We start from the raw sequence: 72,089 nt of genomic DNA on the forward strand, positions 1-72,089 counted from the left end.
TTGTTGGAGTTCTGCCTCCTCCTCACTGTCCTCCTCTGTTCTCTCAGGCACCCAAGTATGGTCAGTGACCTCATCATCCCCATCCTCCTCATCAATGGAGCCAACTTGGCAGTGTGCTGCGGCTGGGGGAACAGGACTGACAATTTCTTTTCCCTCACTGGCGCCCCCTCTCTATAGGCTCACGTCACTCCTTTCCTCATCCTGGGAACCAACATCACAGCATTCAGATTGCTGCACATCCTCCAGCAGCATGGAACTGACACTATGATCCAATCATTCTGGTGACTCCTCCATGCATGATGGTGGGGCTACGGAAGGAGCAGCTGTGGTGGACAAGGAGCCGGAGGAACAGGACACTTTGGCAGCTGTGGTGGAAGGCAAAATAGTATGAGCCTGGGTGACAGAGGATGAGGATGACTGACTTATCCACTCCACCACCTTTTCTGCATGTAGTGGTTCAATAATACGGCCAGCACTTGGGCCAATCATGGCTCTTCCTGAGAACTCAGCTGTTATTGGCCGAAGCATTGCACCTGACCTGTGGCCAGGTGCAATGCTTTGGCCAATCACAAAGCATGTTTTACATTGTTTGGGCACGCGGGCAAACTTCCAGCATAATGGTGAACACTCAAATGGCTAATGTTCAAGTTGGTCTTATGTTTGACTCAAACCGTCATCCCATCCCTACTCAAAATATTATTCTCTGTGGATCTACTGCTTCCACTTTACACCTACTTCATTGATCTTGTGGTGTTTGACAGTAAATTAAGAATACTGAACCATGTGCAAATCCATATACAACAAAGTGTTTGTGCTCGGGATGCAGTTCCCTGCAGATCTACTGCTTCCACTTTACACCGCCTTCATGTAGCACTACCTCAGAAGGAGCTGAATGTTGCCCCCGGTTCCCCTTTGCTTTGCCCCACAGCAAGGCAAACACACACACTTCTGCTCGTTGTCTCCAATGACCAGTCTAGGGGATGTTTTGTGTTTGGAGTTTATTGTAGAACTGGGGATAGGGATGGGGAATGTAGTCGGATCCTCCAGAATCAGAACTCTTCACACTGAGGACATCTAGCTGATCTCTTAGTAGAACACTTGTGAAGTCTCGGCTGACAGTAGATAGCAGACTTCTCAGTAACAAATAGCAGCAAGTAGTTGTAGGAGAGCGAAGTCCCATTAGCAGTAGCAATACTTGGACAAGCTCTGCAGAACACTAGGCAGGGCTCCCTTTCTCAGACCCAGGCTGACTATCAAGCACCAGAGGGGTAACAAGCACACAGAGTCCCCCAGATCTCTCAGAGTTTGCACTCACAGGTCCAAGGACAGAATGGTTGCCTCCTTCCAATCTTCCAAGCCACTCTCTCCAGTGACACCAGACAGAGCTTTGGCAGACAGCTCCCCTCAGTCAGCTTACTGTAGAATCAGGGTCACTCTCTCTAACTTCAGGCCCTCAGGTCACCCACAAGGGGCCACATAACAGCAAGTGCCAGGCGAGGCAGCCTGCCTCCAGCCTGGCTGGTGCAATCCTCTCCGAGGAAAGACACTGAACCCATGTGATCTCAGAGTATAAATACCACTCCCAGCATGCAATGGGGCCACCCTCCCCTGCAATTGGCCAGGACTGTATCCATATTCATGCTGGTCATTTGTCTAGCCAATTCCCATGTTCTGGAAGACTCTCATAGCTTCCTGAAGACAGGAAGAACTCAGACCAACTCCAACAGAACCAGAGCAGCATGAGCAGACCTGACTAATCAATCACAGCTCTCTGTAAATCAGAATACCCGACTGAATTTACCTGACAGCCTCTCTGGTGAGCAGAGAAACACAGCTATGCTTTACCTGACTACACATCCTAGACCTGACCAGGAGGGGGCGCTACATTCATTCATCTCATCAGATTTGCTGCTATAGGAAATCATCTCAAATCCTGTGCAAATCCATGGAGACCGACAATATTGTGTGCTCAGTATAGTGTTCTCTGCAAGTCCACCGCTTCCACTTTGCATCTACTTCAATCCACTTATTTTACTCCAAAAATCCACCAATCAGTGAAAAGTTGATAAGGTATGAAAGTGCTCCGCCCTCCAAACTGTGTCAGCTGTAGTGTAGCCCCGCCTTCTTCCACCTCTTGTACACGGGATGGTGAGGGCGCCCCCTAGTAGTGCTTCCCCCTCACCACACCAATAGGACTCCCAGCTTTTCAGCTCCCAGAGTCACAAACATCCTTCACACTCTCCTCATCTCCGATGGTAAAGGAACCGGATCCTCCTCGCTCACTCCTGCAAGTCTGCTGCGGGTTCTGTCAGTCTCCCTCCTAGACTCCGCCTCCAACCGCGATTCCAGCAGGAGCTCCACCTCTAAATACACACTCAGGGAGGAGAGAAAGGGGAACCCGACATCGTGTGACACCTTTTATTACATGGAAATACGATAATCAACGGGACTAATGCAATCACATTTACTGCAAAATCAAAGGGGCCAAAATCCCTCCCCCGAGCAGTCATATATTTCTGTCCCCCTTGGTGGGAGTGGAGGTGACCCCTCTATAAGGATCTACAGTCCATACACACCCAGCACAAGGCCGGGGTCACACTACCAGACGCTTCTTGGGACTGCAGTTCCTCTGAGCTCCACAAGGTGGGGATCTCACTTCTACCCACACAGGAAGTCTCTATGGAAGACAGGAAGTGATGTCAGGTACAGACAGGAAGTGATGTCAGGTACAGACAGGAAGTGATGTCAGGGACAGACAGGAAGTGATGTCAGGTACAGACAGGATGCTCTGGGTGAGAGATGAATCGGGAGGAAGCGGAGAGGTGAATCTGAATCTGGTGTCAGAGGAGGTAATACATAGATGAACCCCTTCAGGGGGAGGAGTTGATGATAATATATTTGCCCCCAAAGCTGGCCTACATGGTTCAGTTTCATCGTTCAGCCAGCGGGATGACCATAAAAACTGAAGTGATTCCCCCATCCACACATTGGAGGTGGATGGGGGAATCCTCCCCACTGCACTCTTGTATTCTGACAATGGGGGTCTCCTCCGCTCTCAGAATACACAGATCAGCACTGAAGCTATTGGCTGCAGCCACTGGGGGAGTGGCTTTTATCCGGCAGTGGCCACACATGGATGGAAATGTGAGCGATCCCTGCTGAACCAGCTGAATTTCCATGGATCTATGGTCACCTTCAGTGACTTCCTCCCCTCCCCCTCATCTCCTTCATGATGGAAGTCATGCTGAGATCATCTCCCATTGGCTGAGCAATATTCTCATTTGTCTCTCAGCTCCTTCTTGCTATTCCTCGTCCTGCCTGTTGTTTCCTTGGATTGATTTTCTGTGTAGTGACCCCGGCTTGGTCTCTTGGATGCGCTCGTCTGTTGCTTGCCCTGACCTTTCTCCTGATTCCTGGATCTCCTCCTCATCTCTCCTCCATATCCTCTTACACAGCTTTTCTCCACACCTGCAGTGACCCTGGGGGGAGGAAACTTGGCACCAGCACACCGCCAAATCCATCCCCACCATTAGGGGCTCTGGAGACAATTGTCTGCTATTTACACTCCGTTCCTCCGCACGTCACCTGATCACATGACAGCTTACTTCTACAGATTCCGGACAGATTTCTGGATGGTAAAGGTCAAAGTTCACTCTTCAGTTTAGGAGAGGTAGGACGCACCCAGGAACAAGGATTTGGTTTGCATGAGAGCCTCATATAGAGGACCCCTCAAATCTCCCCATCCAAATGTCCCTCCATCCAGAGTCTATATGTCCTATGACATCACACTGACCTCACAGCTCCTCCTCCCAATGTCCCTCCATCCAGAGTCAGAGAATCCTATGACATCACACTGACCTCACAGCTCCTCCTCCCAATGTTCCTCCATCTGATATTTTCTGATGCTCTTAGGATGTGGGGTCCCTTGGTATCCTCACATGTAAAGTGGGACTGTTGGTCCTGCGTTGTATGTAATGAAATCAGAATGCTGCAACAAGCCTATACCCTGCGTAGTGTGGGGGTCCTGTGGGGGGGAATTATACCTCAGCCTGAAGTGGGGCTTTAATAAAATGGAGACCTGAATGGAGAGGTGAGGAGGATTCTGGGAATATCATTTGATGTGACTATTTGTGTTCAGATGTAGAGTTTTCCTCCTGTGAAGTCTGGAGATCATATGACATCACATTGCCTCCACCTCCCTCCCTGATAGAAGAGAGAAAGAAGAAGAAGATTCTAGAAGTCACCAGAGAGATCACTGAGCTGCTGACAGGAGAGGTGAGCGGTGCCGGGAATTCTGGGACATTCTCCAGTAACAGACAAGGGATGTGTCTGGATGGTGACTGTATCATTGTGTGTGTCAGGTTCCTATAAGGTGTCAGGGTGTCACTGTCTATTTCTCCATGGAGGAGTGGGAGTATTTAGAAGGACACAAGGATCTCTACAAGGACGTCATGATGGACAATCAGCCCCCCCTCACATCACCGGGTAAGAGGAGACTTTATTGTAAAGGAGAGAGCAGTACGGAGGATCCACCTAGATCCCCCATCATCTGATAAACACATAGAAACAATGGATTCAGTCAGTGTGTGTGTTTCCTACAGATGGATCCAGTCATGGGAACCCACCAGAGACATGTCCCCGTCCTCTGTATTCCCGGGATTCCACACAGGAAGGTCACACCATCCCTCACCATCATCAGGTAGATGAGGAACAATCACTGATAGTATCATTAGGATCTGTACATTATCTGCATTGTTACCATTGATGGCATTTTTATTATATATTCAGAGTGGAAACCTGAGAGATCCTAAAGTTGAGGATAAAGAAGAGATAAAAGAGGAGGAGGATGAGGATGGGGGGATTGAGGAGTCAGAGCTTCTAAGAGAACACAAAGATCTGTACCAGGACACCATGGTGGAGTCATCCAGCTACAGGAACCCACCAGAGAGATGTCCCCGTCCTCTGTATTCCCGGGATTCCACACAGGAAGGTCACACCATCCCTCACCATCATCAGGTAGATGATGACAATTATTGGTAGTTGTGATTTATACACAGCATGTTTGTTACAATGAATGTTTTATTATATCTTTCAGAGTGGAATCCTCGGGGATGATAATATTGATGTTAAAGAAGAGTATAAAGAGGAGGATGAGGAGTATGGAGTGATGGAGGAGTTTTCAGAAGGACACAAGGATATGATGGAGCCACCTAATACCAGGAACCCACCAGAGAGATGTCCCCGTCCTCTGTATTCCCGGGATTCCACACAGGAAGGTCACACCATCCCTCTCTATTACAAGGTTGGTGGGATGGAGCATCTAGAACATGGATTCATGGAGACAATGTGTGGAGTTCTTTTATGTGACCTTATATTTACAGATGATATTTTCTCTAATTTTCTTGGTTCAGAGTGAAGATCTGATAGACATCAAAGTTGAGGTTAAAGAAGAAGAAGAGGCGTATGTGAGGGATGATCAGCAGTCTATGGAGGAGGATGGAATAACGGGGACATTTATAGAGGAGGACACTCCTACAGAGATCAGCACAGGTGGGTCATGAACGCTAAATCCATTCCTCCACCCATACTTGTCATGCTTTCCTTCACATTGATCCAGCATCGGGTTTTGCCTCCTGTCTGTTCCTACCTATCCCCCCTGAACCTAGGTGTTATTAAGCCTTTACATTTGTGTATTAGTGTTTGAGAAACGTGTCTTCATGTGGACCCTTTGGACCCTTAAACAGAAAGTGATAATGAGGGAGGAGTCAATACCCCAATGATGGTGGTCTTCAGAATCAGTCCAGTCTTCATCTTGGTTGTTCTCCCCCCATCCTCACTCTCTGACCTCTGGTGGGGCTCAGCCCCGCTGTTCTTCATGTCTAAATCATGGACTAAATAAGGAAGTGCAGTACTTCTTGTGTTGGGAAGATGGTGATGAGTGATAGAGGGGGTGGGGACCCTCGTCCTATAATCCCCTCATCACTGTCCCTCCTATAAAAGACAGTTCTGGTTGTTTCTTCACTCTCTGACTAAGGTCCATGAATAAAGAAATGACCTGGTAGGAGATCAGAGGAGCCATTTCCTAGTTCCCTTGAGGGTGGAATTGTAAGCTCCTCAGAGACCAAGCTGCCTGATGTGGGCGGAGTCCTGGTTTGGGGAAACCAATCAGCTCCTGTCTAGTAATCCTCTTTATCTTTGTATTTTAGTCCATGGCCGGGAGATGAGGAAAACCTCCGAGGATTGTCTCACTTTGTCTCCAGACTGGAAAGTAGAAGATGAGGACATCACACAGTATAGTCCAGGAGAAAACCCGGCTCCCTCCAATGTCCATCCGGCACCACCCAGTGTAGATGGACCATCGGATTCCTCGTATCCTGAGGAACCTCAGACTGTGCGGGACCGGGCCGGCCTTCCAACAGGGAAGAGCTTTCCCTGTACTGAGTGTGGGAAATGTTTTTCAGATAAGTCTAATCTTTACAGACATAAGAAATTGCACACTGGGGACAAGCCACATTCCTGCCCTCAGTGTGGGAAATGTTTTTCACAGAAGCCCCATCTTTACATACATCAGAGATCTCACACGGGGGAGAAGCCTTATTCCTGTTCTGAGTGCGGGAAATGTTTTTCTCAGATGTCCCATCTTTACACACATCAGAGATTGCACACTGGACAGAAGCCGTATTCCTGTCCTGAGTGCGGGAAATGTTTTTCAGGGAGATCCGGCCTTAACACACATCAGAGATTTCATACAGGAGAAAAGCCATATTCTTGTTCTGAGTGCGGGAAATGTTTTTTGCAGAAGTCCGATCTTTACAGACATCAGAGAACTCACACGGGGGAGAAGCTACTTTCCTGTCCTGAGTGAAGGTAATGTTTTTCACAGAAGCCCCATCTATATAAACATCAGAGATGTCAAACAGGGCTGAAGTCACTTTCCTTTCCTGATTGAGGGAAATGTTCCTCACTGAAGTCCTGTCTTCCTGTACATCAGGGGTCACACACAACCCTGGAGGTGTATTAGTGCCTTGAGTGCGGGAAATGTCTTCTAGATGAATGTTGCTGGACATCCCAGCTCTCATGTGGGGAAGAAGCACACCCTGATATACACCTCAGATATACTCCATGGCTGATCTTCATCATGGAAGAAACAGTTGATAAGGAGATGAGAGGTCCCCAAAGACATGGATGAAGTGTGGGACCGGGTTGATAGGAGAAGAATAAAAATGGAGTCCTGACCTTTCATTGGCTGAGTACATTTTTTTTCAAACATTCTATATTGAGTTTTCTAAAGAGATATACAAAGAAACAATATGTCTGGGGTGAAAGAGGAGACAAGCACCTCATACTTCTTGCCATGACTTCTGAATAAAAGATAAATCACAGTAACCAATGAAATAATTATAATCTCTCCAATAAAGAAAGAGGAAGGAATCTTCTGGCAGGAACTGACCTGGAGGTGTGACCGGGTGTGATACCTGATCAGAAAACATGGATGGACTCTCTCCTGAGACTTTGTTCCCAACTCCAATAAGTGAGAGGAGCAGAATGTCATAATGTTCCTAGATGTCATGATAAAGCCAAGGAAGTAAGGTTGGGCCATGAGTGCGCACAGACACATCAGGAGAGCAAAAGAATGACAACGTCATGAACCAGAAAACCAAGATATACACGGCCAGATGGGGAGCAAGTAACACCTGTTATGTATGCGTGTCCTCAATGCGTGTTCCATACACGGCTGTCTGATCTCTACAATGTAACCACCTTCACCAACCCATCCATAGAAGTAAAAGAAGACAACATAGAGGATTGCTCCAAGGATGTAAGTGTTGCTGCAATAAAAGTGTCCCATCTATTATGGAAATGTTTGACTGAGGCTTGGTTGTTGAGCTCCATGTCTAACTTCTCTCTGTAAATCAGAAGACGTAGATCTTTTTAGTGTCTGTGATGGTGGGGACAAGGTGATAGTCCATTTCTTAGGAATAGCCCTGTGGGCCACCAGGAAACATAATAATATCCACTGCAAGCTCCTGCGGGATTTGTGGATGTGGGTTTTCTGAGCTGAATGGAGAGTTGTAGAAGAACTGGGTCCATGGGGAGTGAGCAGCCACAAACTCCTGAGATGTAGGCTAACACTTGTTCCCAAAAGGTTGAGATGCGGGGCCATTCCTGAAATCGGTGGAAGAGAGAGGGCGGTGCTCACTACATAGTGGATTTGTGGAGAGTTCTTAGTGGATAGAAATGGGATGATGGCCCCAAGGAAGAGTTTACATTGAGACTCTCCAGGATTCATTCACCACAAGCCTTTGCACTTTGTTCTATCCTTCCAGTATGTTGCCCCCCCGTTCTCTCCCGGTATGACCTTGCTCCAAGATTTCACAGATGTGGGATGTAGTGGTTTAGTAAAGAGAGAGTGTAAAGGTCGATATATGTCAGATATGGAGTATTTCCATTCCTGTAGGAAGCGATCCAATATGGAAGTTTGAAAACGTTGCTTGGCTGGGCAGCACCAGTTTATACAACCTGAGAGGTGTAGGTAGTAGAGAGAGGGGTGGCTTGGCAGGTCATAAGTTGATGCAAGGGTTGGGAAAGATTTCAAAGTTCCTGATAGTTCAAATATGTGTCATACAGGGAGGCAACGCAGGAGAGCCCCTTAGAACTCCAAATGTTGAAAGCCGCATATTGAACAGCTTGTGGAAACATTGTAATGCCTCTTATGGGCAAATATTGGGAGACATGGGGTGACAGGCCCAGTTTGCTCTGTATGTCCCTCCATGTAAGAATCAGATCCCGTATCAGAAGGTTGTGTTGAATACATGTGGGGAACAATTATATTTTGCAATGCAGGAGAGCAGCTAAGTCATATGGTTGCCCCACTGCCAACTCCAAATCATAATTACTGTATGAGGAAGCCTGAAGTATCCAATCTGTCCCTATACACAATAAACAGACAAGGTCATACAATGGAATATTGGGAAAGTTTGTTCCACCCTCTTTTTTTGCTCCCCCTGTTTAAGCAGTAACAGAATTGTTTGAAGAGGGTACAATAGGGGAGCAAAGCTCACCATTTTGAACAGGTGGCATCCCCCAAAAAGCGATAGGAGAAGGTACATCCATGTTTCCATCTCATTTCCTATTTTAGATATCAGTGGAGGGTAGTAATGATAGACCGAGGATGGCTCCTTCCCTATCGTAATGCCTGAATATGTGATCTGAACATTTGCTACGTGAAGAGAGACTGCTGGGCCCAGGGAAGGGTGTTGGTTCGAGAAAAGGAAAGTATTCCACTCTTAGCAGAATTGATTGGAAGGCCAGAGCACTGTAGGAGGCTTGTGAAGACCTGATGGAGAATGTGAATATCTGCCACAGGATCTGCCATAAAAAATAATATCATCAGCAAATAGGACTGCACAGAGTTCTTCTTGACCTGTCTGAATCCCATGTATTGGGGCTCTGGAGGAAAGGTAACGGGAGAAAGGTTCCAGGGCAAGGTTGAAAAGAAGAGGTGAAGGGGGGGCAACCCTGGTGAGTACCCTTCGTGCAGCAATATTTCACCTGATATGAGACCTGCAGCTACCACCCTGGGTGAAGGTGCAGAATCCATACTGCTGAAAAGCCCATCAGAAGAACCAGAGCAAGCCAATGATAGCTGACATTATCCAAGACTTTTCCAGCATCCAATGTAATAATAGCTCGATCCTCAGACGGGTGTACCTTGCCTTGTTCCAGCACTGCAATAACTTTCTGAATGTTGGAAGCCACTGGTCTACCATTAATAAAGCCAGCCTGGGCAGTATGCATAAGGGAGGGTAATACTGCAGCCAAGAGGGATGCTACTATTTCAGAGAGTATTTTAGTGTCCACATTTAGGAGGGATAGGAGTCGGTATGCCTCCGGTTCAGTTGGGTCCTTGCCCTTATTAGAAATCAGTTTTATATAGTCTTGGTGACCCATTGGAAGGTATGGCCCCCCTCCCAAACCTCGTTATATACTGTCAGTAGCTGAGGGATGAAGAGAGTCCATCATCTTATACAATGCTGGTGTGTAGCCATCAGGACCAGGTGATTTCCCACTAGGTAAGCCTTTAATCACCTCAGACTCTTCCTTTAATGAAATAGGGACATTTACAGATTGCAGGTGGGAGGGGCCAATAGTGAGTAAATGAAGTGAGTCTAGGAATGTTGTGGTCACCTCAAGGTCTTGGATCTAGATATAGAGCGGCACAAATATCTTCCAGTATTTTATTGGTTTCTTCTGAGGAGGAGACAAGGGCAGCAGAAGTATCCTTTAGGGAGGCTACATGAGTTGGTTGGAGAGACCCTTTGCTTACCCACCTTATCACCATATTTACACAATTGTGAATCAGCATAGGAACAATTTACTGTATATGATTACCCAGCCGAGTCCTTCCTGTGTTAGCGCCTCCACTCTGCTACCCAGCCGAGTCCTTCCTGTGTTAGCGCCTCCACCCTGCTACCCAGCCGAGTCCTTCCTGTGTTAGCGCCTCCACTCTGCTACCCAGCCAAGTCCTTCCTGTGTCAGCGCCTCCACTCTGCTACCCAGCCAAGTCCTTCCTGTGTTAGCACCTCCACTCTGCTACCCAGCCGAGTCCTTCCTGTGTTAGCGCCTCCACTCTGCTACCCAGCCGAGTCCTTCCTGTGTTAGCGCCTCCACTCTGCTACCCAGCCAAGTCCTTCCTGTGTTAGCGCCTCCACTCTGCTACCCAGCCGAGTCCTTCCTGTGTTAGCGCCTCCACTCTGCTACCCAGCCGAGTCCTTCCTGTGTTAGCGCCTCCACTCTGCTACCCAGCCACGTCCTTCCTGTGTTAGCGCCTCCACTCTGCTACCCAGCCGAGTCCTTCCTGTGTTAGCGCCTCCACTCTGCTACCCAGCCGAGTCCTTCCTGTGTTAGCGCCTCCACTCTGCTACCCAGCCACGTCCTTCCTGTGTTAGCGCCTCCACTCTGCTACCCAGCCAAGTCCTTCCTGTGTTAGCGCCTCCACTCTGCAAACCCGGGAGATGTTCACCTGTCCTTCACTCCAGGCCAGAACCCCCAAAAATCCCCCCTGTACCCATCTCAGGCTCTCTCCTTCCATTCACAGGGCTTTTCAGAGGACATCTGACAGGGAATGAGGACATGTTATTACCACCCCCCACCACCTGATATCACCCTACAATGACACTACCACATTGTAATTGTGCACATTGTACGTAGTGGTGGTGTGGCCCAATTGAGCCCAGTGGGGGAGCTTAAAAAGAGGTGCTGCTTGTCAGACTCTGCACCCCGAGTTAATAATGCTGCAGACACGGCCTGTTAATAGCCCCATCTGGCTGTTATTTTACAGTTCGAGGGCAGAAACACTGTGGCTCAGCTGTCCATTTTTACCACCCCCAAAAGCCAACTGAAAGAGACCAATCTCATGAGCAGTGGTATCTAAAATAAATTGAATAATTAGCGCTAACTATGGTGAAATGGAAACAAAAAATTAGAATTAAATAATGTAGCCGCTAGTGCACACAACCCATGTCTCAGTGCGGCAAATTATACATTCATAATGTGAAGTGAAAAAATGCTGCGCTACATGAAACAATGGCACAATCCTTATATAACCAAAAAACAAAGTGAAAAAATAAAAAAATATATATTAGAAGATAAAATAGTTGAAAAAATATTAATATTGAAAATGTTATTTATATATATATATACAAAAAATAAAGAATATTTTTAAGTATGAATCAAACAAAAGTCATTCAAAAAATCAAGTACAATCAATAAAGTGTTCATTCAGTGAACCTTCCTTTGGATAATGAAAAATATGTGCATCTGTCATCAATTTCTGTGCAGAGAAATCCTCCACCATGTATCTGCTCACCGTCCTCCGCCATGTATCTGCTCACCATCCTCCACCATGTATCTGCTCACCATCCTCCACCATGTATCTGATCACCCTCCTCCACCATATATCTGCTCACCATCCTCCATCATGTATCTGCTCACCATCCTCCACCATGTATCTGCTCACCATCCTCCACCATGTATCCGCTCACCATCCTCCACCATGTATCCGCTCACCATCCTCCACCATGTATCCGCTCACCATCCTCCACAATGTATCTGCTCACCATCCTCCACCATGTATCTGCTCACCATCCTCCACAATGTATCTGCTCACCATCCTCCACCATGTATCTGCTCACCATCCTCCACCATGAATCTGCTCACCATCCTCCACCATGAATCTGCTCACCATCCTCCACCATGTATCCGCTCACCATCCTCCACCATGTATCCGCTCACCATCCTCCACCATGTATCCGCTCACCATCCTCCACCATGAATCTGCTCACCATCCTCCACCATGAATCTGCTCACCATCCTCCACCATGTATCTGCTCACCATCCTCCACCATGTATCTGCTCACCATCCTCCACCATATATCTGCTCACCTCACGCAGTGTGACCGCACATTATACGATGTTACGGTCAAACTGCAATTTTGGTCCCATATGGACTCAGAAGATCAGCTTGCTGAATGAAGACTCCAAAGTAATCTCCCTCCTGATAAGCGTCTTTGTATCAGCCGTATTCCTCATTAATAAGAACTCCACATGGTGCTTTATCCTTTTATACTTTTATTCATCAATTACACATAAGAAATGCCCTCACGTTCCGGAGGTGTATATTGCACCATGTATGATGAACATCCAGTGATGTACTGATCAGACACAAGGTGGCAGTATCATCTCAGCAGCAGAGTCCTGCACATGCTCAGAACAGACACCATCCATCGGGGAGGAGTGTGCAGATGACGCCATGATGTTGCCATTCATCGGGACAGCGGTTGTAGTACTCTCTAACCGGCTCTTGGAAGGACATTACAGCAGGCAATAGCATTCACTAAGGGGCCCCGTGCTTTGCCTTACATCACATGATGGATGGTGTCTGTTCTGAGCATGTGCAGGACTCTGCTACTGAGATGATACTGCCACCTTGTGTCTGATCAGTACATCACTGGATGTTCATCATACATGGTGCAATATACACCTCCGGAACGTGAGAGTATTTCTTATGTGTAATTGATGAATAAAAGTATAAAAGGATAAAGCACCATGTGGAGTTCTTATTAATGAGGAATACGGCTGATACAAAGACGCTTATCAGGAGGGAGCTTACTTTGGAGTCTTCATTCAGCAAGCTGATCCTCTGAGTCCATATGGGACCAAAAGTGCAGTTAGACGGTAACATTGTACAATGTGCGGTCACACTGCGTGAGGTGAGCAGATACATGGTGGAGGGTGGTGAGCAGATACATGGTGGAGGATGGTGAGCAGATACATGGTGGAGGATGGTGAGCAGATACATGGCGGAGGATGGTGAGCAGATACACGGTGGAGGATGGTGAGCAGATATATGGTGGAGGATGGTGAGCAGATATATGGTGGAGGATGGTGAGCAGATATATGGTGGAGGATGGTGAGCAGATACCTGGCGGAGGATGGTGAGCAGATACATGGTGGAGGATGGTGAGCAGATACATGGTGGAGGATGGTGAGCAGATATATGGTGGAGGATGGTGAGCAGATATATGGTGGAGGATGGTGAGCAGATACATGGTGGAGGATGGTGAGCAGATATATGGTGGAGGATGGTGAGCAGATACACGGTGGAGGATGGTGAGCAGATACATCGCGGAGGATGGTGAGCAGATACATGGCGGAGGATGGTGAGCAGATACATGGTGGAGGATGGTGAGCAGATACATGGCGGAGGATGGTGAGCAGATACATGGCGGAGGATGATGAGCAGATACATGGTGGAGGATGGTGAGCAGATACATGGCAGAGGATGGTGAGCAGATACATGGCGGAGGATGATGAGCAGATATATGGTGGAGAATGGTGAGCAGATACATGGTGGAGGATGTCTCTGCACGGGAATTGATGACAGATGCACATATATTTTTTGTTATCCAAAGGAGGGTTCACTGAATGAACACTTTATTGATTGAACTTGATTTTTTGAATGACTTGTTTGATTCATGCTTAAAAATATTTTTTATTTTTTGTGTGATTTTTGTTTATATAAATTATTTTATTTTTTTTATTTCAATATTAATAGTTTTTCTACTATTTTTTATTCTAATATATATATTTATATTTTTTTTTCACTTTGTTTTTTGGTTATATAATGGATTGTGCCATTGTTTCATGTAGCGCAGCATTTTTTCACTTCACATGATGATCATCAATGGACAGCCAGAGACTATGTCAGCATTGTAGGATATGAGCAGCTTGCTGCAGTGTGGGTGCCAACAAGTGGCCATATGAGTGTACAAATGAATATAAAACATATATAACTCGTGACTTCTGTGGTGCATCCACGGTTGGAGAACCGGAAAAAAGTTCGTGACTCTTGTGTTGGACAAGCTGAAAGAAGTTTGCACTAACCAGATATCTCAGCACATGGAGCATGGAGTAATTAAGACCTACTCCTGGTACTCTGAAAGGAAGCCACTGGAAGGGATGATGTCATCTGATATCTCGCCACTAGATGTCATGTTCCCAGGACAGCAGGAGGATGATTCCAGAGATGCACATCAGCCAATAAGGAAATGAATCCAGCAAGCCAGCCAGCAACACACAGGAGACCAAGAGGAACCAGGCACCTTCAAAAAGCCCAGGCTCCCTCCAAAAAAGAGAGCCACAGGCCAGAAGCTTTGATAGTGTAGTATTGCATTTATTATGTAGTAATTCACAATGATAAGAAAAACCACACTTACAAATAAAGGTCACAGGAACAAGGGGCAGCTAACAGGTGTGTCCAGACAGTGGGGGGGCACCTCCCTGACGCGTTTCGTGTCACACACACGTTTTCAAAGGGGGTGCATTGCAGGAAAATCGATCATTTTTATAATCCGCGGTGCGCATGCGCAGTACGCACCGGTGACGTCATTGCGGTAAAGCCGCGCATGCGCAGTACGCTCATACGGCGGCCATTTTCTTGAAGAACAGTGCAGATGGACAGAAGAAGGTGAAACCCATGTTAAGGGACACAGATGGGGACAATCAAATATATGAAGCCATTAGCTTGCAATGGGGCAAAAAAAGAACACTAATCCTGTGTGCAGAGAATATATAGTTATTAAGGCATGGGGAAATAACTATAAAAATTGTCTCTGCGGACATGGCTCACAAAATTGCCTATAATAACATACATAAATATGCATATACGTTATTGTGATGGGAACTATTCAGACAGGTATTACACCCGGTGAATAAACAAATAAGCATAACGCAGGAACATAGGGTAAGTGATTAATAACGGAACCCGTCATATATGCAGCATGACCATGCATATCAAACATTCCCCAAACTGCGCCATATGTACCTGGGTCTTACTAGCAAAGACAAACTGTGGAGTCATTTGCTAGTTTTAATTTTATGTATATATTGTGGTCACATGCGTTTTTGTATCGTTAGACGTTTGTCTATTATATCTCAGTATGACTCCACAGTTTGTCTTTGCTAGTAAGACCCAGGTACATATGGCGCAGTTTGGGGAATGTTTGATATGCATGGTCATGCTGCATATATGACGGGTTCCGTTATTAATCACTTACCCTATGTTCCTGCGTTATGCTTATTTGTTTATTCACCGGGTGTAATACCTGTCTGAATAGTTCCCATCACAATAACGTATATGCATATTTATGTATGTTATTATAGGCAATTTTGTGAGCCATGTCCGCAGAGACAATTTTTATAGTTATTTCCCCATGCCTTAATAACTATATATTCTCTGCACACAGGATTAGTGTTCTTTTTTTGCCCCATTGCAAGCTAATGGCTTCATATATTTGATTGTCCCCATCTGTGTCCCTTAACATGGGTTTCACCTTCTTCTGTCCATCTGCACTGTTCTTCAAGAAAATGGCCGCCGTATGAGCGTACTGCGCATGCGCGGCTTTACCGCAATGACGTCACCGGTGCGTACTGCGCATGCGCACCGCGGATTATAAAAATGATCGATTTTCCTGCAATGCACCCCCTTTGAAAACGTGTGTGTGACACGAAACGCGTCAGGGAGGTGCCCCCCCACTGTCTGGACACACCTGTTAGCTGCCCCTTGTTCCTGTGACCTTTATTTGTAAGTGTGGTTTTTCTTATCATTGTGAATTACTACATAATAAATGCAATACTACACTATCAAAGCTTCTGGCCTGTGGCTCTCTTTTTTGGAGGGAGCCTGGGCTTTTTGAAGGTGCCTGGTTCCTCTTGGTCTCCTGTGTGTTGCTGGCTGGCTTGCTGGATTCATTTCCTTATTGGCTGATGTGCATCTCTGGAATCATCGTCCTGCTGTCCTGGGAACATGACATCTAGTGGCGAGATATCAGATGACATCATCCCTTCCAGTGGCTTCCTTTCAGAGTACCAGGAGTAGGTCTTAATTACTCCATGCTCCATGTGCTGAGATATCTGGTTAGTGCAAACTTCTTTCAGCTTGTCCAACACAAGAGTCACGAACTTTTTTCCGGTTCTCCAACCGTGGATGCACCACAGAAGTCACGAGTTATATATGTTTTATATTCATTTGTACACTCAATTTAGAACAATTGTATGTTATCAGGTTTCTGTGGATCTTGAGACCTGTTTATAAGCGCTGCATATTTTATGACATATTATCCGAAGTGTTCTGAGGTTTACTTTCTATGCTAGCAGCTTTACTAACAATATCTTTATAATCCATACACTTATTTGATTAATTACTAGACACCTAGCGCTGTTATACTCCAATTTTTAAGTGGCCATATGAAATTGGCCTTAAGCCCTTCTGGTTCTGGTCATCTAGTTTAGTAACCCAAACTGAAAGAGGACTTTGCTATGTTGGTTAGGGCTAGGACTTACTACCAGGGCCTGTACTATGTGACTGTTTAACATCCATGTGTTTCTTGAATGTCAGGGCTCGCATCTTTACTGTGTCTTTTTTTTACTCTTCACGTATTTGTACCTCAGAATGCCCGGGGTGCTATGGGGGAGCTCCAGCCCCCTCTGGATGCAGAGGCCAGCGTCCCTGAAGGTCAGTTTCTAAACTGCTTACACATATGCACATGTAATGTATGTAGAAGACTTCCCCTCCCCTTACTTGTCTCCATTGGTTGGCCTCATCCTGAGTTTCGGATGCCCCCCAAAGAAATAAAACATTCACACTAAACAACACATCAGGCAGATAGGGGCTTAATCTTCACACTTAGACCTGACAGCTGAGTTGGTCTACATAGGAATACATTAAAGTGTTTTTCTAATTAAGAAAGGACAATAAACCAAGAATATGACACAATAGTCAAGCACTAACCTGACACTCCAGTGAGCAAAAACCTGCTTCTCAAGTAACAAGTGTTTGTTCCACTCTGGTCTCTCCACCATCTTAAATAATCACTCTAATAGATGCAGCTGACACATCCAGCTTCCTGGGAGATGGACCGCCTCCCTTCAAGGACACACCTGGTTAATCACACTGCCAGATCTATAGGAATCTCTGGACCTGTGTGGAGGGAGTTGGGCCACTACCCTCCAATAGGCTCACAGAATTTGCTCAGCTCTGTGCTCTGGCTGTGTATAATGTGTGTAGGGATCCCCCCCCTGCAGCTAATAGAAAGCTAGGATAGATGTCTTTGGGAACTCTGTGGAGGAGATAGGTGTGACAAAGTCATCTGTTGTCTTTACTGATGAGATTGCCCTTTTCACTGTTGCCTACAGATATATTTGCAGTCAGTGAGCAAACACTTTAATCTAGGCCTAAGGATTCCAAGCTCACTCCCTGGGCCATGAAATCCTCCCAGGCAAGAAATGTAAGTTCTGTGTTCCAGTTATGAGGTGACAACAGCATAGAGTGCTTTCAGGATAATAGACAAAGGTAGACAAGTATTGCATGCTGTTGTTGGTTTTTATTACAGCTAATACATTTTGTTTGGCTTTTTCTACAGTGTTCCCCAATCCAGACATTCATGGCCTCCTGTGCTGGGTGTGCCGACACATCCAGACCCTGGAGCAAGCCTTGGAGGTGGACCCAGCCGAGGACCAGCCTGGACTTGTGGTCTATATTAAGCAATATTTTTAGTTTTTTGGTTTTTAGATTTTTATAAATTTGTAAATAAATGTTCTATTTCTCTTGGACAGTGCCCTGTGTTGTGGCCTTCTTCAGCCTTTGCAGGTCGGCAATCTTCTTCATTGCAGTTGGAGCTGATCTGCATGTCCCTAAAGCATTGCAGGACTCTGCTAGCTCCAGCTGCACTGGACAATCTTGCTTACCTGGAATTTCTGGTAATGTCCAAACGAAGTGTTTTCTGGCAAGTCCAGCTTTAGGACTGTAGCAGATAGGATTGCATGTTTCCGAGAGGTAAACCAGCTCCTTCCATCCTAAGCTGGGATACATAAAGATTGAAGTTGTCTGCTTGCTGTCTGCAGCTACTCCCAATCTTGGTTTGCTTCCTCTTGTGAAATGCTGCAACACTTTACACAGAACACTCCATTCACGTTACATTGTTCACGTTTGGAGTAGCTCTTCATTCCATCCAGGGACTTCTACATAGCTTGGTGGAGTGGAGTTGTGCAGACTGCCAAAAGGGGGGTGCAGCCAAGTAGACAATGTGTGGTGGGATCCTGTGGCCCAACTCTGTCAAGATGTCTCCCATCACCTCATCTCTAGTTGGGATTGGCATTACACAGAAGTCACATGACTTGAAAGCTGCTCTTGGATGGACTATCAGTTATGGATGAGACCAGTTACATGCAATGTCCCCCAGAAAAGAAGGGGCCCTAATGGGCAAATTGTCTATCTGCTCACCACACACCACTTGGATCCAACTTTTGCTCATTCACATGTCAGTGTTTTGACAACAAGAGGTGGGGAGGTAATGAAGTGAGGAACAAGTGTCCACTGGGCACATAAATTCCATAGGCACACACGTCTAGAATCAGGCAGCTAAAGATCCTATGCTCCCCAACCAATCTCGGGGCAAGATGTCACACGGGGTGTAAAGCAAACTTAGTCTGGGTCCAGTTAGTCCAGCATAATGATAGTCCAAACAACAGAAGGCCTTCTTCTTATTTTCTTATTAAAGTGTGTAACACACAGCACAAGGGTACAGTAGGACAGGGGGCTCGTCTGACACCAAACACTAGGTCATGTTCTTGTTCCACCCCTAGGACCAGGTATTGGTGAATGCCTTTCCCTGACACATTACACTGGATCAGCATTTGACCGAAATGAATGGTTTGGCATCTTTCCCCAGACTGATACCTTCCTGCTGATTTGTCACATGCACATCACTTCCTCCAGCTCCTGACTAAGCAAGGATCCAAAAAAAGTAAGTTACACATCACGTTGCCAAGTCCTGCCCAGCCAGGAACGGAGTTATACTCTAAATGGGTGACTCATTAGGGAGAACATCTTTAGCATCTCTTACCGGATGTTCAGGCAACTCAGGTGGAGGTGACGGCATTTCACACAAGTTTGGAGTGCCTGAACTTCCCTGCACCACAAAACAAAAAAAATGCATGACATTTCCCAAATACACATGTAACATGCATTTGTACATCCCCCACCCCATTACAGCAGTTCCTGTACCCCAACATCAGATGCAGATTCTTCTCCCACTCCAACAGCTGGGGCCTCCAGGGGCAAAAGATGATCTGCAAATAGAGTTCAAGATGCTGATTAGTAACAGATACTAGTTAGGCTGTATGTATGATGTGACATTTGTGACCAAGGTTTGAGGGATTGCTCATTGGTATGTTCTTCACCCAAGTTTATCCAGACAAATAGGACACTGGCAGCCACAGCCCAGGAGACTGTTTGGGAGTAGAAAGAGGCATGGTAAGGCTCAGGAGCAGGGGCCACAAGAATGAGGGGCCACCTTTCCTGCCAAACAAGGAGGCAGATGTGTTAGGATGGCTCCATTATGCCCATAAGCTACTGCAGCCATTTTGACCATGGGCTTCAAACATTAAAGCAAAATATATAACATTTGTCGTTAAGGCAACATTCCAAAAAGGAGTCAATAGGTTATAGAAGGGTCACCCAGGGCAAAAAATGGGTCGACACAAATATAAATGTTCCCCAAAATATTTCCAAAGCCAAACGCATGTAAATGCATCCAAAAGAATTGTTGATATAACTGTGGATCTGAGGAGACCAAGAGCAATGCATCCAAAACTCCTTTAATCACTTTTAAACCGCAGGTCTCCTGCAAACTCAATGTGAAAAAGAAAATAATGAACTCATGTGGCAGTCTCAGAATATCCAAAAACATTAAACAGCCTTGCCAGACGATTGGAAGCTGAGCTACAAAGGGCGGGACTACTCAATATTGAACCCTACGGACTAAGACTGGGATGCCATTCAAGTTCATGTGTGTGGAAAGGAAGTCATCCCAGCAGTGTTGGCAATATAGTGTATTTGTCAATGAACAATAGATTAGTCTTTATGATGCCTTTTGGGCTTTAGGTAACTTAAATCCTGAGATACTCGGTGGATAAGTCTGGCAAAGGGATAGATCTTCCTGCTAGTCATGTGATGTGCCAAAACGAAGCAGTCTAATTTTTTTACATGAGAGGTCAAAAGCATTATTTAGATTCATTTGTTTTTGGGGGGGAGGGCCCTGTAAAATGATTTGCCCCTGAGAATTCCTTTTTTGGGACTTAGAAAATTGACATTTTTGTGTGATTTTATTTGGGATCTGGCTGGGTTTTTGGACTCCGGGAAAATGGCCCCAAGAATACTCAGTCATGGTATGTATTTGATTTGGCCTCTACATTTGGAGCAATGGGAAAATGGTTGCCGTCAATTGGAACTTGACAATTGGGTGAGTAGCTACATTTCTTGATGTTGACCTCAAGTTTTACTATGCTGAAGTCCCAGATCACATGCTTCTGGTAGATCCCTACCTTCCATATCTGCTACTGGTTCCTGGCTTGCTCACTTCCTGGTGACATGATCCTGAGAACTGCGACCTGGTACTAACACCAGCAAAATCCATCTCCACCATTAGGAGCTCTGGTGATACCAGTTAGTACTTAGACCCCGCACCTCAGGTGAGCCCGCGTCATTCCCAGGGGGACCTGCCTGTGTACCTATCCTGCTGGTTTCAGGTAAGCCTTACACTGCTGGTCTTTGATCCTGACCCCTGATCGTGACAACGGAAATAGATCGTATCCATAGAGCTCTGGTCTTTGATCCTGACCCCTGATCGTGACAACGGAAATAGATCGTATCCATAGAGCTCTGGTCCCTGTAAAACTGGATGGGCCTCCTCAAGACATAATCATTAAACCCCATTTTTTTTAAATTAAGGAGGCGGTGATGCGATACGTCAGGGAACATCCAGATTTGGAAATCCATGGGCACAAGATTCAAGTCTTTGCAGATATTTCTCAAGCTACTATCCTGAAACGGAGGAAGTTCAAGCCGTTGCTTTCATCTTTAATTCAAAGGGACATTCGTTATCAATGGAAATATCCATTTTGCTTACAATTTACTTACAATGGCAAATCCTACGCCTTTTCTACATTTTCTGAAGGAGAGAAACTTGCTGAATCTGGGCTTTATTTCCCTTAGCCCCTCCCCACAAAACCAGCCCAGGGTTGACAGCCCTCCTCCCCCGCTTTCACCTCTGTGGTCCCCCTCTTCAAGGAAGAAGAAACCTGCTACTCCATGTTAGGTCCCTTGAGGACCCTGCTGGCTACTAGCTGTTTTCTATCCGGCGGGGACCTCTACATGGTCTTGTTATGAGACATTGGCCTCCACTCTTGTTCTTCTTTGAATTGTTATTCCAAATATTATGTTTTTAATTTTATTGCTTTTTACCTGGCTAGATTGGATATATGTCAGGTATTCTATTTCTCTGGGGTTAGGAACCTTTCTTATACATGTCTGTTACAGACCCCATGGTGCCGGGAAGCGTCTATGTGCTCCTCCTAATTGGAAGACTCTCCCCACTGCTATGCTTTGGTGGAGACTCTTCCAGTCCTTGACCTTGTGTCTGGGTTATTTGGTGTTTTACTGTTTTATGCTGCATATTGTTGTTTTACCACTTGAACTGACGATAGCCATTTTCTGGGCTCGTTGTCTTTTGTCTCTCCCCTATTTCTTCCTTATTTTCCTCACTTTTTTAAATTGTTTTTCTTTGAGGGTCATCTCGGGAATTTTTATTTGGTCCTGGATTCTCGATCTCCCCTACGAGGGGATGTGTGGGTCTCCCCATCGCTGTCTTGCATTTTTCTATGTCCACCTTAAGACCTAATAGTGTTATTGTTCCCTTACTCTCCCATAATGTGCAGGTTTGGGATTCCCCTCTAAGCGTCTCAAGGTTTTTTCCCTTGGAGTCCCTGGAAGCTGATATAGTTGCTCTGCAGGAAACCCATTTTGTCTCCTCTTTCACACCACGTTATATTCATAGAGATTTCCCTGTGTGCTTTTTGCTATTGCATCTGAGAAAGAATGAGGGGTAGCGCTCTGTTTGGCCCAGCAGTTATCCTTTACTGAATCTAAAGTGATACGAGACAAGGAAGGGCGATATCTATTGGTTAAAGGCCACTTGGGGGGAAACTTAGTGACTTTCCTGATTTACTACGCCCCTAATGTGAATCAATTTGCCTTTTTTCGATCCCTGTTTAAATCTTTAGCTCCGGAACTGGAAGGTGATGTCATTTTAGTGGGGGATTCGAATTTGGCTTTAGATCAAACGCTTGATAAATCGCATGCAACCAAACTTGTGTCCCCCGAAACAAAGTCGCAAATTTGCTCAACCTTTATATGGCTATAATTTGGTGGATGCATGGAGAGAGGCCAATCCTACCTCTAGAGACTACTCTCATTTCTCTAGAGCTCACAACCATAAAGCTTCTATCAGAGGTTTTTGTATCCAACGAGCCTCTAGACTAAAGTGATCTCGTGAAGAGTTGATCTCTGCCCAAACTAAGGAATACGAGGCTTTACTGGCCCAACGTAAAATGACTCCAACCCCCGACTTGTTACTTAAGGTACAACAGGCTCGTTTGGAGCTTAATCTTTGTCTCCCCACAAAAACAGAAAAACAGCTACGATGGAGGAATCATAAATTCTTCACGTGGCAAGACAAACAGGAGTGTTGAGAGAGACTTGGAGTGCTGCCCAGGGGCGGACTGACCATTTGGAAACGTGGGCACTTCCCGAGGGCCCGGGGTCAGTAGGGGGCCCCATGAGATGCCCCTGGTACCTTTTTCATAGGCTTTTTTGAGTTTGGGCAAGGACACAGAGGCCCCATGATCCCCTATTGCCCAGGGGGCCCCATGAGTTGTCAGTCCACCCCTGGTTCTGCCCATGTGCTGAGAGCTGCCAAGTAGCCAGAGATGAACTGGGCTAAACTTGGGGATGATGGAGTCATGAGATGTTTGCCTAAGGATTGGAACCCCGTCTGTAACATACTGGAGTGAGAGTCCAGGCAGTGACTACAACACTGGAGTGACAGTCCAGGGAGTGACTACAACACTGGAGTAAGAGTCCAGGGAGCGACTACAACACTGGAGTGACAGTTCAGGGAGCGACTACAACACTGGAGTGACAGTCCGGGGAGCGACTACAACACTGGAGTGAGAGTCCAGGGAGCGACTACAACACTGGAGTGACAGTCCGGGGAGCGACTACAACACTGGAGTGAGAGTCCAGGGAGCGACTACAACACTGGAGTGAGAGTCCAGGGAGCGACTACAACACTGGAGTGAGAGTCCAGGGAGTGACTACAACACTGGAGTGACAGTCCAGGGAGTGACTACAACACTGGAGTAAGAGTCCAGGGAGCGACTATAACACTGGAGTGACAGTTCAGGGAGCGACTACAACACTGGAGTGACAGTCCGGGGAGCGACTACAACACTGGAGTGAGAGTCCAGGGAGCGACTACAACACTGGAGTGACAGTCCGGGGAGCGACTACAACACTGGAGTGAGAGTCCAGGGAGCGACTACAACACTGGAGTGAGAGTCCAGGGAGCGACTACAACACTGGAGTGAGAGTCCAGGGAGCGACTACAACACTGGAGTGACAGTTCAGGGAGCGACTACAACACTGGAGTGACAGTCCGGGGAGCGACTACAACACTGGAGTGACAGTCCGGGGAGCGACTACAACACTGGAGTGACAGTCCGGGGAGCGACTACAACACTGGAGTGACAGTCCGGGGAGCGACTACAACACTGGAGTGACAGTCCGGGGAGCGACTACAACACTGGAGTGACAGTCCAGGGAGCGACTACAACACTGGAGTGACAGTCCAGGGAGCGACTACAACACTGGAGTGACAGTCCAGGGAGCGACTACAACACTGGAGTGAGAGTCCGGGGAGCGACTACAACACTGGAGTGACAGTCCGGGGAGCGACTACAACACTGGAGTGAGAGTCCGGGGAGCGACTACAACACTGGAGTGACAGTCCGGGGAGCGACTACAACACTGGAGTGAGAGTCCGGGGAGCGACTACAACACTGGAGTGACAGTCCGGGGAGCGACTACAACACTGGAGTGACAGTCCGGGGAGCGACTACAACACTGGAGTGACAGTCCGGGGAGCGACTACAACACTGGAGTGACAGTCCGGGGAGCGACTACAACACTGGAGTGAGAGTCCGGGGAGCGACTACAACACTGGAGTGACAGTCCGGGGAGCGACTACAACACTGGAGTGAGAGTCCGGGGAGCGACTACAACACTGGAGTGACAGTCCGGGGAGCGACTACAACACTGGAGTGACAGTCCGGGGAGCGACTACAACACTGGAGTGACAGTCCGGGGAGCGACTACAACACTGGAGTGAGAGTCCGGGGAGCGACTACAACACTGGAGTGAGAGTCCGGGGAGCGACTACAACACTGGAGTGAGAGTCCGGGGAGCGACTACAACACTGGAGTGAGAGTCCGGGGAGCGACTACAACACTGGAGTGACAGTCCGGGGAGCGACTACAACACTGGAGTGACAGTCCGGGGAGCGACTACAACACTGGAGTGACAGTCCGGGGAGTGACTACAACACTGGAGTGACAGTCCGGGGAGCGACTACAACACTGGAGTGACAGTCCGGGGAGCGACTACAACACTGGAGCGACAGTCCGGGGAGCGACTACAACACTGGAGTGACAGTCCAGGGTGTACTCTTTAAAGGCTTGCTATTACTCTAATGAGGGTAATTGTATGCATTTCAGCTATTTAGAATTTTTCACAATTTATATCATTTTATTTATTTATTTCCTTTATTTTATTTATTTATTTTAACTTTATTCATTTTTTTGTTTTATGAGTGTACACTGATTGTTCACATTTATATATTTATAGTGTACACGGAGTGATTTCATGATTCACGTGTTGCTCACGATTTGAATCTTGTTTTTATTTTGTGCATATTTTGTTAAGTATATACTTATTGTTGGTAAAATATATACCAGATGATATTGAAGGTAATACACTATTTCGTTTTTCCGTTTTTTTGAGGTACACATCTTATCTGGATTTATGGGGATGTTGAAGTTGGACACGGAGGATTCATTTATTTGGACTTTAATTTATTTGGACTATAATTTTGGATTTTAAACATTGACTGGCACAAATAAGATTTTTGTATAATGTCTGATAGTTACTAGATTTTGGACCCACATGTTTAACCTTATCTACAGGGTGATGGGGGTTAATGTTGGTAGGGCCCCGGAAACGGCCCTCTTCCATAAATTTCCACTTACAGTACCAAAAGAAGACCCTTAACCACTTGCCAACTGCATATAGGCAAATGATGGCTTCATTGTGGCCGGCTAGTTCTGGGAGTGTCATATGACGTCCTCCCACAACACGCCCTCCCGCGTACCCCCGGAGGCGTGCACTCTGTGATCTCCATGATCGCTGTGTCCTACGGACACAGCTGATCATGTGATGCGATAAAAGGCCAATCACAGCAACCTTTTACCACATGATCAGCTGTGTCCAATGACACAGCAGATCACCAGGAAATGAAGTTGCCAGTTATCGGCTGCACTTTCCTCACACTGTCACAGCATGAGGAAAGTACTGCTGATAACTAGCAATTGTACCCTCCCCTCTCCTTCCCTTCCCTCCCCTCCCCATCTCCTCTCTCCCCTGCGCTCCCCTCCTTTCCCCTCCCCTCTCCTCTCCCCTCCCCTCCCCTCTCCTCTCCTCTCCCCTCCCCTCCCCTCTCCTCTCCTCTCCTCTCCCATCCCATCCCCTCCCCCATCCCCTCCCCTCTCCCTTCTCCTCTCCCCTTCCCTCTCCCTTCTCCTCTCCCCTTCCCTCTCTTCTCCCCTTCCCTCTCCTCCTCCTCCCCCTCCTCTCTTCTCCTCTCCTCTCCTCTCCTCTCCTCCTCCCCTCTTCTCTCCTCTCCTCCTCCCCTCTCCCTCTCCTCTCCCCTCCCCTGTCCCTTCTCCTCCCCTCTCCTCCTCCTCCTCCTCCCCTCTCCCTCTCCCCTCCCCTCTCCTCCTCCTCCTCTCCTCCTCCTCTCCTCTTCTATCCTCCTCTCCCCTCCCCTCTCTTCTCCTCCTCCTCTCCTCTCATTACTGTTACCCTCTTTTCTTCCTTTCTGCTGTCTCTTTTATTTCCCATGTTCTGGTGCTAGTTGAGTTCCATGTTGTATGTGTTGTGCACTATGTGTGGTGTGTATGATGAATGCTCTGTGTGATCCATATGTCTCCTATTATTGCTTCCCCTGTACAAGGTGGACTTAATGCTGGGAATGTTCTATGTGACGTCTCCAGTCATTATTGCACACATTTCCTGCTTCCCTGCGGGATGTCTGTTGTTTATTCATCCGCCTGTTTGTTGGGGAGATTTCATACCTTATAACATGACACTTGTCTATTACATTTTCTGTAACTTGAAACATTTCAATAAAAATATTGGAAAATAAATAGTTGGTTGCATAAGAGATAGATTTATTTTTTCTCAGTTATTTTTTAGTTATTTTTGATCTTTCATGGAAACCACAGGAACGGATATTTTAATGTTTCTCGGGGCTGCAGTTCCTCTGAACGCCACAAGGTGGTGATCTCACTTCTATCCAGAAAGAAAGTTATTATAGAGCACAGACAGGAAGTGATGTCAGGCAGAGACAGGAAGTGATGTCAGGTAAAGACAGGAAGTCATCTGCAATAAAGACAGGAAGTTTCATACCATAAGAAGCAGCGAGGAGACAGTGGTCAAAGTAGCAGCAGAGGAGGTAATAAGATGTTATTTTATATTTACACCCAGTAACTCCCCATCATGTCTGTCCTCTTCCTCCATAGTCATGTCCGTCCTCTTCCTCCATAGTCACGTCCGTCCTCTTCCCCCAAAGTCACGTCCGCCCTCATCCTCCATAGTCACGTCCGTCCTCTTCCTCCATAGTCACGTCCGTCCTCTTCCTCCATAGTCACGTCCGTCCTCTTCCTCCATAGTCACGTCCGTCCTCTTCCTCCATAGTCACGTCCGTCCTCTTCCTCCATAGTCACGTCCGTCCTCTTCCTCCATAGTCACGTCCGTCCTCTTCCCCCATAGTCACGTCCGTCCTCTTCCTCCATAGTCACTGTGACGTCTTTTATCTCCAGCAGATGATGATACACACATATATAGTGTGGGAACCCAGATGAACCCCTTCAGGGGCAGAACATTCCCCCACTTCCGGGGCCGGAACATTCTCCTCATTGTGGAGATAAATTCTAGTAATATGGTCCTCTAAACAAACAGCACTGACAATAAATAGACAAGACAAGGACCATCCTGACCATACATGGCATACAAAGGGCAATGATGACACTACACAGGCAGCCAATGGGCAATCATTACACTATGCAGCCAACACAATGATGGAGTGCCGGGGTCAGGAGTATGGAGCATAGAGCCCCTTACATTGCTGCTCAGGAGGAAGAAAACATTCCCCAGCCTGCCATGAAGAATATGTTCCATGATTGGTGTCAGAGGGAGGGAAATACTGAGGGGTCTGAGGGAAGTAGAGGAGCTGAGGGGTCTCTCAGGGATTACTGAGGATGAGAGACTTTGGGGGCCCTTAGGGGGCAGTGGAGTTCAAGGGTTTTGAGGGGGTAGAGTAGCTGAAGGAATCTGGGTCCTTGATAGGGTTGGTGGGGAGCAGAGCTCTGAGGAAAGAGAAGTTTGTCAGGCTCAGGGGGACACTGAGGTAGGGAGGGGGGCTCTTGGTCTCTAATTGTCCTCTTACCTGCACTTACTTTCCAGACCTCCTTACAGAACTCCTACCAGGAAAGGAAGACAACCTTCACCTTCTTACCATCTCACTGGTCAAATAATGTATTCCAAGATACCAAATGGAATGCAGAAGGACAATCCTTCACCCCTTGGTGGTCACTTGTTCTTTGAGGAGGTCTGTTGGTGCATTTTTTACTAAAAGGTAGTCAGGGGTCAGTGCTGAACATCTTCAGGAGACACTCCAATACCTTCCCATGACACAGGCTCTGGCAGTGCCCGGTGCTGGAATTCAGAGCCCCAGGAACCCACCGCCACTCTGTACAATGTCCTGGATATTACAGTATACTTGGGAACCAAACAGCTCCCCCTCCTGTCCTCCTTCTACCCACTGTGGGAACTCGCTTCAACTGGTAGAGCTTTTCTTGTCTAAGCACACAGCAACTCGCTTCTTTAAGGGCTTTTTTTGCCCACTTTTATTTAAAGAAAGTTCAAATAACACAAATGCTTCCCACGCAGGGGTATCCACCATCAAGAAATACCAACAAAGATTCAGCCTCCTGGCTTGTACACAGTTCACTGTCTGTCTCCTGCAGACTCTTCCCAAATTATGGCCACTAGCACACAGCTAGTCTGGCTTTCACCTAACTCCAAGGCAGAGACCTCCTGTCTGCCGGGATGGAGCCCTCCTGACTCCGTCTGCCGGGGTGGAGCCCAGAATCATGGCCTGGCCTCCACTAAAAGGCCTGCACACACCTGTGCAATCAGCACGCTGGCTGCTCCCAAAATATGGGCCCAGGATTGGAGATTTCATCCCTCCCAAATCTCTAAGAAATCTCCAGGCTACAGGTCCCAAAACAGGCTTTACCAACCAAAGAGGAAACTGATAAACCAGTTTCCTCTGCATTAGGAGATCTGCTTGGAGCCCCTCAACCTCTATGGTTGAGAATCCTGGGTCTCCATCGTGCTTTCCACCGTGGCAGGATACCGCACTGCCACATATCCCCCCCCTTTGTTTTGATCCCGTAGGGGGCAGAACACACAAGCCCAAACTCTTTACTTTGGCACCTCTGTGCCAGCTTTCACCTATATGAGCCCATTCCTGACCGACATCACTTTCAAAGGGAAACTTTCCTTCCTGTCTTATGAGGCAACTTTCCCTGTGTTCTCCTACTACACGGACTAGGGCTTTAAAAAGACACTGCGCCTTTTTACGGGTTCGCTTCCAAAAGCGTTGCCTTTCTATTTTCCTTGGGGCCACCCAAGTCACCTTCCCATTAAGGAATTTCCAAAACTTGGGACCTTTCTGAGGATGAGGTTGACGCCTGAGTTTTAAATGCCTGGTACCTGTAACATTACAACGTGCTCCCTCAAATTCCTCTAGACCATCCCTTTTTGCTTTATTTAATTTTGATGGGGTTATATTTTTAGACCCTTTAGTAATAGAGGTGGGCTCTTTTATTTGGGAATCAAACACTTTTAACATCCCCTTGTTAAGCTTTGGGACAGTTCCCTTAGACCGTTCATTCTTACAACTTGGGCGTTTACTGGACCTTTGGAAAACTTTTCCAGAGTGACCTTCCTGAACCTGTACGGGGCCTATTTCCAGACTCTTAACCTCTCTTGTGTCTGTTAAGTACTCATTACCTCTTTCAGGAGAACCAGCTACCATGTCAACCTGACTACCTGGTCTACTATTTTTTGTTATCACACACAGTAATCAGACAATCCAAATTCGTCAACACATTTCCCTTTTTATCATTATCAAAATTACTCTTGTCAGAACTCATTTCACTAGTAATTGGCAGGGCCGTTTCTGGAGAGGAATCACACACAGCAGAGTGGGTGTCTCCCATGGAAACTTCACTACCCACTGACTTCGCTGTCACAAAAGACTCTGCCAGCAACTGTCCTGATACCAAACCATCCTTACATAATGCTACATTAGGGTTGACGACCCCAACCACATCACATATACATGTGTCTTCTGGCCAAACCTCTGTCCTGTCCAACAGTACTCTGGTGTGCCTCTCATACCGATTACTGCTATGAAGCAACCCAGCCATGCACTGAAAGACAATTTTCACCATTACCAACAAGGATGGTATCACAGAATTCCTATATTGACCATCTTTGTCTTGTATAGCCTGTAATACCCAGCTCCGATTAGCGGTACTCCGCTGTACCAGCTCTCCCGAACATGGAAGAGACAGCAAGGTATACACCGGCTGTACACTCCAGAAGACTAACATTTCCTTCAGCAGGTCTGTTATAAAAATACAGCCGGATTCCACACATAAGACCTTCCTGGAGACATGGAGACACTCATTTACTGATGCCTCAGAGGTGGTGCTTCTTAAAGAGGCTTCCTCTCGGCTCAAGGTACCCAACACAATAACCTGGGGCTCTCCCAGAGCGTAACCAGGTGTGGGATTCACCCAAATACTCTGAGGCTCAGTGTCAATGAGCTCTTCCACATCTCTATGGATATCAGTTTGGTACACCACACCATTAACTCCTTTATGGGCTGTGGGCAAAACTTCTGCTGAGTGTTTATCCTCAATGGTGCCTTTTTCCAGTGGTGGATTAATTTTGGCAGCGACAGGAGCGCCCTGGACTAATAGCTGCTCCACAGTCCCTCTATTCAGCACAGCAGAAACCATGTCCACCCCATTGTTACCCACAGAGGCATCTTTTATTATTGCCAACAAGCTTGTTGCCCATCTGTCCCAGTCCATCTTCCCTGTGATCCCATCAGAGGTACTACGCAGTACCACTCCAGCCGCTGAAGGAGACACAGAGGGACAGAGTGGCTCTGTATCAGATCCATTACCTATATCTTCATTATCCATATCACAATGGGAGACTCCATTTCTAGGCACAGCAGGTTGCAATTTCTTACTCTCACCACCGTGCACTAGGTGCTTGCCATTCACTACAAAAACTTTTGCATTAGTGGATTGCATTAACCCATCATTATGAATACGTTCATTCCTTTTAGATTCACCATTGCCAGACTGAAATAACAAATTCTCAACACTCACTTCAGATACAGTCTGGTCCACCAGAGCAACATCATAGTTATCCTGGGTTACCTTAACCACCGTTGCTAGGGGAGAGAACACATCCTGTTTAGTGGTCACCCCTACTACATTTAATTCAGCATTCTCTTTAGATGACATTGGTGCAACCCCAATATCAGTACTCTTCGCATTGACATTTTTAACCGTTGCCTCCCTACTAAAAGCATTATACAGAGGCAAGTCTTTCTCACAATCACCAGCAGTGGGTTTCCCAACTGGGAGTATCCCATATTTATAGCAGAGAGTCTCAAAGTCAGTCTCAATCAGTGCATTAGTATCTCTCACATTTATCTCAAAAGTACCAGTCTTACCCACCACTGCAACAGGCTTCACCTTCACTTGAGTGCGTGGGATCTGGATCCTTTCTGTCATCTCCTCTGCTTGGCTTTGGCCAGCCAGTTCATCCATGCAGCTATAGGATGATACTGTGGCAGGCCCTTCTGACTCCTTGGCACCCCCTGCAGGCACAACAGGTACTTCCTCACTGTTGCTAGAGGTGGCTGCCAACATTTTTAAACATGAATCTGGGCTTGCAGATGAAGACTTTTGCCCAGTAGCACCATCATCAGTGGTATTCCATAATCTGGGGCAGGTAAAGATACCATGCCCAAACTGACCACATTCCAGGCAGGGTATGGTTCCACAGATACCCTTCTTGGGATAAGGAACCACATCTCCCTTGTAGCCCCTTCTCCTGGTTGGCAGGCTTTCTCCTGTTGCTATGAGAGATGGCATTCTCCCAGCTGAACTTTGTGGGTTCCTCCAGATGCGCTGAACTCTCATCTCTGCGTTACCACAATCCTGTGCAGACGACACTCCTCTCACAGGGTCCGCAGGCCTGAAGTCACCTGTGTTGCTATGGGCAACCACATTCTTCTGAAATTTTTGGGCAGCCTGCTGCTCCTTCCTGGAACTCCAAGCAGGCTTCCCAATTGCATACCCAGACCTTTGTCTGGTTCTGTCACCTTGCACTGGAAGCTGGGATAAAGGGCATTTGGAGACAGTGTGCCCCCATTCACTGCACCGCAAACAGCGCTCTTGCGGCAGTATCTTAGCCGAACTTCCAACACTGCATCCTCTTTCAGGCTTAGTACTCTGCACACAGAAAACTGGTTTCCTTTCAGCAGCATTGCCAGGGACAACAGCATGCACTTCCCACTGTGGCAAACTCTGTGCAGCCATATAGGGGGCTTGTTCTGGTGATAACCCCTCCAGCCACAGGGCTCTGTCTCTCATTTCAGAAAATCTTGCTTCTTTGAGTTTTGACCGCCCCATCTTTGCAGTCACTCCACAACACTTTTGCACAGTCCAGCAACACAATGGAGCACTGTCTCTTTAAGGAAAGTTCCTTTTCTCTGCAGGATCTCCTCACCTGCACACACAGATAGTGCAGAGTCATGCACCAAACACAGTTCAACACATGAACTTACTTCCTTGCTGGGATCTCTAGTTCTGCCCGCATCCTCCACCATATGTGGGAACTCGCTTCAACTGGTAGAGCTTTTCTTGTTTAACCACACAGCAACTCGCTTCTTTAAGGGCTTTTTTTGCCCACTTTTATTTAAAGAAAGTTCAAATAACACAAATGCTTCCCACGCAGGGGTATCCACCATCAAGAAATACCAACAAAGATTCAGCCTCCTGGCTTGTACACAGTTCACTGTCTGTCTCCTGCAGACTCTTCCCAAATTATGGCCACTAGCACACAGCTAGTCTGGCTTTCACCTAACTCCAAGGCAGAGACCTCCTGTCTGCCGGGATGGAGCCCTCCTGACTCCGTCTGCCGGGGTGGAGCCCAGAATCATGGCCTGGCCTCCACTAAAAGGCCTGCACACACCTGTGCAATCAGCACGCTGGCTGCTCCCAAAATATGGGCCCAGGATTGGAGATTTCATCCCTCCCAAATCTCTAAGAAATCTCCAGGCTACAGGTCCCAAAACAGGCTTTACCAACCAAAGAGGAAACTGATAAACCAGTTTCCTCTGCATTAGGAGATCTGCCTGGAGCCCCTCAACCTCTATGGTTGAGAATCCTGGGTCTCCATCGTGCTTTCCACCGTGGCAGGATACCGCACTGCCACACCACACTAGGCTGTCATTGGAGGGAAGAGAATAGGCTCCTTCCTCACAACTCTATACTCAACCAACACCATCCTCCTGCTATCCCATCCAATCCCTTCTCTTACTGCAGAGAGTGACAGTGACATCACTCCTGTCAGTCAGCAGGCTGCCACAGATTGGAGCCTTGCAGCCGGAGTTCTGCCAATTGTCCTGATTATCCAGCAACTCCAGCCAAAAGTCATCAAGTTCCCCTTCCTGGACCTCATGATGACCCGACATTGACCTCACAGCACTGCCTCAGAGCAAACAAGTCATAGGAAGGATCGTATTTATCATTCCTTGTCTGCAGATCTAATACTCATCAAAACCAGTTCAGAGACCAAACAAACCCAACAGAGAAAAGGAGATTTCTGATCTGGCAGACCAAGAGGGTCCCGGGACCTCCAAAATGTAGCAAATGCTAAACAGTCCAGACTACTGTCTTCCCATGGGGGAAGTAGTTCTTCAATGTCCAGCAACCCTCCTATTCCCCCCTCACATCCACATCCTATTATTGTGTGACCAATACCATCCAAATCATTCTTACTTTCATTTCCCAAAGTTATCCGTCTACAAGGAGACCTGTATAGATCACATGATGGCACCAATGAGGATGGAGGAGGACCGGAGTCACATGACTGAGAAGATACTAAACCTCACCCTGGAGATCATCTACCTGCTGACCGGAGAGGTGAGGATTCTGGGAGGTCACATGACATCACTCTTATCTCTATTAATAAAACTCAGACCTGACCGGAGAGGTGAGGAGGATTCTGGGAGGTCACATGACATCACTCTCATCTCTATTAATAAAACAGACCTGACCGGAGAGATGAGGAGGATTCTGGGAGGTCACATGACATCACTCAACTTTTTTAATAAAACACAGACCTGACCGGAGAGGTGGGGAGGATTCTGGGAGGTCACATGACATCACTCACATTTCTATTAATAAAACACAGACCTGACCGGAGAGGTGAGGAGGATTCTGGGAAGTCACATGACATCACTCTCATCTCTATTAATAAAACACAGACCTGACCGGAGAGATGAGGATTCTAGGAGGTCACATGACATCACTTTGATCTGTATTAAAAAAAACACAGACATGACCGGAGAGGTGAGGAGGATTCTGGGAGGTCACATGACAGCACTCTTATGTCTATTAATAATACACAGTGTGAGGATTGCGATATCAAATCTCTGCCCCTCTCACCAGACTCGTGACCAAAGGACTAGCCAATCTAAAACTGCGATGTCAGGTGCGTAACAATGCCACGCCCAGCTGCACCCTGCACATTGATTTTCCAGCTAACTGGACCACAAATCTATGTACCGGCATCTTGAGCACGATAGTTACTGGGTCAGGTTAATTACGCAATTAACCCTTCACATTGCCGCCACCTACTTTTTGTACAGAGAAAGAGGAAACTCGGCAATATCAGCAATAACACTAGGGTGGTTGAAATATTCATCTGTATACCACTTTCACTGCAGACAGGTTATACAGAGGGTTAAAAACACACAGTAGCGCTCTTCAGCGGCAGGAATTCTTAAGTTGCATTAAAGAGCTTTAGAAACAGTTCAACACTTTCAGAAAGTAAGTTTTATTACTAAAAGGTCAAAAGGGTGCAATAAAAAGATTTACAGAAAAAAGATGTAACCAATATATATATATAAATATATAGAGAGCAATAACAAAGCAAAGAGATAACAGAAGTTTAGGTAGATAAGTACTAGCCAAAAAGCCTTGGGTTATGCAGTTTCAAGTCTCATGAGCCAATTTCTTGGCTCTACTGCTAGTCTCGATGTTAAAAGCAGGAGAATCTTCTCTTCTCTCATCCACACTCCAAGCATAACAGCCTTTTTCTAGCAAATCCCAGCAGGGTGTCTCTTTGGAGTAGTAACCAATGGTCTCCTTTTGGGGAGGGGTGTTGGGTGGAGACCTAAGTTACAAGCAGAATCTCTCCTAGCTTATATTTTGGCTCATAACTTTTCCTAGGTACATTTGCCGGCCTGGTCACTAGTATATTAATACTCAGCCGCATCTGCGGAATGGTTAGAGATGAAACATGAAATATGCACTTAAATGGTTCAAGAGATATACTTTTCTGCTTTTCTCTGTAGGTCAGCTAAGGGGTGTCACATACCAGGAGAATGGTCTCAAACTGAGCCTTCTGAATATAGGCTCCATGTTTAGGTAGTTATGTCCTACGTGAAGATATCAACTTATATGTAAAGTGAGTTTTTAAAAGTAAGTCTGTGTTTACAACCCCTTGGAAGGTCTTTTGAAGTTCAGTGACCCTTCTCATCACTCAGGCCACATGTCACCCCACAGCACGGGAGGGGGATGAGAGATCTACAAGATGGAGGGGGTAGCCTGCTTTGGGAGTTAGAAATGGTATAACATAGAAAATTCTTAAGAAAACGGAGGGCCGTGTCAGTCTCTGTGTGCACGATTCCTACACACAGACCTGACCGGAGAGGTGAGGAGGATTCTGGGAGGTCACATGACATCACACAGACCTGACCGGAGAGGTGAGGAGGATTCTGGGAGGTCACATGACATCACACAGACCTGACCGGAGAGGTGAGGAGGATTCTGGGAGGTCACATGACATCACACAGACCTGACCGGAGAGGTGAGGAGGATTCTGGGAGGTCACATGACATCACACAGACCTGACCGGAGAGGTGAGGAGGATTCTGGGAGTCTAACATGATATTCCTATTGGTCCCTCAATACAGAGATTTCCGCTTCTGAAGTCAGGTGATCATATGACCATCACAGTGCCTCCATGTGACTCCCTAAACCCTGAGAGACACAACATGCAGAAGATTCTAGAAGTCACCAAGAAGATGATGGAGCTGCTGACAGGAGAGGTGAGCGGTGCCGGGAATTCTGGGACATTCTCCAGTAACAGACAAGGGATGTGTCTGGATGGTGACTGTATCATTGTGTGTGTCAGGTTCCTATAAGGTGTCAGGGTGTCACTGTCTATTTCTCCATGGAGGAGTGGGAGTATTTAGAAGGACACAAGGATCTCTACAAGGACGTCATGATGGACAATCAGCCGCCCCTCACATCACCGGGTAAGAGGAGACTTTATTGTAAAGGAGAGAGCAGTACGGAGGATCCACCTAGATCCCCCATCATCTGATAAACACATAGAAACAATGGATTCAGTCAGTGTGTGTGTTTCCTACAGATGGATCCAGTCATGGGAACCCACCAGAGAGATGTCCCCGTCCTCTGTATTCCCGGGATTCCACACAGGAAGGTCACACCATCCCTCACCATCATCAGGTAGATGAGGAACAATCACTGATAGTATCATTAGGATCTGTACATTATCTGCATTGTTACCATTGATGTCATTTTTATTATATATTCAGAGTGGAAACCTGAGAGAATTTGAGGTTGAAGAAGAAGAGGCGTATGTGAGGGATGATCAGCAGTCTATGGAGGAGGATGGAATAACGGGGACATTTATAGAGGAGGACACTCCTACAGAGATCAGCACAGGTGGGTCATGAACACTAAATCCATTCCTCCACCCATACTGCTCACTGATTGGTCCAGAGTAGGGCGGGGACTGGGTGATATCAGCCTGTAATCCCCTGGTCACTTTCCTGAGCTGTGTTCCCCGTCCTGTATTCCTGGATTTCTCTCGGATAATCTTCCTTCTGTGTGCTGCAGACACAATTTATGTATCTAGACTGGATTTATGGAGGTTCTGGGGTTCAGCTGGCAGAAAAATGTTCATTTTCATCATAGACGTTACTAGACCTAGGCACCTGGGGTGTGTGCTTTGGGTCTTCTGCTCCATGCCCGGGTCTAGTAAGATCTCTGACAGAACATTTCTCCCAGGGGACCTTCTCTGTGGTCTGCTGGCTGTGCCGGGTGGAGGGATATGTCTGTAGTGTCTCAGCCCCAAGTCACTGAGTGCAGTCTCAGGAGATGGGAGGCAGCGGTGTGGGATCTCTGCAACTTGTCTACAGTAAACATTTAAAGTGGTTGTAAACCCTCCATATACTCAGTGCAGTGACTGGCCTCAGGTGATACACAGAGATAAAACAAATCCTACATATGTTGCACCTTTTTATCTGCAGCAATCTCTTCTCTACAACTGTTCAAAGCCCAGAATGTATACAGCTTGTCTGAGAAGTCAGAAAAAAAGAGACAGAGAGATAAAGTCACATTCTGCAGAGTTCAGTGAGGTGAGCTCTAAAGGTGATTGGAGGGAAGGTACACACAGCACACAGGAACAGAGCTGAGGCTGTCAATCACAGGCTGTGTGCTGGAGCTTCTCCCCTTTCACATTTTTTCTCTTGGTGTCAGGAAGACTTGTCAGAAGTGATTCATGCTGATCGCAGAGGAAGGAGACAGCAGACAGAAGTGGCTCTTATTGCTCTGGAGTGAGACAAGTACACACTATAGAGGGATATGTTTGTCCATATTCCATGTCTGAGGGTTACAACCCCTGTAAGTGATCTCTGATTACTAAACACCAATTTGATGTGATCCTTACACTATTTATTAGTGTGGCCCCCTTGTCCTGAATAGAGGTACTATGTGGGTGTTAGTTTGTGGCTGGGCTGTACTTGGCTCAGGCTGATTGTATAGTTCTTCACTTGGTTTCTCCCTAAGTTTAGGTTGTCTTGTGATGTCTCACTGTGGCCAGTAGATGTCACTGCTATCACTGGACATAGGATGAGGTGGCGGCTGCATTCCTTTTCTTTGGCTTTTTTCCCTGTTTTCTCCTGGTGATCTGGCCAGTAACACACCTTCTGTATTAGAGCGCCCCCGCTGTGGAGGCAGCAGCATGGTCAGTCTGGGGGGAGGGGAGTGTTAGATGTATTAGCAGATTTAAAACAGTAACTAATTGAAGCCAAACTCCAGCTCACACTTCATAATCAGTTTCATCAAACAGTTTTTTTCTTTTGGGATAAAAGTTTTACATGAATAAATAAAAGCTGATCATTGTAAGCCCCCTGTCAGTGGTAAATGGTCTGCCTCATCCCTGGAACTGATACATTCTGCTGCAGAGTTTTATAAAACAGATTTACTGGCTAGATCACCAGATGAATATAGAAGAAAACTAATACTGTTCAGTCCTAACTTTTGTATCCCGTATGATAAGTTGTACATTACATACAGTGAAGGAAATGTGTATTTGCTCCCCGGCTGATGGTGAATGTTCGCCCCTCACACAGAAATGATCGGTCTAACAATGGAATGTTCGCCCCTCACACAGAAATGATCGGTCTAACAATGGAATGTTCGCCCCGCACACAGAAATGATCGGTCTAACAATGGAATGTTCGCCCCTCACACAGAAATGATCGGTCTAACAATGGAATGTTCGCCCCTCACACAGAAATGATCGGTCTAACAATGGAATGTTTGCCCCTCACACAGAAATGGTCGGTCTAACAATGGAATGTTCGCCCCGCACACAGAAATGATCGGTCTAACAATGGAATGTTCGCCCCTCACACAGAAATGATCGGTCTAACAATGGAATGTTCGCCCCTCACACAGAAATGATCGGTCTAACAATGGAATGTTCGCCCCTCACACAGAAATGATCGGTCTAACAATGGAATGTTCGGTGTAACACTGAGAGACAGAATACAACAACAAATTCAGCAGAAATGCGTCTAACAAATGATGACTGATCTGCATGTTCATGAGGGAAAGAAGGATTTGATCCCCTATCATTCAGCAGGATTTCTGGCTCCCAGGTGTCTTTCATACAGCTAATAAGCTGAGATTAGAAGCAGTCTCTTAAAGGGAGTGCTGCTAATCTCATTGTGTTACCTGTATAAAGACACCTGTCCACAGGAGCCATCAAACCATCAGATTCCAAACTCTCCACCATGGCAAAGACCAAAGAGCCGTCCAAGGATGTCAGGGACAAGATGGTAGACCTACACAAGGCTGGACTGGGCTACCAAACTATGGCCAAGCAGCTTGGTGAGAAGGTGACAACAGTTGGTGCAATCATTCACAAATGGAAGAAACACAAAACAAGTGTCAGTCTCCCTAGGTCTGGTGCACCATGCAAGATCTCACCTCGTGGGGTGTCAATGATCATGAGAACAGTGAGGAATCATCCCAGAACTACACGTGAGGATCTTGTCAATGATCTCCAGGCAGCTGGGACCACAGTCACCAAGAAAACAATTGGTAACACACTACTCTGACAAGGACTGAAATCCTGCAGTGCCCGCAAGGTCCCTCTGCTCAAGAAAGCCCATGTCCAGGCCCGTCTGAAGTCTGCCACTGAACATCTGAATGATGCCGAGGAGGACTGGTGGGAAGTGTTGTGGTCAGAGGAGACCAAAATCCAGCTCTTTGGCATCAACTCAACTCATTGTTTGGAGGAGGAGGAATGCTGCCTATGACCCCAAGAACACCATCCCAACTGTGAAACATGGTGGTGGAAACATTCTGCTTTGGGACAGGACAACTGCACCGCATCAAAGGGACGATGGATGGGGCAATGTACAGTCTAATCTTGGGTGAGAACCTTCTTCCCTCAGCCAGGGCATTGAAAATGGGTGGTGGATGGGTGTTCCAGCATGACAATGACCCAAAACACACGGCCAAGGCAACAAAGGAGGGGCTCAAGAAGAAGCACATTAAGGCCCTGGAGTGGCCTAGCCAGTCTCCAGACCTTCATCCGATTGAAAATCTGTGGAGGGAGCTGAAAGTTCGAGTTGTCAAACGTCATACACCAAACCTTAATGACTTGGAGAGGATCTGCCAAGAGGAGTGGGCCAAAATCCCTCCTGAGATGTGTGCGAACCTGGGGCCAACTCCAGGAAACGTCTGACCTCTGTGATTGCCAACAAGGGATTTGCCACCAAGTACTAAGTCATGTTTTGTGAAGGGGATCCAATCCTTCTTTCCCTCATGAACATGCAGATCAGTCATCATTTGTTAGACACATTTCTGCTGAATTTGTTGTATTCTGTCTCTCGGTGTTACACCGAACATTCAATTGTTAGACCGATCATTTCTGTGTGAGGGGCGAACATTCAACATCAGCAGGGGAGCAAATACACATTTCCTTCACTTTAGGCCTTAATTATTTTCCACCCATTTCCTCCCAGCTGGACATTTTATATCGGATGATGTGATTGGAGCACAGACTTTTACATGGTGATAATAATGTGATAACATCCTCCAACTTTGGACCCTTAAACAGAAAGTGATAATGAGGGAGGAGTCAATACCCCAATGATGGTGGTCTTCAGGATCAGTCCAGTCTTCATCTTGGTTGTTCTCCCCCCATCCTCACTCTCTGACCTCTGGTGGGGCTCAGCCCCGCTGTTCTTCATGACTAAATCATGGAGTAAATAAGGAAGTGCAGTACTTCTTGTGTTGGGAAGATGGCGATGAGTGATAGAGGGGGTGGGGACCCTCGTCCTATAATCCCCTCATCACTGTCCCTCCTATAAAAGACAGTTCTGGTTGTTTCCTCACTCTCTGACTAAGGTCCATGAATAAAGAAATGACCTGGTAGGAGATCAGAGGAGCCATTTCCTAGTTCCCTTGAGGGTGGAATTGTAAACTCCTCAGAGACCAAGCTGCCTGATGTGGGCGGAGTCCTGGTTTGGGGGAACCAATCAGCTCCTGTCTAGTAATCCTCTTTGTCTTTGTATTTTAGTCCATGGCCGGGAGATGAGGAAAACCTCCGAGGATTGTCTCACTTTGTCTCCAGACTGTGAAGTAGAAGATGAGGACATCACACAGTATAGTCCAGGAGAAAACCCGGCTCCCTCCAATGTCCATCCGGCACCACCCAGTGTAGATGGACCATCGGATTCCTCGTATCCTGAGGAACCTCAGACTGTGCGGGACCAGGCCGGCCTTCCAATAGGGAAGAGCTTCTCCTGTACTGAGTGCGGGAAATGTTTCTGTTATAAATCCCATCTTAATGTGCATAAAAGAACTCACAGGGGGGAGAAGCCGTATTCCTGTCCTGAGTGCGGGAAATGTTTCCGTTTTAAATGTCGTCTTAATGAGCATAAAACATCTCACACAGGAGAGAAGCCACATTCCTGTCCTGAGTGCGGGAAATGTTTTTCACAGAAGTGCAATCTTTCCAGACATCAGAGATCTCACAAGGGGGAGAAGCCATTTTCTTGTCCTGAGTGTGGGAAAAGTTTTGTAGCAAAATCAGATCTTGTTAAGCATCAAAGATCTCACACAGGGAAAAGACCTTATATCTGTCCTAAGTGTAGAAAATGTTTCTCAGAGAAGTCTGATCTTTACAGACATCAGAGATCTCACACAGGGGAAAAGCCATATTCCTGTGCAGAGTGTGGGAAATGTTTTTCAGACAAGTCCAGTCTTTACAGACATCATAGATCTCACACGGGGGAGAAGCCATATGCCTGTCCTGAGTGCGGGAAATGTTTTTCAATGAGGTTCCATGTTTACAGTCATCAGAGAACTCACACAGGGGAGAAGCCACTTTCCTGTTCTGAGTGCGGGAAATGTTTTTCTGATAAGTCCAGTCTTCGTATTCATCAGAGATTGCACACGGGGGAGAAACCATTTTCCTGTCCTGAATGTGGGAAATGTTTTTCAGAGAAGTCTAATCTTCACGCACATCAAAGATCTCACACGGGGGAGAAGCCATATGCTTGTCCTGAGTGTGGGAAATGTTTTTCACAGAAATCCAATCTTTACACACATCAGAGATCTCACACGGGGGAGAAGCCGTATGCCTGTTGTGAGTGTGGGAAATGTTTTTCAGTGAAGTCCAATCTTTACAAACATCAGAGATGTCACACGGGGGAGAAGCCACTTTCCTGTCCTGAGTGAGGGAAATGTTCCTCACTGAAGTCCTGTCTTCCTGCACATCAGGGGTCCCACACAACCCTGGAGGTGTATTAGTGCCTTGAGTGCGGGAAATGACTTCTAGATGAATGTTGCTGGACATCCCAGCTCTCATGTGGGGAAGAAGCACACCCTGATATACACCTCAGATATACTCCATGGCTGATCTTCATCATGGAAGAAACAGTTCATAAGGAGATCAGAGGTCCCCAAAGACATGGATGAAGTGTGGGACCGGGTTGGCTATTGATAGCAGCTCAGTGGTTAGCCCTTCTGCCTGGCAGTACTCGGGTCATTAGTTTGAATCCCAACCATGGCACCACCTGCCTGGAGTTTGCATGTTCTCCCTGTGCCTGCATGGGTCTCCTCCAGGTACTCTGGTTTCTTCCCACATGCCAAAGACATGCTGGTAGGTATATTGTCCCCTAGTATGTGTATGTATGAATGTGAGTTAGGGACCTTAGATTGTACGCTCCTCGGGGGCGGGGACTGATGGGAATGAACAATTTATGTATAAATGGACAGTGCTATAGAAGTACCTGTAATAAATATGGAGTCATCGCCTCTCATTGGCTGAGTATATTTATGGTGGAAGCTTTCACAAACACTTAGAGGTTTAGTAAAAAAAAAAAAAAGTTAGAAGGAATGTGAGTGACATTCGCCCGGCCATGACGAATATTAGGCATACTTTATTTCACACTCTGATTCCTTTGGCTCCATCTAGTGGCCATAATGTGGTATTGTGCTGCTGTTATTGATTGCTGTATTTCAGGAAAAATCCCCCATTATGTCCAATATTTGGAGGGCAATGTTATTACCAGGCTGCAGCTAGGGGGAGCTCTAATGTCACCCCAGCAGAGGGATCCCATCTAGCCCACATTAACCCTCTCACTGCCAGAGCTGTTTCTGCATGATTTTGCACACATGGGAAAATGCAGATTTTGGTCCTGAAGATGAGATAAACCCCCAAACATCTATTCTGTGACATCAGAGGCCCTGGAGAATAAAATGGTGGTGATTGTTAAGGTGTTCCCCGTACACAGATTCCCCTTCATATCCGCCTTTATTTCCTCCTTTCCCCCATTTTCTATGTTGGGATCTTTTCTACAATACTTTGTTATAATAATGGAACACGTTGTGTATTGTATTGTACACCAATAATAATGACTCCGCCCCCACATTCCAGACAAGGGATCTTCCTGACCAATCGGATTTCTGCCTTTACTATTTCCTGGTTATTTTTGTAATCTTGTTAAAAGTGAAATTGTAATAAAAATGTATTGAATGAAAACAAAATCCTGTGTGTGTGCAATGATGACAAAGCTGTGTATCCAGAAACGGCTGGTCGGTGACACTTCCATATACAGCCCAATGAAGTGACAAGGAAGCCCTAGAACCCTTTGGAGGAACCCTGGCTGAGAAAGGCTGGACTAGGCAGTCACATATCTCTGCCCCCCTTGCAGGGTTCCCAACCCTCCGTGACTTTTATTACTGACACAACATGAACATTTACTGACGGAGGACATGTTTTTCCTGACATCCTGAAAAATGACAGAACTCCTGTTAGGATTATTATTATACAGTATTTATATAGCGCCAAAGGGTTTGCTCAGCGCTGTACAGTAGCGGGGGGGACAGAACATGAGACAAGATGGTAACAATACAATACACGAGGGGTTCGAGGGCCCTGCTCTTTCCAGCTTACAATCTAGGAGGGAGGGGAAGGTGGTACAGGAGGAGATGGCTGTGGGGGATGGAGTGGTGGGAGGAGTGGAGGAGGTTAGTTGTTAGGTGAGGTCGGGTGTTAGGTGAGGTTGGGGTAGGCTTCCCTGAAGAGATGGGTTTTCAGGGTGCGCCTGAAGGTGAGGAGGGTAGGCGACAGTCTGATGGATTGGGGTTGGGAGTTCCAGAGGATGGGGGATGTCCTGGAGAAGTTCTGCAATCGGGCGTGGGAGGAGGAGACCAGGGAGCTAGAGAGCAGAAGGTCCTGAGAGGAGCGGAGGGCACGGGTAGGATAGTATTTGGGTATAAGGTCAGATATGTAGTTTGCGGCGGCGTTGTGAATGGCTTTGTAGGTCAGGGTTAGCAGCTTGAACTTGATGGGTTGGGCAATTGGGAGCCAATGAAGGGATTGGCAGATGGGGGAGGCAGATGTGGAGCGCTTGGTGAGGTGGATGAGTCTCGCCGCTGAGTTCAGGATAGACTGGAGTGGGGATAGTGTTCGTTTGGGTAGGCCAGTGAGAAGGGAGTTGCAGTAGTCCAGGCGTGAGATGATGAGGGAGTGTACGAGTTGTTTGGTGGTGTCTGGGGTGAGGAATGTGCGTATCTTGGAGATGTTGCGGAGGTAGAGCCTGCAAGATTTAGATAGCAGTTGGATATGGGGTAGGAAGGAGAGGTGGGAGTCCAGGGTGACGCCCAGGACTTTGGCGTGTGGGGTGGGAGAGATGGTGGCGTTGTTAGTAGTGATGGAGAGGATGGGGGGGGGGGCAAGGGGTGGGGGGAAGACCAGGAGCTTGGTTTTGGATAGGTTAAGTTTGAGGAAGTGGAGCGACATCCAGTCTGATATGTTGTTTAGGAGGTGGGCAATGCGGGCAGAGAATGAGGGAGTGAGGTGGGGGGGTGGAGAGGTAAATTTGGGTGTTGTCAGCATAGAGGTGGTAATTGAAGCCGTGGGAGTGAATAAGTTTGCCAAGGGAGAAGGTATAGATGGAGAAGAGGAGGGGCCCGAGGACAGAGCCTTGGGGGACCCCGACAGAGAGGGGGAGGTGGCAGTGTTGTAGGTGACACTGAAGGAGCGTTGGGAAAGGTAGGAGGAGAACCAGGAGAGAGCAGCGTCCTTGATGCCAAGGGAGTGCAGTTTGGCAAGGAGGAGAGGGTGGTCAACAGTGTTGAAGGCCACGGAGAGGTCGAGGAGCAGGGGGATAGAATAGTGGCCATTGGCTTTGGCGATTGTAGGGCAGGTGCTCAAGGAGCTTGGAAGTGAAGGGCAACAAGGAGATGGGTCTAAGGTTGTTAAGGTTGGTGGGGTCAAGGGAGGGTTTTTTGAGTATGGGGGTGATGTGTGCATGCTTTAGAGGGGAGGGGACGGTGCCAGTGGAGAGGGAGAGATTGAAGATGTGGGTGAGGGAGCGAATGATGGAGGGGGGTGACTGGAGGAGCTGTGAGGGGATTTGGTCTAGGGGGCAGGTGGTGAGGCGGGCTTCAGGGAAGACCTTAGAGACCTCCTAGGGGGTAGTTGAGCTGAAGGAGCGGAGTGTTGGCGAGGTGATGATGTGTGGGGCATTAGGTATAGTGGGGGGTAGTGCGGCTATGAGGTCGGGGGAGGGGACGGTTGAAGGAGGGCAGAAGGCTGGGTGGAGAGGTGGATTGCGAGTTGACAATGTCCTTACGGATTGCGTCAATCTTGTTTTGGAAGTGATTGGCAATCTCGTGGGCGGTGAGTGAGGTTCTGGGTGGGGGTGGGGGGGATGTAGTGACTTTTGGGGGAATATTTATTAAAATTATGATTTCAATCCAACAGTAACAAGCCCAGCCGTCTGTTAGGGGTTAATCTTTCTTGGTGAGAATTCAAATGACCTTCTCGTGAAATCACACACACAATGAGTGGAAGAGACTTGTTCCAGAGACAATATACTATTTGAATCTCTACAGGTGGTCAAACAAGTCCCAGGAAAGATAATAGTGGGATCTGATGTCGGTGACTCTAAGACTGGCAAAGTATGTTTTCTCAACAATTACCATTGTCTGTTGAAAATGAGGAGATTTCACCTGAAAAAAGTTAATTACAAAGTCAAATACCACCGTTGGACTTCCAAACAGTGAGTCATCACACCTGACCAAAATGACAATGGTGAGACGATACTTGTAGATCTGAGAAGATTAAATAAAACCTTGAAAGTGTGGATTCCCAGAGGAAACTTTATGGACTGTCACAAAAGGCTATTGAATTCAGGTTTAACTACAGGCCAGTCTATGTACTTTAAGCACCCAACAATGGATAAGGTTCTCTGTCATATTCCCATGAACTATATTCCCAGCCAAGGAAAGTGTGGGGGATCTCAATGGGATGTTATAAAGGGTTCCACACACAAAAATATATTCAGCAGAGTTGGGGATTGCAGACCACTAAATTAAGTATGAAATGGTGAAAAGTAAGATATTTTGTGAATTGGTATCAGTTGTATGTTTCCATCAGAAAGCAAATGTTTCACACAAGTTTGAATCTCAGGGAAATGAAAAACTGAATGCACATATATCTTTCTATGGTTCCTATCCGAAACATTAGTGGTAAAATCAACTATATTTGGATAAGACGTATATTTAATATCTAAAATTACCTTGGTTTCCACCCGAGGCATGAGTCATCATTAATACTCAAATTGTTTTGTGATCCCTGACTGCCCCCCAGTGGACAGGTGAGAGATATCTTAGGTACATACACTTCTCGACCGGCCAATCAAAAAGCCTGTTGGGGGGGTCTTTTAAAACAATGGTTTGGATGGTATAAAAAAGCCATGCACCTCATCTAAAAAAAAACATATACTAAAAGACTCATGCTAAGAAAAATAAGAAAGCTAAAGAAAAACCAATCAACAATCGGAAGGAGATCTGAAAAGCTGAAGAAATCTGACGAGGCTGAAATCTATCCCATCTGAAAAACTTAAAGACCTTTTAACACTATTTCTCAATATTTTCAAACTACTAAAACTTTTACTAGACTCCTAAATCTCTGAACTTCTACCATCCTACACTTTTTCTTAAACACTACCCCCTATTGCACTTGCTCCCTGCGGCCATTCTTCTGCAGGAATTTCAATTGCCAGCTGAATGCACTGGGGAGGCGTCATAATCCAGGTTCTGGGTGTGGTGAGATTGTTAAGAATTAATATTGTATTTTATATTTCCTCTCTTGCATTGGGGTGATAGTAATTGCATTGGGGTGATAGTAATTGCATTGGGTGTTCATATATATATAGAGAGAGATCCATATTATTACTGCTAAGAATTGTTTGGTGTAATATTGAAATTATAGATATTGCATAATTAATTAATTTTTAATTGGTTATAGTACGATTTATCAGGGAATATTTTCTCACATTTCTATGGCCACGTTTTGGGAGAAATGACCTCTGAAGTACTATAAATTAACACTTATCACTAAATTTGATTTTAATCTTTATTACTATCTAGAAGAATTGTTTGGTGTATAGAATTGGTATAGTATATCTTTGATCGTGTGTACCAGTATCCATTCATCACCAGTCTTTTGCGTTTTGTGTTAATATATATATAATTTTTGTACATAAATAAATTTATCTATTTATTTATTATAAAGGCAATTTTTGTGTGTACGGTACGAAATCATACTGGCTAAAAGGACTCAAGGTATATTAATAAGTGGTGATCAAATTATTAAGGTGTCCAAATTATTGGTTCATTAAATAATTGCCGTATTTTAACGGCTGGAGGCACTGTAATATTTTGTTTAAGGGAAAAGGACACCGCCCTTCATAAGTAGAATAAATTCTTACATAAACCACCACAGGGAGAGAGCAGGGATTTGAAAGTGGAGAAGAGCCGACGAGGACAGGTGGAGAGGGTGTTGATGAGGGTTATGAAATAGGCTTGCTTGGCGGCGTGGAGGGAGGTGGTGTAGGCGAGGTAGGCAGCTTTATAGAGGGAGAACCCGGGAGGGGATCTGGTTTTGCACCATAAGCACTCCAGGGCGTGACTGCGTTGTTTGAGGCATTTTGTGTGGTCGTTTTGCCAGGGTTGAAGCGGTCGGGGTCTAATGCTACGTGTGGTTAGGGGTGCCAGGGAGTCAAGGGCAGCTGACAGTGAGTCGTTGTATGCAGTAGTGGCCAGGTCAGGGCATGACAGAGGGAGGATACTGCCATACAGACGGTCAGCTGCTGGGTGGAGATGGGTCGGGTCCAGATTGCGGAGGTTGCGGGTGATGGTTAGATGCTTTGGGGGGGAGTTGAGGGAGGGGGAGATGGAGAATGTGAGGAGGTGGTGGTCAGAGAGGGGGAAGGGGGTGTTAATGAAGTCATGGGAGGTGCAGAGGTGGGAGAAAACGAGGTCCAGGGTGTTTCCGTTGGAGTGGGTGGAGGACTGAGTGTGCTGTGTGAGCGCGAAGGAGGAGGTTAGAAGGAGGAGTTGGGAAGTAGCCGGGCTGTTGGCGTTGATCGGGATATTGAAGTCGCCTAGGATGATGGTCGGTAGCTCGGAGGAGAGGAAGAAGGGAAGCCAGGCGGCGAAGTCCTCTAGGAAGAGGGATGCGGAACAGGAGGCCGATAGATTACCGCAATCCTTAGGGGGGTGGGAGAGAAGAGCCGGATGCAGTGGGCCTCGAAGGAGGAGGATAGGGAGGGGGGATAGGGAGGACCTGGAAGGTGCTCAGCGGTGGTAGGAGCATACCAAACCCTCCGCCTCTGCGTCCACTCGGTCTGGGTGAATGGGTCCAAACGAGGCCTCTGTTGGAGAGGGCAGCAGGGGAGGTGGAGTCAGTGGCTTGGATCCAGGTTTCAGTGACCGCTAGGAGGTTGAGGGAGTGGGAGACAAAGAGGTCGTGGATGGCGGTGAGCTTGTTGCAAACCAAACAGGCATTCAGGAGTGCAACCGAGAGGGGAGGGGTGGATGTGGGGAGGAGGGGGACAGATATGAGATTAAAGGGGGTTGTGGTGGTTGGCATGAGTAGGGGGGTGCCGGGTGTTGGGAATGCAACAGCATGTACTATAATGTACTATATATAGTATTGTGTGTTATTATCACTTGACCAGTAGATGGCACTATACACTAAAGGTTACTAGTTGTGTATATCTGAAAACTTGTTTGTTCCTCTCTATCATCTCTTCAGGAAGTAATGTGTCTGTAATATGTCTGCTGAGAAATGTGCTCTGTATGTTTGCAACTTAAGCCACACAAGTAAAGTCTGAATTCTGCTATCACTACCAGTGTCTTCTATAACACATAACCAACAGGCTATGGGCCCAGCTCCAGACACTGGAAAAAGGAAAACTACAAGCAAGTGCTGCATTTACAATCCTACCAATTCACTGAAAGATGGCAAGTGCTTCAGATATGAAGTTTACAATAGCAAAGCTCAACAATACCAACTACCAGCTATGGAAGTTTAAGCTTGAAATGCTGTTATCCAAAGATGACTTGTGGCCGGTACTAGATACACACAGACCCAATGACAACCCGGAAGAATGGAACAGACCCAATGACAACCCGGAAGAATGGGACAGAAAAAACAGGCAAGCAAAAGCAGTCATAAGCCTGTTAGTGGAGGACGATCAACTCATTCATATAAGGAAAGAAAGCACAGCTAAAGGTATGTGGACTGCATTACAAACACTGCATGAACGTGCAAACCTAAACAGTAAACTATATCTGCTACGCAAACTGTATAAGATGAGGCTGGAAAAAGGGCAGGAAATGGGTGAACATGTAAATGCTATGCTAGAAATTGTGGACCAGCTGGGTGCAATAGGTGAAAAATTAAAAAGCAACCATGTTGTGTCAATACTTCTGTGCAGCCTTCCAGAATCATACAGTGCCCTTATAAATGCTCTAGAAACTAGACCGGAAGCTGAACTGACGCTAGAATATGTTAAGGGAAAATTAATTGGTGAATACAGCAGAAGAAAGAAACATTTGCATAGTGAAGAGAACGAGAGACCAGAGGCAGCTCTGAAGGTGCATGAAGGCAGAAGACAAAGCAAAGAAACCAGGGTATGTTTTCGCTGCAAAAAGGCCGGTCACCTGAAAAAGAACTGTTCAATCTGGAAAGCTGAACAGCGAAAGCGGGAGCTACCCACAAGAGAAAGAGCTAAAGCAGTCATGAAAGAAAATGAAAGTACATCATGGAATGGTACTTTAAAGTGACTCAGAATAGTACCCCACACGGATGGTACATTGATTCAGGGGCAACAAGTCACATGACAAGCGACAAGACATTCTTCACAGAAATTGATTTTAGTGTAAAAGATAAAGTCTTCCTAGCAAATGGGAAAAGTATTACAGCGGAAGGTAATGATCAGGGATTTCTGAACTGCAAAACGCCATCAGGGGGCAAGCAGAGCATCCTTGTAAAGAATGTTCTATATGTTCCAAGCCTAGAAGGAAGCCTCCTATCAGTTAAAACCCTTGCAAGCAATGGACTCACTGTCCAGTTCAGAGGTAATGAATGCACAATTCAAAATGGAAAGCAAATTTTAGCAAGAGGAAGATTAAATGAACATCTGTACAAAATCATCACTGAAAGTGAGAAGGCTAATGCGGCAACTCATAACCCACATGACAAGTGCATCCACCTGTGGCATAGAAGATTGGGGCATCCAAACCCAGAAGCTATAAAGGATTTTGCAAAGAGAGGTCTATCAGAAGACATGAAAATATTGCCTTGCCACACACTCAGCAAGTGCACGTGTTGCATCAAAGCAAAGGCCACCCGAACCTCTCTTCCACAGACCAGTCAGAGTAAAACCATTAAACCCATGGAACTGATACACAGTGATGTGTGCGGACCAATGAAAACCATCACACCTGGCGGGAACAGATATTTACTGACTTTCATCGACGATTATTCCCGGTACACAATAACGTATCTAATGAAGCACAAAAGTGAGACATTAGAAAAACTTCAAGAGTTTGTAGCTATGACAAGCAACAAGTTTCAAAGGAAACCTGGAATAATACGCACTGACAATGGAGGGGAATATATGAATAAAGAGATGGAATCATACCTAAAGAAACAAGGTATTATACACCAAACAACTGTACCATACACTCCTGAGCAAAACGGTGTAGCTGGAAGAAAGAATCGCACTCTTGTAGAAATGACCAGATGAATGATTACGGACGCTGCCTTACCTAACAAATACTGGGGAGAAGCAATAATGACTGCAACATACCTACAAAACAGGCTCCCATCAAAAGCTATTGAGAGTACACCATATGAACTGTGGAATGGATCAAAACCTAACGTAGGACACATCAGAGTGTTCGGCTGTAAAGCATATGCCCACATTCCAAGTCAGAAACTCTCCAAGTTGGAAAACAAAGCCATAGAAGGCATTCTGGTGGGCTACAGTGAGCAGAGGAAGGGATATAGAATCCTTTGTCCAAAGATCAACAAGGTCACAGTAAGCCGCAGTGTTTATTTTGATGAAAGTGAAGCACCAGATAATACAATTCTTGAAAAATGTGGAGAGGATTTACGTACTGAATCGGCAAGAGACACTGACCCATGCGAAGCAGGACAAGAGCCAGAATAAGAAGGGGAACTTACAATCAACCAGCCAATGAACAAGAAATCAGAAGATCCTCTCGAATGACAAAAGGGATACCACCCCACAGGTTATCATACACTGCTAAAACACATCAAACACACATCAAACATCCTGGGAAGACATAGAAACTTTGCCAAGAAGAGAAGCTGATCAGTGGAAGTACGTCAATGCCGTCCAGTGCCGTCGACACGTTGCGTCACGTGACCTCATGTCCTGATGAAGTCAAAAGGTCACGTGATGCAGTGCGTCGACGGCATTGACATACTCCTGGTTTGGCGCCATTTTTGGATTGGAGATACACATTTTTTTTCTTCATGCTGTGTACTCTGCACTGTGGATCCTGTTGTATGCTGTATACTCACACCCTTGTGATTCTGCCTTGATACACGCTTCTAACATGTGACTGCAATACTGGCTAGTTTATTACTTGTTAATAAAGCTGTATTACACTATGGGGAGTGTGTTCTCTTGTCGTTCTATGATATGAGTGGTGAGGTATGAGATTGCTTATCCATCTGTCCCTGCCTACCATCCATTCTCATCATCTGGCTAGTAGAGCGGTACATTGAGGATCCAGAGGGGAGTATATGATTTATGACCCTGCAGGGTGGTGAAGCTTGAGGTGAGAGGCCACTTCAGCTATTGTTGGGTCGCACTGAGGGTGCGTTGCATCCACTTTTATGCATGGAATGGAATAACACCACACCTATATACGGACACTTGGTGACACCTTGTGATATAGTGTTGTGTTTCACTGTGTGACCATCTGCATCTTGATCCCATATTAGGGACTCACTGCTGTGTGTGCCTTTATTGTAGTGTCCCATTAGGGCACTTGGGGTCCCTGTTTGTATTATCCCCATGTGCATTGGGGTCACTATTGTTTGTGTTAGTCACATGTCTGATCTTATTTTAGATTTATCATTTATATATGTTTTATGTCAATTATATATCTTATATTACTCATTTGTGTCTATTAGCGCTGCATCATATTTTCTTCTGTTCATGACCTATATGGTAGTGGTTTGGATGCTAGAAGCTTTAGTGTGTATTAATTACACAACATTTTTATTTTAATTTTACATAAGAGCGCAGGAGGATCTCTGTTTTATTTATAGATCCCCACAGGAACTCTGGGCCTTCAATATACTAATGCGTTTCCGGGACTTGCCCCTTCCTCCGAGCCTGCATGCACAGTGTCTGTAACCTCTTTATAAATGGTCGGATATCGAGTCAAAGTGCTGCAGACGGGTTGTCACCTCCTCACCCAGAGGCAGGGACAGCGCCAATGAGTACCACCCACAACAAGCATAGAAGTCTATGAATGAATGATAACGATGGATGACAATACATGTACACAAGTCTTTGTGAAAACAGTGAAACATACAAAGGACACGGTATAAAATCTGTGTGAACAGTACATGTGCATGTGTAGAATCAAATATGTCACACGTATGTACCACCTATCATGTATATGTACTTCCTGTGCTGCATCCACGCCAACCTCCATGTGCACCACAGTGGGCAAACATGAGCTTGAAAAAGGGGTGAGGGGGATAAGTACCATAATGATGCTGTGATCACCCTCTAGGAAGGCAGTGAATACTGGCACTCGTGATGTAGGTGGCCCATTGGAACACATACTAGCTGCGACAGGGCCAAAATATGGCCATCGTGCGCTCCACGTGTCAAGTAGGCATGGAGCTGGAATGCAAGCTCACATAGAAGCTGACACTGATTCCTATACTCCCTTCTGCCAACCTCCCATCCTGTGCCCTGCTGACCCTTGTACACTGCCCAACTATTGCTTTACACTCTTCTGCTGACCTCCCATCCTGTGCCCTGCTAAACCCTGTACGCTGCCCAACTGATTCCTTTACATTCTTCTGACCTCCCATCCTGTGCCCTGCTGACCCCTGTACACTGCCCAACTGATTCCTTTACACTCTTCTGCTGACCTACCATGCTGTGCCCTGCTGACCCCTGTACACTGTCCAACTGATTCCTTTACACTCTTCTGCCGACCTCCCATCCTGCGCCCTGCTGACCCCTGTGCACTGCCCAACTGATTCCTTTACACTCTTCTGCCGACCTCCCATCCTGTGCCCTGCTGACCCCTGTGCACTGCCCAACTGATTCCTTTACACTCTTCTGCCGACCTCCCATCCTGCGCCCTGCTGACCCCTGTGCACTGCCCAACTGATTCCTTTACGCTCTTCTGCTGACCTCCCATCCTGTGCCCTGCTCACCCCTGTACACTGCCCAACTGATTCCTTTACACTCTCCTGCTGACCTCCCATCCTGTGCCCTGCTGACCCCTGTACACTGCCCAACTGATTCCTTTACACTCTTCTGCCGACCTCCCATCCTGCGCCCTGCTGACCCCTGTGCACTGCCCAACTGATTCCTTTACACTCTTCTGCCGACCTCCCATCCTGCGCCCTGCTGACCCCTGTACACTGCCCAACTGATTCCTTTACACTCTTCTGCCGACTTCCCATCCTGTGCCCTGCTGACCCCTGTGCACTGCCCAACTGATTCCTTTACGCTCTTCTGCCGACCCCCCATCCTGTGCCCTGCTGACCCCTGTACACTGCCCAACTGATTCCTTTACGCTCTTCTGCCGACCTCCCATCCTGCGCCCTGCTGACCCCTGTACACTGCCCAACTGATTCCTTTACGCTCTTCTGCTGACCACCCATCCTGTGCCCTGCTGACCCCTGTACACTGCCCAACTGATTCCTTTACTCTCTTCTTCTGACCTCCCATTCTGTGCCCTGCTGACCCCTGTACACTGCCCAACTGATTCCTTTACACTCTTCTTCTGACCTCCCATTCTATGCCCTGCTGACCCCTGTACACTGCCCAACTGATTCCTTTACACTCTTCTGCTGACCTCCCATCCTGTGCCCTGCTGACCCCTGTACACTGCCCAACTGATTCCTTTACACTCTTCTGCTGACCTCCCATCCTGTGCCCTGCTGACCCCTGTACACTGCCCAACTGATTCCTTTACACTCTTCTGCTGACCTCCCATCCTGTGCCCTGCTGACCCCTGTACACTGCCTGTAAGGAATTATGTCTTATTAACTGGCATCCATTTTGTATAATGCCTCCATTTCTGGATGTGTGAACAGTTAGTTTTGTTTTTGTAACTTCTCTCTCGTTTCCTTAGATTAGTTTCATTTCTGTAAAAGGAACTCCCTTATACTGTATGGTATCCCTCAACTATTTGCAGTTTCTGTTCTTCACCTAACTATATTGATAAGAATGGAATGTTTCATTGGTCATCCTGAGATTAAGCCACGCCTACTGAGTTCTGTATAACCGTTCTTGTCATGCATTAAACTTTCAGAGATTTAGCTTGCAGACTTCGGTGTCAGAGCTTTATTTCTCCCAGGCCTGGTGGTTAAATAACGAGGACAGGGGGCTCAGACATAGGTTGAATCCTTGCAATCTGGTTTCGGGAAGTGGGATTAAAGGTGTGGATGGTCAGCTAAGCTGAGCCAGTCTTAGTTTTACCTGGATTGTCCCCCTTTAAAGACCCCGAGATAGCAGCCCAAGTTTCCATTTGAGATTGTTGGATCTCACGGAGGGTCTTTTGAGGTGGGTCCTCAAAGGGAATTTAGAGGTTTTGGAACCTATGGGGAAATATTTCCAAGGCAGGTATAATTGTCCTCATTTATTTTTGCCATTGTAGAAGTATAAGTGCTTATTTGCTGCATGTTAAGATACTGTTAGTAGTACTTTGTGTTACAGTATAGGGATATTACAAGGGCCGTACTTTTAGGTGTTAAATTCCTGAAATGTTGAGAAGGCTTTGTAGGTGTTACAGCCTCTCCGCTTCAGAGAATAAGTACTGATACTGTAATATTTATTGCTTTGCCTAACAGCTGATTTTTGCTTTAAGCAGGTATATCTAAGGTGAGAGATCTACCCAAAGCTTGTGCATAAAGTGTTAAGTGATATTGCTGAAAAAAAAAAAAAAGAAGACAAAGACAAAATATCCTGAATTGTCTAGGATAACTTGTAAGGAGTATGTGATAACAGTATACGGGATGAAGTATCTGAAAGCAGCAGGTTTTCACTGGCTGAAATATGTGTCTGGTTACATTCCAGAGCACAGTAATTTGAATCTCCACTCTTAACCCCCCCCCCCACGGTCGGCTCCGACAAGTTATACAAAAGTATATTCAGCTTTGCCAAAAAGGGAGGATGATCTTTTTTTCTCCTCAGACCTTCAAGGACAGACCATCACAATCTCCCTTAGTAAAGGCAGAAAAACAGAGTCCTGATAGTACAGAAGTGAGGGGTATAGAAGGGAGGGGTAGAGAAGAGGGAGGAGGAGAAGAGAGCCATACCAGACAGAACATGAAATTAACCACATGCCGCCCAGCCACTGTAGAAATACTGTGGCAGGGTGGCACAGCTGGGCAAAACCACATTTTAAAACCAGGTAGGGGCAAGCGCGAGGCGTGCCGCTGCCCTACCTGTCCCGCCGATCACGGCCGCAGTTGTCAGTCGCCGGGTCACAGCCGGTCATTACCGGCTATCTCCCGGCGATTAGTGGCAATCAGTGACAGAGAGCACAGCTGCAGTAGCTGTGCTTTCTGTCAGTTCCCTGACAGCTCCTGATACGCTGATCGGGACAGAAGAGTTTCCCTCTCCCGATCAGCGTGTCCCGTGCAGTACACACCCCGCCCCCTAGTAAAACACTCCCCTCACACAGTTAACCCTTTCCCTGAATAATAAACTTAACCCCTTCCTCCCCAGTGCCATTAGTGCAGTGTCAGTGTTTTTTTTTTTGCACTGATCACTGTATTAGTGTCACTGGGGATGTCAGTGACCCCAAGTCAGTTCCCCCCCAGTGTCAGAATGTCCGCAGTCCCACCATAAGTCCCTGATCGCCACCATAAGTCACTGATCGCCGCCATTATTAGTATTAAAAAAAAATTAAAAATCCCAGTATCTTTCCCGCCATTTGTAAACGCTATAACTTTCACGTAAACCAATTAATTTACACGTATTGGGTTTTTTTTTTAGCAAAGACATGTCGCAGAATGCATTTTGGCAGAAATTTATGACTAAATTTGATTTTTAAAATTTTTTTACTGGACATGTTTTATAGCAAAAAGTCCAAAATATTGTTTTTTTTCCTCAAAATTGTCAGCCTTTTTTTTATAGCGCAAAAAAAAAAAATGCACAGGCAATCAAATACCACCGAAAGAAAGCTCAATTTGTGGGAAATAAAGGATGTAAATTTCATTTATGTACCGTATTGCATGACCGCACAATTGTCCATTAAACTAGCGAAGTGCTGTATAGCAAAAAAATGGCGTAAATTGCAGTATCTATCCCATAGTTTGTAGACGCTATAACTTCACACAAAGCAATCAATATACACTTATTGGGATTTTTTTTACCAAAAACATGGAGCAGAATACATTTTGGCCTAAATTTATAACTAACTTTGAGTTTACTATATATTTTTTATAGCTGAAAGTAAAAAATATTGTTTTTCTTCAAAATTTTTGGTCTTTTTTTGTTTATAGCGTGAAAAATAAAAAGCGCACAGATGATCAAATACCATTGAAAGAAAGCTCTATTGGTGTGAAAAAATGGATGCAAATTTTGTTTGGAAGCAGCATTGCATGACCGCGCAATTATCAGTTGAATTAGTGCAGCGCCGAGTAGCAAAAAGAGGCGTGGTCATTAAGGGGGGTAAATCTTCTGGAGGGCGATTGGTTAATAATTGATGGAATTTTGGGATATGAAATGGACTCTGGGTTTGACTGGACAAAGGGGCCTAAAATATATGTTCTAGTTGATCCTGGAACCCAGGCAGCCACTCATGTATGGCTGAAGTAAGACATTAAGAGAAAGGTGTGATAGTAGGTGACAGCCGAGATGGACAGAATATGGAAGAGTAGGAAATCATTAGCAATTGCTGTAGTTTGTAAGCAAGGGACAAAAGAGACGGTGACAGAGAATGGGAAAAGACTGAGGAATGTTTGGAAGGAAGAAGCTGGGATGGATATGGTTAGTGCAGAAATGGGCATTATATATATATATCCAAACCTTGATGGCGGGATACAGATTTGAAGTTTTGCTGTTGGTAAGACGGCCTATTTCAAACTGGACAGAGATGGATTCAGGTACGTTTGAAAAACAAGTGATGGAGAAAGACGCCGCTGGATGTTTTGAGGTCTCCAAATTTACTAAAAAAGCACATTTTCAGGGGTTACAACATAGTTCTAATCCTATAGAAAGAGGTAGCAACAGAAATAGGGGACAAGAGTAGAATGTGAACCTTCAGATGGTATCACTGGGACATGTGCCAAAACCTGGGAGACTCCCCCTTTGAGTATTTCAGACTCTCACAGGAAAGGTTCCATAGTGAAACATTCTTTCAAGATCATATCAGGATGCCCTGTGAATTTGCTAGGCAGGGATCTGTTGGGAAAATTCAAGGCCACAATCAGAGTAAGTGAGAAGGGAGGGGTGCACATGGAGTCATCTCACTGTTTTGTGAGATTTAGACAAAGTGAAGTCTGTGCCAACAGTAAACTAGATGTATATTAACTACAGTAAACTAGATGGTATATTCCCTGTATACCTTACAAGGCCAGACTCAAACCTGGAGTTGGTCCAGTATATCAAAAGCAGTATCCTTTGTCACAAGGAGATTGATGGTACTTACTGTTTAGTGCAAGATCTCAGGGCCATTAACAATCTCATTATTCCAATTGCACCCATCGTCCCAGATGTGCCTTCATGGATTGCCTCCATTCCACACGATACACAGTATTATACTGTGATCGATTTAAGCAAAGTTTTTTTTATTCCGTCCAAGTTGACGAAGAGACACAACTACTGTTAAGTTGTATTCTGACCAACAGTTAACCTGGGCCAGATTGCCCTAAGGCTACGTGAATTCTCCATCTGTATATTCCATGGCCCTCCAAGAATCCTTAAAGGGTTGGGCACCCCACCATGGTTACACGTTGCTCAAGTACGTGGATGACATTATTTTGTTTATCCAACAGGGAGGCTTGTAGGCAGGACAGTATATCTCTGTTAAATTTTCTGGATACAAAGGGACACAAGGTGGCAAGGCATAAGGTACAATGTTGTCAAATTCAGTGGATTACTTGGGTTTCACTTTGTCACAAGGAACCAGAATGGTGAGTCAGTCCAGGATCCTAGTCATTACAGGTCTGCCCCACCCGAAAACTAAAAAGGAAATGTTCTCCTTCCTTGGTATGGTCAACTATTGTTGCCAATGGATACCTGACTGCTCCCATTGTGACAACATACTCAGGCAGCACACTAAGGCTGAGGCTTCAGACCTTACTGAGTGGGACGAAGTATCCACCAATGCCTACCAAATCTTGAGGTCCTCGCTAGTTTCCTCTCCTGCTCTGGGATTTGATGTTTAGTTTCATGTGTATGCTCATGATAATTGTAAAACCATGATGGTTGTGGTCGCTCAGGATCATGGAGGACACATGAGGCAAGTAGCCCATTTTTCAAAAGTAGTGCCAAGTCCGGTACAGGGCATGTCGGCATGTCTGAGAGCCCTGGCCATCAGTGCCATGGCAGTAGAGGACTTAATGAGTGTGACCCTGGGACATAAAACCATCCTTCATATTGCACATCATGTTCTGCATGTCCTTAAGAACCTCACTACGCAGCACATGACAGCACAAAGGGCAAGTGGTTATGAAGTGATTTTGACATAAACTGCTAATTTGGAAGTGAAATATGCAGGTTCTAATTCAGGTCCCTTAGGTATGCTATACTTTGCTAGGGATAAAAGGTGAAACTGATAATCCCCCGAGGAACATGATTGTGTTCAGGTAATACATGAGGATACCACTCCCAGAATAGACATACAACAAAAAGGGTTGACAGTAGATGCAAATGATCTAATGCCAAAGGGAGGTATAACAGGACTCCCACATCACAGTGCACAGTTCTATGGCATAGGACATTGGGGTTGACAGGTAGTGAGAGATGAAATAAAGAAAAGATTTTTTGTAAAGGAAGTCATCCCTCGATGAGGATGTCTGGTAGGTATAGACTTGGACATAGGACCAACATTTATTTCAAAGGTTACACACAAGGTAACCAAACTGATGAGTAGAGATGAGCAAAGTATTCAAAAATTCGATTCGACTGATTCGGCGAATTCGTGGAAAAAAAATTTGATTCGAGTCGAATATATTCGCTGTGAATTTAACTTATAAAAGGGTGTTTCTAGGCTTCAGAGAGCCTTTATATTAGTGCAGAACACTGTACCTTTAATTTAAATGCCCTTGGAGTATGCTGGGGAAGAGAAATAATACTGTCAGTCAGTATGACATGCAGATGAGTGCCGTCGATCTTAGAATCACCGCACACTTCACTCATTTGGGCAGTCACGGGGCCAAAACCAGAGTTTGGAGCCACAGTGTGGCGTTGGAGGCAGCAGCAATGGGAGGCCATACAGCACCCTATGACAAAATGGAACCCAGCAGCAGTGTGAGGAGACCTGAAAGTGGCACATGGCAGAGTGTGGTGATGGAGACAGCAGCAATGGGAGGCCGTACAGGGACCCACGCTGCTGGTGGAGCTGCCACTGCTCCTACCACCCCACCCCTCCCCTGCTGCCATGGCAGCGGAACGCGAGCGCACAGGGCCCACAGTGTCTGAGGATGGACGTTGGCGCACAAAGGCAGAGACCAACTGACTACATAGGTGGTTTTTATAGTACGTAATTTTGGCCTCCCTCTCAGCAGGTGTGAAAAAGGCCACCATTTTGGAACGGTAGCGAGGGTCCAACAAGGTGGACAGCCAAAAGTCATCCCTCTGTCTGATGGTTATTATTCGGCTGTCGCTACGCAAGCAACCGAGCATGCTATGGGCCATTTGTGCCAAGGAATGCGAGGGACTCCCTGCCTTCATCTCCACAGCATACTGCCACGGTGCGTCTGGGTCCTCTGTCTCCTCCTTCTCCTCCTCTACCAGATGCTCTTGCTCCTCCACTCCTGTCCGCTGAGTGGAAAAACCACCCATTTCACTCAATAATTCCTGAGCACCAATGTCCTCCTCTACCTCCTCCTCTTCTTCCTGTCCTGCCCCCACAGGGGTCATGTGGCGTTGAGATCTGTGTGCCACGTCTACCGCACCCTGACCAGCCATTGTTAACAGCATTTGTTCCAGGACGTGCAACAGAGGAATGACGTCGTTCATCCCATAGTCCTGCCGACTCACGAATAGCGTGGCCTCCTCAAAGGGCCTGAGCAAGCGGCAGGTGTCACGCATGAGCTGCCAATGGCTGACATCTAAGTTACACAGGGGAGTACCTTTATCCGCTTGTAACATCAGGAAATCGGTGATGGCCTTTCGCTGTTTGTAAAGGCGGTCTAACATATGTAGGGTTGAATTCCACCTTGTTGCAACGTCGCAGCATGAGGAGTCGGTACAGGGGCCCATGGCAGAATAGGGGCCTGGCCGCAGCAATGTGAGGCCCGTAATCTGCCAGCACCCTATCACAAAATGGAACCCAGCAGCAGTGTGAGGACACCTGAAAGTGGCACATGGCAGAGTGTGGCGATGGAGACAGCAGCAATGGGAGGCCGTACAGGGACCCATGAGACACTGTGGACCTGGCAGCAGCGTGAGGAGGCGGTACAGGGGCCCATGGCAGATTAGGGGCCTGGCCGCAGCAATGTGAGGCACGTAATCTGCCAGCATCCTATGACAAAATGGAACCCAGCAGCAGTGTGAGGACACCTGAAAGTGGCACATGGCATGACACACTGTGGACCTGGCAGCAGCATGAGGAGGCGGTACGGGGGCCCATGGCAGATTAGGGGCCTGGCAGCAGCTATGGGAGACGCCCGTAATCTGCCAGCAACCTATGACAAAATGGAACCCAGAAGCAGTGTGAGGAGACCTGAAAGTGGCACATGGCAGAGTGTGACGATGGAGACAGCAGCAATGGGAGGCGGTACAGGGACCCATGACACACTGTGGACCTGGCAGCAGCATGAGGAGGCGGTACGGGGGCCCATGGCAGATTAGGGGCCTGGCAGCAGCTATGGGAGGCCCGTAATCTGCCAGCACTCTATGACAAAATGGAACACAGCAGCAGTGTGAGGAGACCTGAAAGTGGCACATGGCATGACACACTGTGGACCTGGCAGCAGCGTGCGGAGGCGGTACGGGGGCCCATGGCAGATTAGGGGCCTGGCAGCAGCTATGGGAGGCCCGTAATCTGCCAGCATCCTATGACAAAATGGAACCCAGCAGCAGTGTGAGGAGACCTGAAAGTGGCACATGGCATGACACACTGTGGACCTGGCAGCAGCGTGCGGAGGCGGTACGGGGGCCTATGGCAGATTAGGGGCCTGGCAGCAGCTATGGGAGGCCCGTAATCTGCCAGCACCCTATGACAAAATGGAACACACCAGCAGTGTGAGGAGACCTGAAAGTGGCACATGGCATGACACACTGTGGACCTGGCAGCAGCGTGAGGAGGCGGTACAGGGGCCCATGGCAGATTAGGGGCCTGGCAGCAGCTATGGGAGACGCCCGTAATCTGCCAGCAACCTATGACAAAATGGAACCCAGCAGGAGTGTGAGGAGACCTGAAAGTGGCACATGGCAGAGTGTGGCGATGGAGACAGCAGCAATGGGAGGCGGTACAGGGACCCATGACACACTGTGGACCTGGCAGCAGCGTGAGGAGGCGGTACAGGGGCCCATGGCAGATTAGGGGCCTGGCAGCAGCTATGGGAGGCCTGTAATCTGCCAGCATCCTATGACAAAATGGAACCCAGCAGGAGTGTGAGGAGACCTGAAAGTGGCACATGGCAGAGTGTGGCGATGGAGACAGCAGCAATGGGAGGCGGTACAGGGACCCATGACACACTGTGGACCTGGCAGCAGCGTGAGGAGGCGGTACAGGGGCCCATGGCAGATTAGGGGCCTGGCAGCAGCTATGGGAGACGCCCGTAATCTGCCAGCAACCTATGACAAAATGGAACCCAGCAGGAGTGTGAGGAGACCTGAAAGTGGCACATGGCAGAGTGTGGCGATGGAGAAAGCAGCAATGGGAGGCCGTACAGGGACCCATGACACACTGTGGACCTGGCAGCAGCGTGAGGAGGCGGTACAGGGGCCCATGGCAGATTAGGGGCCTGGCAGCAGCTATGGGAGACGCCCGTAATCTGCCAGCATCCTATGACAAAATGGAACCCAGCAGGAGTGTGAGGAGACCTGAAAGTGGCACATGGCAGAGTGTGGCGATGGAGACAGCAGCAATGGGAGGCGGTACGGGGACCCATGACACACTGTGGACCTGGCAGCAGCATGAGGAGGCGGTACGGGGGCCCATGGCAGATTAGGGGCCTGGCAGCAGCTATGGGAGGCCTGTAATCTGCCAGCATCCTATGACAAAATGGAACCCAGCAGGAGTGTGAGGAGACCTGAAAGTGGCACATGGCAGAGTGTGGCGATGGAGACAGCAGCAATGGGAGGCGGTACAGGGACCCATGACACACTGTGGACCTGGCAGCAGCATGAGGAGGCGGTACGGGGGCCCATGGCAGATTAGGGGCCTGGCCGCAGCAATGTGAGGCCTGTAATCTGCCAGCATCCTATGACAAAATGGAACCCAGCAGGAGTGTGAGGAGACCTGAAAGTGGCACATGGCAGAGTGTGGCGTTGGAGACAGCAGCAATGGGAGGCCGTACAGGGACCCATGAGACACTGTGGACCTTGCAGCAGCGTGAGGAGGCGGTACGGGGGCCCATGGCAGATTAGGGGCCTGGCAGCAGCTATGGGAGGCCTGTAATCTGCCAGCATCCTATGACAAAATGGAACCCAGCAGGAGTGTGAGGATACCTGAAAGTGGCACATGGCAGAGTGTGGCGTTGGAGACAGCAGCAATGGGAGGCCGTACAGGGACCCATGAGACACTGTGGACCTTGCAGCAGCGTGAGGAGGCGGTACGGGGACCCATGGCAGATTAGGGGCCTGGCAGCAGCTATGGGAGGCCCGTAATCTGCCAGCATCCTATGACAAAATGGAACACACCAGCAGTGTGAGGAGACCTGAAAGTGGCACATGGCATGACACACTGTGGACCTGGCAGCAGCATGAGGCGGTACAGGGGCCCATGGCAGATTAGGGGCCTGGCAGCAGCTATGGGAGGCCCGTAATCTGCCAGCACCCTATGACAAAATGGAACACACCAGCAGTGTGAGGAGACCTGAAAGTGGCACATGGCAGAGTGTGGCGTTGGAGACAGCAGCAATGGGAGGCGGTACAGGGACCCATGAGACACTGTGGACCTGGCAGCAGCATGAGGAGGCGGTACAGCGGCCCATGGCAGATTAGGGGCCTGGCCGCAGCAATGTGAGGCCCGTAATCTGCCAGCATCCTATGACAAAATGGAACACACCAGCAGTGTGAGGAGACCTGAAAGTGGCACATGGCATGACACACTGTGGACCTGGCAGCAGCATGAGGCGGTACAGGGGCCCATGGCAGATTAGGGGCCTGGCAGCAGCTATGGGAGGCCCGTAATCTGCCAGCACCCTATGACAAAATGGAACACACCAGCAGTGTGAGGAGACCTGAAAGTGGCACATGGCAGAGTGTGGCGTTGCAGACAGCAGCAATGGGAGGCGGTACAGGGACCCATGAGACACTGTGGACCTGACAGCAGCGTGAGGAGGCGGTACAGGGGCCCATGGCAGATTAGGGGCCTGGCCGCAGCAATGTGAGGCCCGTAATCTGCCAGCATCCTATGACAAAATGGAACACACCAGCAGTGTGAGGAGACCTGAAAGTGGCACATGGCATGACACACTGTGGACCTGGCAGCAGCATGAGGCGGTACAGGGGCCCATGGCAGATTAGGGGCCTGGCAGCAGCTATGGGAGGCCCGTAATCTGCCAGCACCCTATGACAAAATGGAACACACCAGCAGTGTGAGGAGACCTGAAAGTGGCACATGGCAGAGTGTGGCGTTGGAGACAGCAGCAATGGGAGGCGGTACAGGGACCCATGAGACACTGTGGACCTGGCAGCAGCGTGAGGAGGCGGTACAGGGGCCCATGGCAGATTAGGGGCCTGGCCGCAGCAATGTGAGGCCCGTAATCTGCCAGCATCCTATGACAAAATGGAACACACCAGCAGTGTGAGGAGACCTGAAAGTGGCACATGGCATGACACACTGTGGACCTGGCAGCAGCATGAGGCGGTACAGGGGCCCATGGCAGATTAGGGGCCTGGCAGCAGCTATGGGAGGCCCGTAATCTACCAGCACCCCATGACTAAATGGAACACACCAGCAGTGTGAGGAGACCTGAAAGTGGCACATGGCAGAGTGTGGCGATGGAGACAGCAGCAATGGGAGGCGGTACAGGGACCCATGAGACACTGTGGACCTGGCAGCAGCGTGAGGAGGCGGTACAGGGGCCCATGGCAGATTAGGGGCCTGGCAGCAGCTATGGGAGACGCCCGTAATCTGCCAGCAACCTATGACAAAATGGAACCCAGCAGGAGTGTGAGGAGACCTGAAAGTGGCACATGGCAGAGTGTGGCGATGGAGACAGCAGCAATGGGAGGCGGTACAGGGACCCATGACACACTGTGGACCTGGCAGCAGCGTGAGGAGGCGGTACAGGGGCCCATGGCAGATTAGGGGCCTGGAAGCAGCTATGGGAGGCCTGTAATCTGCCAGCATCCTATGACAAAATGGAACCCAGCAGGAGTGTGAGGAGACCTGAAAGTGGCACATGGCAGAGTGTGGCGATGGAGACAGCAGCAATGGGAGGCGGTACAGGGACCCATGACACACTGTGGACCTGGCAGCAGCGTGAGGAGGCGGTACAGGGGCCCATGGCAGATTAGGGGCCTGGCAGCAGCTATGGGAGACGCCCGTAATCTGCCAGCAACCTATGACAAAATGGAACCCAGCAGGAGTGTGAGGAGACCTGAAAGTGGCACATGGCAGAGTGTGGCGATGGAGAAAGCAGCAATGGGAGGCCGTACAGGGACCCATGACACACTGTGGACCTGGCAGCAGCGTGAGGAGGCGGTACAGGGGCCCATGGCAGATTAGGGGCCTGGCAGCAGCTATGGGAGACGCCCGTAATCTGCCAGCATCCTATGACAAAATGGAACCCAGCAGGAGTGTGAGGAGACCTGAAAGTGGCACATGGCAGAGTGTGGCGATGGAGACAGCAGCAATGGGAGGCGGTACGGGGACCCATGACACACTGTGGACCTGGCAGCAGCATGAGGAGGCGGTACAGGGGCCCATGGCAGATTAGGGGCCTGGCAGCAGCTATGGGAGGCCTGTAATCTGCCAGCATCCTATGACAAAATGGAACCCAGCAGGAGTGTGAGGAGACCTGAAAGTGGCACATGGCAGAGTGTGGCGATGGAGACAGCAGCAATGGGAGGCGGTACAGGGACCCATGACACACTGTGGACCTGGCAGCAGCATGAGGAGGCGGTACGGGGGCCCATGGCAGATTAGGGGCCTGGCCGCAGCAATGTGAGGCCTGTAATCTGCCAGCATCCTATGACAAAATGGAACCCAGCAGGAGTGTGAGGAGACCTGAAAGTGGCACATGGCAGAGTGTGGCGTTGGAGACAGCAGCAATGGGAGGCCGTACAGGGACCCATGAGACACTGTGGACCTTGCAGCAGCGTGAGGAGGCGGTACGGGGGCCCATGGCAGATTAGGGGCCTGGCAGCAGCTATGGGAGGCCTGTAATCTGCCAGCATCCTATGACAAAATGGAACCCAGCAGGAGTGTGAGGAGACCTGAAAGTGGCACATGGCAGAGTGTGGCGTTGGAGACAGCAGCAATGGGAGGCCGTACAGGGCATCCATGAGACACTGTGGACCTGGCAGCAGCGTGAGGAGGCGGTACGGGGACCCATGGCAGATTAGGGGCCTGGCAGCAGCTATGGGAGGCTTGTAATCTGCCAGCATCCTATGACAAAATGGAACACACCAGCAGTGTGAGGAGACCTGAAAGTGGCACATGGCATGACACACTGTGGACCTGGCAGCAGCAGAGGCGGTACAGGGGCCCATGGCAGATTAGGGGCCTGGCAGCAGCTATGGGAGGCCCGTAATCTGCCAGCACCCTATGACAAAATGGAACACACCAGCAGTGTGAGGAGACCTGAAAGTGGCACATGGCAGAGTGTGGCGATGAAGACAGCAGCAATGGGAGGCGGTACAGGGACCCATGAGACACTGTGGACCTGGCAGCAGCGTGAGGAGGCGGTACAGGGGCCCATGGCAGATTAGGGGCCTGGCCGCAGCAATGTGAGGCCCGTAATCTGCCAGCATCCTATGACAAAATGGAACACACCAGCAGTGTGAGGAGACCTGAAAGTGGCACATGGCATGACACACTGTGGACCTGGCAGCAGCATGAGGCGGTACAGGGGCCCATGGCAGATTAGGGGCCTGGCAGCAGCTATGGGAGGCTCGTAATCTGCCAGCACCCTATGACAAAATGGAACACACCAGCAGTGTGAGGAGACCTGAAAGTGGCACATGGCAGAGTGTGGCGTTGGAGACAGCAGCAATGGGAGGCGGTACAGGGACCCATGAGACACTGTGGACCTGGCAGCAGCGTGAGGAGGCGGTACAGGGGCCCATGGCAGATTAGGGGCCTGGCCGCAGCAATGTGAGGCCCGTAATCTGCCAGCATCCTATGACAAAATGGAACACACCAGCAGTGTGAGGAGACCTGAAAGTGGCACATGGCATGACACACTGTGGACCTGGCAGCAGCATGAGGCGGTACAGGGGCCCATGGCAGATTAGGGGCCTGGCAGCAGCTATGGGAGGCCCGTAATCTGCCAGCACCCTATGACAAAATGGAACACACCAGCAGTGTGAGGAGACCTGAAAGTGGCACATGGCAGAGTGTGGCGTTGGAGACAGCAGCAATGGGAGGCGGTACAGGGACCCATGAGACACTGTGGACCTGGCAGCAGCGTGAGGAGGCGGTACAGGGGCCCATGGCAGATTAGGGGCCTGGCCGCAGCAATGTGAGGCCCGTAATCTGCCAGCATCCTATGACAAAATGGAACACACCAGCAGTGTGAGGAGACCTGAAAGTGGCACATGGCATGACACACTGTGGACCTGGCAGCAGCATGAGGCGGTACAGGGGCCCATGGCAGATTAGGGGCCTGGCAGCAGCTATGGGAGGCCCGTAATCTGCCAGCACCCTATGACAAAATGGAACACACCAGCAGTGTGAGGAGACCTGAAAGTGGCACATGGCAGAGTGTGGCATTGGAGACAGCAGCAATGGGAGGCGGTACAGGGACCCATGAGGCACTGTGGACCTGGCAGCAGCGTGAGGAGGCGGTACAGGGGCCCATGGCAGATTAGGGGCCTGACCGCAGCAATGTGAGGCCCGTAATCTGCCAGCATCCTATGACAAAATGGAACACACCAGCAGTGTGAGGAGACCTGAAAGTGGCACATGACATGACACACTGTGGACCTGGCAGCAGCATGAGGCGGTACAGGGGCCCATGGCAGATTAGGGGCCTGGCAGCAGCTATGGGAGGCCCGTAATCTGCCAGCACCCTATGACAAAATGGAACACACCAGCAGTGTGAGGAGACCTGAAAGTGGAACATGGCAGAGTGTGGCGATGGAGACAGCAGCAATGGGAGGCGGTACAGGGACCCATGAGACACTGTGGACCTGGCAGCAGCGTGAGGAGGCGGTACAGGGGCCCATGGCAGATTAGGGGCCTGACCGCAGCAATGTGAGGCCCGTAATCTGCCAGCATCCTATGACAAAATGGAACACACCAGCAGTGTGAGGAGACCTGAAAGTGGCACATGGCATGACACACTGTGGACCTGGCAGCAGCATGAGGAGGCGGTACGGGGGCCCATGGCAGATTAGGGGCCTGGCAGCAGCTATGGGAGGCCCGTAATCTGCCAGCACCCTATGACAAAATGGAACACACCAGCAGTGTGAGGAGACCTGAAAGTGGCACATGGCATGACACACTGTGGACCTGGCAGCAGCATGAGGAGGCGGTACGGGGGCCCATGGCAGATTAGGGGCCTGGCAGCAGCAATGGGAGGCCCGTAATCTGCCAGCACCCTATGACAAAATGAAACCCAGCAGCAGTGTGAGGAGACCTGAAAGTGGCACATGGCAGGGGCATGATTCATGGTTTGAAATCGAGACTAATCCACGCCTGATTCATTTTCACAAACGTGAGTCTCTCCACACTTTGGGTGGACAGTCGTGTCCTCCGCGGAGTTACAATACCTCCTGCCGCACTAAACACGCGCTCCGATGCCACGCTACTGGCCGGGCATGACAGCCTTTCAAGGGCAAATTCAGCTAGTTGGGGCCAAAGGTCAAGTTTCGTTGCCCAATAGTCAAGGGGATTGTCTACCTCGGTTGGCAGGGTGCTGTCCAAGTAGGCCCAAGCCTGTTGTTTGAGCTCCTGCTCCAGGTCCACCTGATGCTGCTGCTGCTGCTGCGGCTGGTTAGTAGTTTCCTCACTGCGCTGGTGAAGAAAGCTACTCATCATCGACTGCAGACTGAGGCAGCCGCTGCTGGTGGAGCTGCCACTGCTCCTACCACCCCACCCCTCCCCTGCTGCCATGGCAGCGGAACGCGAGCGCACAGGGCCCACAGTGTCTGAGGATGGACGTTGGCGCAGAAAGGCAGAGACCAACTGACTACATAGGTGGTTTTTATAGTACGTAATTTTGGCCTCCCTCTCAGCAGGTGTTAAAAAGGCCACCATTTTGGAACGTTAGCGAGGGTCCAACAAGGTGGACAGCCAAAAGTCATCCCTCTGTCTGATGGTTATTATTCGGCTGTCGCTACGCAAGCAACCGAGCATGCTATGGGCCATTTGTGACAAGGAATGCGAGGGACTCCCTGCCTCCATCTCCACAGCATACTGCCACGGTGCGTCTGGGTCCTCTGTCTCCTCCTCCTCCTCCTCTACCAGATGCTCCTGCTCCTCCACTCCTGTCCGCTGAGTGGAAAAACCACCCATTTCACTCAATAATTCCTGAGCACAAATGTCGTCCTCTACCTCCTCCTCTTCTTCCTGTCCTGCCCCCACAGGGGTCATGTGGCATTGAGATCTGTGCGCCACGTCTTCCGCTCCCTGACCAGCCATTGTTAACAGCATTTGTTCCAGGACGTGCAAAAGAGGAATGACGTCGTTCATCCCATAGTCCTGCCGACTCACGAATAGCGTGGCCTCCTCAAAGGGCCTGAGCAAGCGGCAGGTGTCACGCATGAGCTGCCAATGGCTGACATCGAAGTTACACAGGGGAGTACCTTTATCCGCTTGTAACATCAGGAAATCGGTGATGGCCTTTCGCTGCTCGTAAAGGCGGTCTAACATGTGTAGTGTTGAATTCCACCTTGTTGCAACGTCGCAGATCAGGCGATGCTGTGGAATTCCGTTCTGCCGCTGCAGCTCAAGGAGGGTGTGCTTTGCGGTGTAGGAATGGCTGAAATGCATGCAAAGTTTACGTGACATTTTAAGGATGTCTTGCAGTGGGATGGTGGATTTTAGGAACCGCTTGACAACCAGATTGAACACGTGAGCCATGCATGGCGCATGGCACAACCTTCCTTGACGCAGAGCAGACACCATGTTCTTTCCGTTGTCGGTCAACATGGTTCCGATTTTCAGTTTGCGCGGAGACAGCCATCTGTCGATTTCTCTGTTCATTACACTCAGAAGTTCCTCCCCTGTGTGACTACGTTCGCCAAGGCATACCAGGTGCAGCACAGCGTGACACCGTTGCGCCCTGCACATGTGATATGCCGGTCGGGTAATGGGACTTGGCACGGGGGTGGCGGCTGAGGACACGGCGGAAGAAGAGGTGGTAGAGGCGGACATGTTTGCTGGACCAAGGACGTGCAAACGTGGAGGCAAAAGCGTCGTGACCTGTCCAAGTTGCTGGTGCGGCTGTGCCGGCACCACGTTCACCCAGTGTGCCGTAAATGACATGTACTGTCCCTGACCGTAGTTACAGCTCCACACGTCGGCGCTGCCATGCACTTTGGCAGAGACCGACATGCTCAAAGACTGGCCCACCATCTCTTCTACATGTGAATGCAGGGCTGGCACTGCCTTTTTGGCGAAGAAATGACGGCTTGGCACTCTCCACCGCGGCGCGGCACAAGCCATCATTTCTCGGAAAGGTGCTGAGTCCACCAGTTGGAAAGGGAGGGACTGCAGCACCAGCAACTTGGACAGGAGGACGTTCAGCTTTTGCACCGTCGGGTGCGTGCTCGCAAACTGTTGTCTCTTGGAAACGGATTCCAAAAAAGACTGCTGACGGAATCCGTGAAGAGGAGTAGCAGGAGAAGGAGCATCTGAACGAGCGGAACAACTCCCCTCAGCAGAGGTGTTGGAGCCTTGACTGGCTGATAGAGGGCGATTGACGTCGGGTGACGGAGCAAGTAACGGAGCGGGTGATGGAGCGGGGGCTGGGGCAGGCAGAACCGCCGTATCTTTATCACGGTTTTCCCAGGCCACCAAATGGCGACGCTGCATATGCTGACGCAATGCTGTAGTCCCAACATGGGCCCCCTGGCCACGCTTGACTTTCTGGCCACATAGTCGACATACGGCTACGTTTACTTCCTCGGGCGGCTTGACGAAAAATTGCCACACCGCCGAGTAGGAAACTTTGCCCCCGCTACTCCTCACTGGCTGACTGCTACTTCCTCCGTGCGCACCGGCACCACTACTGGCCGTGGTGGTAGGCTGCAGTGGAGCTGGTGCTCTACTCCGTGGCCGTTTGCCTCCACTGACACTGCTGCGACCCTGCTGCCTCCTGGGCAACCCACCGACTGTTTTGCTCGCTGCCAAGCTGGCACCCTCTTCTCCTGATGATGCGGAAGAAATTGCCTGATGACGACGAGGCTGCCAAGTGCGATCAACCTCCTCATCATCAAGTAGGGTCTCCGCCTCACTACTAGCCCCCTCGGCTGCGTCTGGGTAAGGAGACAGACCTGTCTCTAGACCGGCTACCGAGCCACTCTCCTCGCCAGTACTTCTTCGCCTGGCTGCTGAAGAGGCGGATGTCTCCCCCCGTTCCTGACCGCCCTCTGTTAGCTCTTCCTCACTGTACAGTGGGGCTGAGTCCACAGTATGCGATACTTTGCTTGGTGAGGGAACAGCAAAGGACAGGGGCAGGTAGAGGACACGTGATTTCAGTGGGCTTGCTCCCGGGCCATGCCAACTAACGGTTGTGTCTGACGTACACACCGACCGTTGGCTGTAGGTGTCAGAGGTGACCTGGGAAGAGGAAGACGACCGAGCCAACCAATCGATGACGGCAGGGTTGTCAGTGGAGACACGACCGCTGGATGACACCGGGAGCACTGGCCTCTGGCTGCGACTAGTGCTGCCTCGACCCCTTCCTCTGCTGCCACGTCTGCTCGCTCCTAAAACATTGCCTCCTCTGCCACTCCTCTGCATGTTGT

The 72,089-nt window shown here is 48.2% G+C and overlaps 2 protein-coding genes across 2 annotated transcripts; both read left to right on the plus strand.

The window, feature by feature from the left end:
- Positions 1–6,192: 6,192 nt before the first annotated feature.
- LOC149468086 (uncharacterized) lies at positions 6,193–43,557 on the plus strand. Its single transcript, XM_089670642.1, has 3 exons — positions 6,193–6,801; positions 39,256–39,270; positions 41,358–43,557. The coding sequence occupies exons 1-3, from the start codon at positions 6,221–6,223 to the stop codon at positions 42,244–42,246; spliced, it is 1,485 nt and encodes a 494-aa protein (XP_089526768.1). The 5' UTR covers positions 6,193–6,220; the 3' UTR covers positions 42,247–43,557.
- LOC149468087 (uncharacterized) lies at positions 6,867–18,171 on the plus strand. The gene is made up of 3 exons (XM_089670632.1): positions 6,867–7,819; positions 17,011–17,074; positions 17,982–18,171. The coding sequence occupies exons 1-3, from the start codon at positions 7,700–7,702 to the stop codon at positions 18,113–18,115; spliced, it is 318 nt and encodes a 105-aa protein (XP_089526758.1). The 5' UTR covers positions 6,867–7,699; the 3' UTR covers positions 18,116–18,171.
- Positions 43,558–72,089: the final 28,532 nt, after the last annotated feature.

The sequence above is a fragment of the Staurois parvus genome, unplaced genomic scaffold, assembly GCF_062004578.1.
Source record: "Staurois parvus isolate SC_StPar_1 unplaced genomic scaffold, SC_StPar_1.0 ptg000092l, whole genome shotgun sequence".
NCBI classification, from domain to species: Eukaryota; Metazoa; Chordata; class Amphibia; order Anura; family Ranidae; genus Staurois; species Staurois parvus.

Excerpts from the sequence above, each read along its gene's own strand:
- LOC149468086 (XM_089670642.1), top strand. The coding sequence starts at position 6,221 with ATGAGGAAAACCTCCGAGGATTGTCTCACTTTGTCTCCAGACTGGAAA.
- LOC149468087 (XM_089670632.1), top strand. The coding sequence starts at position 7,700 with ATGTATGCGTGTCCTCAATGCGTGTTCCATACACGGCTGTCTGATCTC. Across the intron at positions 7,820-17,010 it reads TAGAGGATTGCTCCAAGGAT|AATGCCCGGGGTGCTATGGG; the intron begins GTAAGTGTTGCT and ends TTTGTACCTCAG. Across the intron at positions 17,075-17,981 it reads AGAGGCCAGCGTCCCTGAAG|TGTTCCCCAATCCAGACATT; the intron begins GTCAGTTTCTAA and ends CTTTTTCTACAG.